General features: G+C 38.0%; 2 protein-coding genes across 4 annotated transcripts; one reads left to right on the forward strand and one right to left on the reverse strand.

Annotated features, from left to right (window-relative positions):
- Window positions 1–7,425: 7,425 nt before the first annotated feature.
- SULA (NAD(P)-binding Rossmann-fold superfamily protein) lies at window positions 7,426–24,355 on the forward strand. 3 transcript variants are annotated; one of them, XM_086607880.1, is made up of 17 exons: window positions 7,426–9,934; window positions 11,720–11,851; window positions 12,001–12,253; window positions 12,713–12,830; window positions 13,421–13,573; window positions 13,649–13,714; window positions 13,911–13,986; window positions 14,453–14,512; window positions 14,938–15,056; window positions 15,312–15,356; window positions 15,457–15,535; window positions 16,413–16,474; window positions 17,759–17,861; window positions 20,639–20,699; window positions 20,921–20,991; window positions 23,249–23,388; window positions 24,023–24,355. In XM_086607880.1, the coding sequence occupies exons 4-17, from the start codon at window positions 12,819–12,821 to the stop codon at window positions 24,140–24,142; spliced, it is 1,167 nt and encodes a 388-aa protein (XP_086464006.1). In that variant the 5' UTR covers window positions 7,426–9,934; window positions 11,720–11,851; window positions 12,001–12,253; window positions 12,713–12,818; the 3' UTR covers window positions 24,143–24,355. The 3 variants fall into 3 exon arrangements, with proteins under 3 accessions (XP_086464006.1, XP_086464007.1, XP_086464005.1); XM_086607881.1 differs by lacking the exon at window positions 7,426–9,934 and adding an exon at window positions 9,997–10,283; XM_086607879.1 differs by lacking the exon at window positions 7,426–9,934 and adding an exon at window positions 11,112–11,613.
- Window positions 24,356–40,122: 15,767 nt separating this feature from the next.
- On the reverse strand, window positions 40,123–42,394 carry LOC147503056 (uncharacterized). The gene is made up of 8 exons (XM_086604698.1): window positions 42,261–42,394; window positions 41,771–41,810; window positions 41,425–41,694; window positions 41,225–41,347; window positions 40,878–41,096; window positions 40,568–40,791; window positions 40,316–40,477; window positions 40,123–40,210 (listed from the first exon to the last, which is right to left on the reverse strand). Exons 1-8 carry the CDS (start codon window positions 42,392–42,394, stop codon window positions 40,123–40,125), a joined length of 1,260 nt encoding a protein of 419 aa, XP_086460824.1.
- Window positions 42,395–65,978: the final 23,584 nt, after the last annotated feature.

Raw genomic sequence — 65,978 nt, forward strand, 5'->3', positions numbered from 1 at the left:
GGCGCTCTCGGGAGCTTACGGGCTCAGCGCCTCTCCAAGTCTCGCTAAGTTGGGGGCATACACTTTTCGATTCAACTAAGCGAGAGCGGCTCGGGGCGTAACGCCGGGGGCTAAACACGCCTCTCATCTGAGCAAAGGCGCTCTCGAGGAGCTTCACGGGGCTCAGCGCCTTCCAAGTCTCGCTAAGTTGGGGGCATACACTTTTCGAATCAACTAAGCGCGAACGGCACCGGGGAGCATTACGTCCTCGGAGACTAAAACAAACTCTCATCCGGCGGGGCGTCTAGAGAGCTTACGGGCTCATAGCCGCTTTCATCCTCACTAGGCGAGGACCGATTTTCCTAGGGTTCACCAGCGAAGAACGCTCCCGGTGAGCACCATAACCCCACGAAGTCCGCGGGGGCCGCGGACCCCTTTTCGCCCTAAAAGATTAAACACTTACATATCGTGTTCCCATGCACTATCATAGCGGCTTAACATGTAGCGAGAATACATTTGAAGCAAAATCCATAAAACGGGATCAAAGCCATGAACAAATCGGACCAAAACATATCAAAGATTAATCAAGGTCTCACCAAAAGGAGCACACATTTCGGATCGGGAAGATCGGCTCTAGATCACCCGACTTTGGGTCTACCCGGAAAATCCGTGTCGGCTACGGATTACAAAAACAAAGTTAACGAACCGCCACCCCGTGGAAGCCCGGTTCTCAAATTCAAAAAGCGAATTAACGCCGGGCAAACCCGAAAATGCGACTCTAGTGTTTAACCTCGTAGGGGCAAAAAAACACAAGTTAATATCAAACCAAAAGAAGAACATACTTTCACCGGCCAGACAAACTCACCATCCGCGGGCAAATGACCACATGTTTATCACCGGGAGCGGTCTTTGGTTGGGGGAACAGCCTCGCGACTCGCCGGAAGCAACACGCATACCGACCTCTCGAGCCCGTCGCCTTAACTTTAGGCGGCGGTATTTCGTCCGGCTTGGCGTACTACTGGTGGTGGTATCGGCGTCCCGAGCCTTACGGGCAACCCTACGGCATTGCTCGCGTTACTTCGGTGACTTCAGCGATCTCCACTTGCGGATCCGCCATAGGCGACAAGTTTCGCATTTTCATCGGAATAAAGACGACATTTAGCCGACATAGTCTCCGGCCTTTTCTTTCGACCCACCGGCGGCTCGCGGACATCCGGCTTCGACTTCGGGCATCGATATCGGTATCGAGGCGTTGCCTGACCCTCTTGACTTATCATAACCAGCAAGAAACTACAAGTAGGGAAGCACAATGAAAATCAATCAAAGCGGATGACTCAAAAATTAACAAACAACGTACTCACCAAACAGCTCGCCATGTCCATGGTCCCCAGGAGCGTATCCATGTCTTCGTCCTCGACCTCAGCTTTGTCCCCGTCCAGCACAATACCCCTCAGAAGACTAGTCGCTATAGGTGCGGAGTGGAAGCTGCAGTCGGAGCGCTTTACAAAGACCGCGCCTCTTCCCGACATCGGCGTGAAGAACTTCGCTCCCCGTCCAGTAGCGGGCGCGAACTCCCACTAGCGACGTGGCCCCCCTGCTCCAGGTCGTCTATCCGTTCGGGCGACGAGGGGACACCGTCCTCCGGTGGAGGCGACGATCCACAACACCTCGGTGGAAGCCACGACCTCCGGGGCCGTTTAGCTTTTTTGGACCTCGACGCTACCGCCTTCCTCTTGCCACGGGCATCGTGCACATGCGGATGAAACTCCATTTCCTCCATCAGGAGAGGAGAGCTCTCTCGTAGACTGCCTTCTCCCACACCAAAAGCGTAACAACGAGCCATAAAGAAAAAATCTAAACCACAAGGAACAAAACAAAGCCAATAAGCAAGAGGCAACATCCAACATAACGATCACAAGAATGAAAGAACAAAGCGTGCACGAGAAGGCGACCAGCGAACTAACGCTTAAAGGTCGGAAAGGCGAAAGCAGCGATAACAAGAAGTCAAATGCCGTTGCTCTCCCGAGCGGTTTCTATTTATGCAAAGGAAACATATCTTCGAGGCAACTCATTAAGGCATCGAGGCGTAAACGCCCGATCAATGGCAACCATCATTTCATATTCCACAGACCCTTCATCTCCGCACACGTGCCCAGCACGCACTTTAATGGAAGTGACCAGCGATCCGCGGGGCGCTCGGCCGTACCCATACTGACTAACTAGAGGACGCTAACACCGGCTACACGCAAAACAGTTCAAGGGTGACACAGGTCTACCAACCTAAAGGCATACAAATCAAAGCGGACATCTGATGCGCGAGGAAAAAAAACACGGAATAACAATATAGCCTTAATATAAAAGCGGTTAGCAAACCGGCGACCACGATCCGACTTTCAGTCGCCCGAATAAAGCCGAAGGCTGGGTCTACCTGTGAAATCAGCCCAACTAAACGCCGATTATCATCTGAATGCGGACAAAGGAAAGGACGAAGCGCCCGGGTAACCCCGGAAAACAGCTCTATTGTTTTAGGCGGAGGCCGCCACAAGCACGCAAAAACAAAACGGACATTGACCTCTCAAATCACATCATCAAAGCCTTCCCACAAGAGGGCGTCCAACAGCAGGAACATTTCGGATCACCGGGGGCGCCACCACTCCTTCGATTAACGTCCCCACCCGCACCGCCCGGCGGCGGAGAGGCTGATCCCCAACCACCTCACCGGCCAGTAAGAACGCGACCGCGGGACCGGACTACCGACTCGAAAGTGAAACTGCCGGCCTATTATCGGTCCATCTTGGCTGGCACCTCGGCGGTCGCCGTATCTCGCCTCGGTTCTTCTATTTCAAAGACGGATAGCAAGATAGGCCCGCCTCCATCGCAGTAGCTTTACAACGCGTGCGGCGGCGTATTAGCGGCGGCCTTTTTCTTCGGATCGTCGACCTCATTACCTGCACCCGGCCGCTTTCGTTCACGGCCGGCGTCCTATCCAGAGAGACAACAGTAACCGGTTATTGCCTTGAGTATCGGCTCCACCTTCTCCGATTGAGCTATCGCTCGGAGATCGGAGACTTTTCGAGCCTCAAGGACTCAACCTCCGACTTCTCCATCTCGGCAAACAAAGGCGGTGTCTTCAATTTACGGTACCCGGCAATCAGGTACAGCGGCTTCGCACATAGTACCACAAACAAAGCGATGAGCAGCGATTAATACAATAAGTAATAGTAAAACGGTAACAAACACGACCACTTACCGGACAAATCGCCTTATCCACCCTATCACCATCAAAGCGTCATCCCTCCGGCAAACAAGCGGCTATGGGTGCGGACTTGTAGGCTGCGATCCGACCTCTTCACATAGCGCTTCTTCGGTTTTGTCTCGTCAATGTACATCGGAGTTGCGCTCAAATTTCGTCCTTTCGATCTTGGGCGGCCCCTTACCGGCGTCTCTTGAGCCAACCTTCCCGCTTCATCTTGCCCGAGGCATCTCCAACAACACGGGTCGAGCGACCTCGGGACAACTCCGGGCCGTCCTCAACCGAACGGCTGAAGTCGGGCATCGGCCGACCGACCTCGGGTTCGCGAGCTGCCCTCCCACCCATTCGCACCTCGCCCACCCAGCGGTCCGGGCCACCCTCGCGATCTTAGCGGTCGGTACTCGGAACGTCCGGAGGGCGTCCTCCACGTCGAGCGGAGCATCCTCCCGACCCATCCCGACCCGGACCGGAGGCCCCGGCACCCAGAGGGTCGCTTCACCCTGATCGGCCCCCGGTTTCTATCCTCTCGGTCACGAGATCACTCCCACGCTTCTCCATAACACGCATTACTTTGGGCGGCTCCCTTACCACGAGCCCTACTTTTACGAAGCTTCCCTTCTCTTCCAACGGCAGGCCCTCCACGCTCCTTAAAGAATTGGCGACCCTCGGCAACCGCAATTTTTCGTCCAGAGTCAACCTAGCGAAGCTCTCGACACGCTTTCGGTTCGTCTCTCGTGCGGGGCGGTTATCCGTATGAAAAAGACAACATAACAAATATTAGATCAATACGGGATCAATCGTTATCGGCATAAAACCTAAGAAAACGTCTTGGTACCCACCGGTGAAATCCTGCGTTTTCTTGTCAACACCGAACCAGCTCGCCGCGGTAGTTACCCACTAACAGAACGGTCTTTTATCCCAAGACTTCGTTACTCACTCCATCGAGCGGGTGTGAGTAGCTTCGGGTTTGCAAGCTAAAGTTATATGCCCTAGATCGCTTCAAGGTGAAGTGCTCAATAATATCGGCGACCGATCCGATTATTCACGGGGCGTTCAACAGTCGAACACCTTCAACATAACCGCCGCGTGTTACCAACGAATCGCATGAACGCGCTTTGCCCGCGATGGTTCAAAATTGACAAACCAACTTCGAAAATGGTATCGTCATATCGCCCTCGGTGCCCCTCATGACGATCACCCCGTGGTGGCGGTGGGGCATTTTTATCGCTAAAACTAAAACGATGCCTTTCGATCGGGCTCGTGGATCTCCGGCACCGTCTACGGTTATACCATATCTTTTCCTCGGATATGGAAACGCCCTCAAAGCGTGTTTATCCACGGCCCTAGTTGGCGGCTTCATTTCGAAGGCGACCTCTCACCGCGTCACGAAGTGCCAGCGTCGGCAACCACGAAGCGGTCGAGCATCGCCTTCCTCACTCACGCCCTCATCCCCATCACCTTCACCCCGCGATACCAACCCGATTCATCCGTCTCCTCCTCATCCTCCCAACCAAGGGAAACTTCACGGATCTCGTTGAGCGAGTGTCATCGAATCCGACATCTTTCTCCTCTAAACTTATCAAATCTAGCTACTAGTATCTAGCAAGTACCCTAACAATTCTAGACGGTTTAGCACCAAACAAAGGGAAGCGAGGGTTCAAAATGGCAGAGCACTAACCGAAGATTGATCGCTTAATGAAGTTCTCTCTACCAAACGGCGACAAAATGAAGTCTCGGTCACGCAAGTAGGATTTTTGAACAACCGCCCTCCGGTTTCAAGGCATTATGATTACACCCTAGCCCTAGCCATCCACGACTTCCAAGTAAGCGTCTTGTCTTTTTCGATCCAAAAAAAGCGCGCGCCACGTTTTTCTTCTCGAATCGCTTTCGGATCCTCGCGTCGCACGCGGCGTCCGCGATCATACTAACTAAGCGACGCGGTTAACACGGTTGTTCTACAGCGATGCGTGGGCGCTTCCCAAATATCACATAATGCAGCGTGCCATCGTTCTCTCGGCCAGGTCGTTACCACAACCCCATCGAGAGGGGCCGTGGTAGGGGAGTGATATTCTCTATCCAAAGACGCGCTTAGCATGGTGGAACTAATGCACCGACCTATGATATCGTCGCATCCACGAGCCAACATCGGCGCCACAAGGCGGATCGCAACATCACGCGAACTACACCGGCGGTGACACGGACTCCTATCCATAAGCAATCATGATGAAGGAGTACTTGCACTACTAATCCGGCCGATCCACCGATCCGCCGCCAAGCTACTTGCTCGGTGTCCTCCTCATCATCACAGCGGACCTATGTAGATATTTCTCCGCGTGCTCCCATGATCCACACCCCACGTTGGTGACATCCTTTACACGTGGAGGGTGAGGATACACTCCGAATCTCTATAAATACCACTCCTATGAACTACGCCAGACCTGATTCTACTCTGAGCCCAGTCCCCAGAGAAAGATACGTAGGTAGTTCGCTCCAAAAGCCGAACTCGGTCTCACCCATCCATCCATATCAGTCCCCCAGAGACTGTTTGTAAGGGAGTATCACATCACACCTTTACAATAGTGATTGGGGGAAGCGTGATAGATAGAAGGCCTAAACGGACAACCGAACAGAACATTTCATCTTGGTTTTTGTTCAAGTTCGGTTTGGTTTTGGTTTAGAATTTTAGAAAACTGAATATATCGGTTCGGTCTACGGTTTCTATAGTAACGGATAAAAATCGGACCGAGAACAGCCCTAAGTCCATAACTCGATGTCTCGATCTGAGTTTAACCCGCAAGCTTAACAGGTCGCAGGTCGGGTTACCCGTTAATTTGGCGGGTTGGACAATCAAATCTTACTGTGACCCCGCGGCCCGAGTCCCCGACTATCGTGTGGTGGGGTCCCATTTGCTTCCGAAATTCCAAATATCTCGATATTGTCCGATATATTTATGGGATTTGGCATTTGGCAATGATATTTTTTTTGTTCCAATATTCCGAAAATCAGCACACATTTTAGCTCAAGTGAGTGAAATGGCGATGTGGAGAGGAGCAGTTAGATTGTTGGGTCGGCAACATAATAAGCCGGTAACAATTCTTCATTCACATTTTCATTCCAAGAACACTAGTTCTACAAATCTGCCTCTATTTTTCATTAAGTATTTTGTTTAATAGTTTAATTCAGATAATACCCTCGCCTTCCATTTTACCCTTTTAACCAATTACTAGGAGCACTTGTCACTTTTCTGTCGCTTTTTCTATCTCCAAAAGGATTCAACCTCATATTGTTACACTTTCTACACTAGTCAGTCGTTACTCCAATATGGGTCGGGTTGATTTCGGTTTTGCTATTCTCCCCAGTATTCTGAAACACGGATTTGAACCTAATGCTGTTACTCAAAGGCCTCTGTAAAGGTGGTAAAGCAGCCTACGCTATGGATCTTTTTACCCGAATACTGGAAAATGGATATCCATGCAATCAAGTCAGTTATCGACACCCTTTTTAAGTAGAATTTGGTGAACGGTTTCAGGAAATGACCTCCAGAAACCTTACACCTACTGTATTCACCTACAACTCTTTGATTCGCGGGCTATGCGTATCTGGTCGATGGATAGAATCCATGCATTTATTTGACAAAATGTTGGCACCTAATGTCATAACTTTTAACATTTTGGTGGATGCTCTTTGTAAAGAAAGCAGGACAAACAAAGCTTTTGATTTGTTACAATTGATGTCTCAAAGAGGGATAATTCCTGATGTTGTCACATACAATGCTTTAATTGATGGTTTATGCAGTTCAGGGAAAGGGAAAGACACAATAAGATTGTTTAATGAAATGACAGGTAGGGGAATCTTACCTAATGGACACACATATGGTATAATAATAGTCGCTCTTTGCAAAGACGGGATGGTCGATGAAGCATTTGAACTATTCCAGACAATGATTGAAATAGGTGACAAGGCTGACACAGTCAAATACAATAGTTTGATGGATGGATACTGTTTGCAAGGGCGGATAAAGGAGGCAAAAAATGTTTTCGATTTGATGGTCGCTAGAGTTCATGGTCCTAACGTAGTCAGCTATAACATTGTGATCAATGGCTATTGCAAGGCTAAGAGGATGGACAAGGCAGTTCAAGTTTTCAACGACATGCAGCTTAAGGGAATCAATCCCAACACTATTACCTACTAGTTGATGCCCATGCCAGACGGCACTCATGACACACTGAACCACCACCAGTAATGGCAAATACAATCTAATTTTACCACCAAGAGATCCAACCACAATTGAACCACCACCAATAATGGAAAAACACTGAAAGTTCGTCCCTCTAGAAAACTGATGTCCGACGGATGTACTCTCACTTGCGAGATTCTAAATCATATCTTTTCGATCACGCTTATCCCACCTACAAATCTTACTATCATCCAAACCCAAGAATATCGATGCCAAAGGGTCCAACTGAGACCCCTTACTATTGTTAGTTATATCACTCATTGTCCAACTGAGGGCAAAAAAGGAGTGCCCAAAAAAAATGAAATTGATGATGGGCTCTAACTCGAGCCCGTGACTTGGTGTGAGAAACGCTCGTAAAAACGAAGTGGGATTCGTTCCCGTTAATGTCATATTCCAACAATTAAATTCGAACCCTTATCTTGAGGATTCACAAAAATTTGGAAACACGCAAAGTTAGAGAATCAAAACGGAGCTCTAATCAAAGAGCACGGCGAAGACTCAAAGTAGTAAATAGTAGAACACCTAATTGAAAAACACTGAAATACATTGACTTTCATATATATTTAGGAATTAACATATAAAATTCTAATTTAATTAAGTCTATTATTCAGCTTTAGTATACATTGACTTTGTGTTACAGTGTAACTGTAATCTCGCCACAGTTACAGGAGTTTAAACATTGGAAAAAAAGAGAGAATAAATATTAAAAATATGCATTTTAATCACTGAAGAATATTGTAAAAGGGTCGATTGAATGTAGAAAATATACTAACATGTTTCTTAAACACACTGGCTCGTCGAATGAAGGAGGTGATTAGGGTTAGTATGAAAGTAATGGGAAACGCTCCCACCAAAATCAACTAACAAATAAGATTCCATTCTATGTTTTTATCTGTATTTGAATAATTCCCAATTTCCCACATTCAAATGGCTTACATAGGCATGAACTGAGTTAATAAGTCATATGAGTTATTTAAATGTGGCTCAAACCAGACTTGAACTTGCCAACAGGATTTGTGGTGCTGAGCCCCTATAGGCATATAGCTAAGAAAAGCTTTGATTATCGAGATGGTGTGATCAACAATCCTGAGTTTAGCGGAAAAAAAATGATCAACAATCCTGTAGCTGACCTGCAGTACACATACCACTGCTGGTCTTCATCAACTCTTCAATAGCTTGCCTCTTCATCAACCCTTCAATAGCTTGCTTGACATCGAAAATCCTTAAGTAATAAACAATTGTAAAAACTGAGATAGCAAACTCACATTGATATTTGAGACATTTTAATAACATTGTTTTAAATTGCTGAAGTGAAAATTTATAGAAAGTGATGTCTTTGGAGTGAAAGAAATTCGTGCGGGTCTGCAAACTCTTAACTAATGTTGACTAAAACTTTTGTGAGCTGTTGAGCTAAACTTTATTTAATTAAGTATATAAAACTGATACCGGCCTGCATGCTGCATGATACTCACTTTTGGAGTGGAGGTTTTTTTTTTTTTTTTGATGGTGACGGAGTGGAGGGTAAGTAGTGGAGTTGACTGTGTGTTTTAAGAAGATTTGAATAAAAAAAAAACCGAAACTCGTTAGTGTTCTCTGGGTTCGAACCCGCGACTTGTGTGCGAAAAGCCCATAAAAACCAAATGGGATCCGTCCCGGCAGTTTCCTGTTTCAAAATTCTAATTAGAACTCGTATCTCGAGATTAATCACTACTCAGTAGCCGTGGAATGGTGATAGAAATGATCCCGACCGTCCTTTATTATAGTTTTGTCCTGTAGCGAAAAAAAACACCCTATCTTATTAGATAGATAATACCCTGATAGCTGGATTTTGCAAGAGTGGAGAAGTTTCGGTTGCAAAAGAGCTTCTGAAAGAGATGATAGCTTGTGGGGAACAACCTGACCAGTTCACATATAGTTCATTAATGCATGGCCTCTTTAGAAATGGTTGTTCTGCTGAAACAATGGAACTGTTCCGTGTGATGGAAAATAATGGAATGAAAGCTGATCTTATGATTTACAACATCATCATTGATAGCATGTGCAAAAATGGTAAAATAAAGTGAGGCCAAGGAAATCTTTCGTACCCTCTCAGCCAGGGATTTGCAGCTTATTAACACTAGGACATTTAACATAATGATTAGTGGATGTTTTAGAGAAGGGAATTTGAAAGAAGCTCAAGATTTGTTTTATGAGATGCAAGAGAAGGGTTTTGCTGCAAATGATTTCACGTTCAATATCATGGTCCAAGGATGCCTAGACCAAAAAATTGATACCCACAAGGCAATGCAACTTCTCAATATCATGCTTGACAAGGGTTTCTCACCTAACGCAAAAACTAGTTCTCTTCTAGTGGACTTGTATGTGGAAGGTGGACCAAATTGTAAAGAAATGGAGATGCTTCTCAAGCGCCTGCCAAAAGGCTGTGCTAAAGGTGATGTGCTCAGTTTTGACTTTATGGTTAACTAGTAAGTCCTTCATATACTGTCATTACCTTGACTAGTATTATCTGCTCTTTACTGTCAGTTTTCATCATATCATCATATAATTTATTCTATTCTTGTTGCGAGTGAACTAGTTTATCAGTCTAAACAGTATTTTACTTCTAATTTGCTATCTTTTTTAAGTTCTTCTCTTCATCTGAATCCACAATGATTATTGTTATTTTAATTTTTCTAATTGATTAATTTGTTGTTTATATATGTATTTGCATTTTTCCTATGTTAAAGTATTTACTTATATAAATCGAATACCCGTATTCACCTTAAATAAAGGTACTTGAAGTTATCGGTTACTCCGAACTCCTTGTCAATCATGGTAATTGCTAACCTCTATTGGTGTCTCCAAAGAATAAAATCAAAACCAATATGACTAGTGAATATTGGCATGTATAATTTATTTTTTGAACGTGCAACATGGATTTATGAGACTGTTTAAATGTATATGTTCAGATGTTTGGAAGTCTCACATAGGATGATTATTAGTTATAACATATCTGCTTATTCCCTATTCGACTATCATTTTAAAAGGTGGACGTGCCTCTCGGATCTTGTGGTGTGATTTGTTGGACTTTTGGAAACTTTTATATAGCTTACGTACTTTATCCTGTGCTTTGGTTTGGAACCTATGTAACACGGACGTACTTATAAACAGGTAGTGTCCGCATCGGAGGCGGGTCAAGACACAGGACGCGGATATTTTACTCAAAATGGAAAAAATAAAACAAAATAATGTTAGAAAACTCAGTTTTTTTTTCAATTCTTGTTTTGTTAAGACTCATGACACGGTTTTAAAGTTTGATTGAGAAATATGTATCTTAATCTTGTGGTTGTTTATCTTAAATAGTTTTGAATTTATAAATTATGGTACATTTAAATTAGTTTATAATGTTTAATTTATATAAATTAAGGGGGGCGGTATTGACACCCCATGAAATGGGACTAGCACCCCTTTTGGATGATATATGACATATATCATCCCAAATAATAGATGATATATGTCATATATCATCCAAAAGGGGTGCTAGTCCCATTTCCTGGGGTGTCAATACCGCGGCCCTAAATTAAAATTAAAATTATTAATTAATTTCCGCGTTCTTTGCCGCGTCTGCGTTCTATATTTTTGAGATATAACCGAGTCGTTGCGTCTGTGTCCGCGTCGTATAACATAGTTTGGAACAAGTTGTTTGCGATGTTTTGTTGCTTTGTAATACTAGCTACTCTTGTTTATGGTATTATACTAAAAACTTTAGTTAAAGTACCATTTGGTTACTAATATGTTTTTGAAAGTTCATTTGGTCGAGCACATCATACGAAACAATATCTTTTTTCTTTTTTTATCGGTAAAATGGATGTTTTTTATTAATATATATAGGGAGTTCATGATGAGATCTCCTATTACAAGGCAAGAAAAAGAAAGAGTAAAAAAGAAACAAGGAAAGAAAAAACCAACAACAAAGAGAATACAAGAAACCTGAACTAATTACAACATGTGAGGCAAAGCCTCCCAACGGAACACAAACTTCCCAAAAGGAGTATTCCTCTACTTCTCCCAAACTTTTGACCTGAGAAATATTAAGCCTTTTATTTAGATGTTCCTTTTTGCTATTGCAGTTCTTCTTTAGACAGGGAGGTGTCATTATGTCTAAGTAATTTGTTCAGTGCGAAATCACACAAGTTCTCATTTCAATTGTTCTTCCATATATGACTCTGTGAGCTTACATACTTATACCAGACGTCTATGTCCAATTTCAGGTTCACAAGAGGAAGTTGTTGAATCTTGTGACGTTTAGTGCAGCTAAGTTTCATGATCAAAAGTCTTCAACAAAACATAAGAGGATATGATAGGCAACTTTTTTTGGATCAGTTTTTCTAACTCCTGATCAGGTGAGTTCCTTAAACAGAGCAGATATTGCATTCAGCATTGTTGACAATCATTGGCATGCAGTTTGGAATATCAGGAACTGATATCCAATGAAACTTTGTTTGTTGTTAGATCTTAACATCGGTATTATCTTACTCCTCTGTACCCACAGGTTACCAAACGATCGACTGTTTCCCTCGGTAGTGGTTGATAGTGGAGACAATTGGAGTGTGGGGCAGAGACAACTTCTTTGTTTAGGCATAGTGATGCTAAAGCGCAGCCGTATTATGTTCATGGATGAAGCAACAACTTCAGTTGATTCTCAGACCGATGACATAATTCAGGGAATCATCCAGTAGGAATTTACTGACTCTACAGTCATAAGCATAGCACACAGAATACCAACAGTCATTGATTGTGATAGAGTAAGTTGTAGATTCAGGTGTTTATTTTTCTAAATTTTGTTTTTACAGTAAAGTATAAAAAATATAGTTGGATCTCTTTGCTTTAATGAAGCTCCATTGCAGTTGAACTGTTTATAGAATATTTAGTATAGCATAGGAAGCACTTAATTTCAAGATTTAACAACCTGAGCATTTGTTGGATTATAGGCCTGACACCTTTTTTTCGTAAGTTGATTCTTTTGAATAGGATTTTCAGACATAAAAAGAGAAACTTCTTCTATTGCTGATTAAGAAAATAACAGAAGAAAGGAAAATGTAGATGATTAAGAGTATGGTAGATATCGTTATTTAAGAAATGGAGCTAACTAGTAACTACTACTTGTATACGCAACCAGTCATAGGTCTCTGGTGTTGTGTATTTCCGATAATATGTTGTACTTGTGTAACTGTAAAATTCTAATAAGATTTTTGTTTGAGCAGGAAGAGCTATCGAATTTGATAAACCATCAAGCTTGCTTGCACAGCACTCGCCATTTGCAGCATTAGGCCAGGAGTATGCAAACAGCTCTTTAGGTTTATAGACGATATGAATCTCCTGGTTAGTGCTTTTGCAGCTCTTCAACTAATATCGGCAGAAATATGGAAATCCAGCCGTTTGACAAGAGTTTTTGATGGAGTTTCATTTATTGAAGATTGGAATCGTATGGACGACCGGAGTACATTATACAATAACCGTATAAGTGGTCTTGCAAGCTTATTAACATTTTCCCCTATTTACTTAGATTTAGTAGGAGAGTTTGGTTGTTACAAGATTGATACTTGTAAAAATCGGCTGGGACAGTGAAAATGACAACTTTGAGCAACGTTATTGTTGCTTATATATGCACATCTTTGATGGAATCGTAATTCGATGGAACATACTGTTTCAACAGGTAGAATTTGACAATGATATTTGTTTCCAGAATTTTCCCTAATATAATACCGGGTCGGAACCTGTTCTGACTGTTTACAAAACTAGGTGGACTTATAAGTTGCAACCTTCAATTTCACATGCTAACACTAACAATCATAAGCACAAATATTTTAACCGAAAATCTAATAGATAGATGTACCACGTGGCTCGACTCCAGTGTGGGTTGAAGGGATAATAGTTGGTTGTGCTGACGTGGCTTCCAATCAATCACGCAGATGTTAAAAGTGTGTAACACCACAACATCTCTCTTATTATTTCCGGAAAAAATGGAGCTTCTCAAAGCAGCAACTGCATACACTAGTAGTACACTCTCTTGGACCAATTCCTCCTCCTTGGCCTCATCTCTTCACATCTTCCGCTCCCAACATGTTAGTTTCAAGTTTGAACTGTTTTCGAATATTATTAGTGGTGCCACTTATAACACAGTGTCGTATGTTTTGTAGGTGGTCGTGAACAAGAAGAGTTTTGTTAGAGTGTTATGTATCAACAACAGTACTACGACTAATAAGGTGTGACCTTCTGTTTTTATTCCTCATATGTAGGCAAATGGGATAGCTTATTAGCTTGTTGTGAGGAGAAATGTTGAAACAATTGTGTTATGTCTCACTCTTTTAGAGCAGACACATTGCCCGAGATTATGTGGTTTGGCTCAACCCTTGTAGGACAAACAAGCTTTGTACATTATTCTTATACTGAATGTTCCAGGAAAATCAGATGACTGTCTCAATAACTGGAGCTACAGGTTTTATTGGTCAGAGATTGGTTCAAAGGTTGCATTCAGGTTATGATTGCTTTACCTAATCACTATGTTTTAAAAATTGAGAATGCTGTCAGAAAATTAGAGAATGTTATATTTGTTTGTTCAGAAGAATTGCATGGGTTATCTATTATTCACTATGATCAATTATATATTTAAGAGTTTCCCTTTCCATCTTGCATCTCATGTATGCAAGTGAAGTACTGAGCTGAATTTCTTGATTGCAAAAACAATGGATGGACTTTATTGTAATTTTATACTGTAGCTGAAATGCTGAATACAATCAATTTCCTTAAATTCCAGGTTTTATATGTAGTTTTACATCCTTATGGCATCTTCTCTTCTTGCTTATGTTCATTTTATGTTCACCAGCAATAATCAGACACTGTATTTTTCTTGCTATATGTTACTTTTGCTTTAACTCTGTTGTGTCTATGTGGTTCGTACAATTGTTAGTCTATACAGCCTTACACTTTACTTTGGAATGCAGATAACCATCAAATTCGAGTACTGACACGGTCTAGGTCGAAAGCACAGTTAGTTTTTCCCGGTAAGAAGGTAATGCTGCTTTAGTGCTCTTTAACTTTGAAACTTAATCATCAAATAAATATCTGAATCTCTTTCTGAAATTACGCATAGCACTGCAATGAATGAGAAAAAGTTACTATCTCAGAAATTTAACTAACCTTTATATGTAAAAGTACATACACAGACCGTTTTTTTCAACTAAAAAGATACTTCGAACCTTTCATTGCAATGGTTAAGGCTATACTTTGACCTCATTTGAGATTTCCCGGGCTTGATAGACGACCATTAGCTGTTAATCTGTTATTAATTATTAAGAAAATTAATTGAAAATTTCTTCTAAAAACTCTGTTTTCCTATCTGAAATGAATAATAGCTGTGCTTTTGTTGTTCCTCTAGCAAGCACGGAAGTATATATAGTTTCGTAAAATTTTCCTTGCGTATATGCAGTCAAGGATTTTCCTGACATTGTAATTGCGGAGGAGTCAGAGTGGAAAAATTGCATTGAAGGTTCGAATGCTGTTGTGAATTTAGCTGGACTGCCTATAAGTACAAGATGGTCTTCTGAGGTTTGCATTAAGAACTTGTTTCCTTCTTCATCCATTCCCTTTATCCTTCTTCATACATGAATTCTCCATGATTAGTGTTTAGGATTTTATGTCTTCTGTTTACTGGTGGATCCTCATCCTATGTTGGAATTTTGTGTACTTCTTAGATAAGCTGTTATCTGTCAGCAAAAGCAAAAGCAATAAATTGGCATCTTTGGTACCTTTTTGCCACCAACAATCACTTCATGTAACTTGTAATATGTTATTTCTTTGCAGATCAAGAAAGAGATCAAGGAAAGCCGGATTAATGTCACCTCAAAGGTCACTTACCTATTATGTTATAGTAGGACTGCAAATAACAGCATGACTATATGTTCTTCTTTCTTGCTCTTACGTTTAATTTTGCAATTGATGTGTGAAGGTAGTGAATTTGATAAACAACTCAAGCAATGATCTTCGACCAACAGTTTTGGTCAGCGCAACAGCTGTTGGTTATTATGGTATGCATACACTATCTGTTGCCTGTTTTATCTGTGAACCAGTGATATTTTTCCAAGTTGTATCTTTAACTTGTAATCCAATTGATGTTTCAATCATATTCTATGTTCATGAGGTAGTCTTAGGTACTTAACAGTTAATCCTGCTTGCTCTCTAAGAGACTAGCAGACCACAACAGCTTTAGTCCATTGAATTTGGTTTCATGGGGATGTCTTACATATGCTAACTAACACAAAGCCTTGATGACGTTGGATTGTACATGTCCAAACTTGCAACTAACTATCTATGTAGATTAGGGGAAGGATGGGCCCTACTGCCCTTTCTTGTAAAATCGATTGAGTAATTTGGTTATTAATTATTTTGTTGCATCCATACAGTTGACCATTTGTTAATAAGTTTAGGGAGGGAGCCTGTATTAACGTGCCGGAACCATATAAGTATTTGATAAAGCTACCGAGAACTTACATGGCTTTAGTTACATTTTGTTTCGGTGCAAAAAAGTGCAATAATAGAATCCAAATGTATACTGTACATTGTGTTTAAGGAGAGCCAGAATTTGTAATTTACTTCTGATTTTAACTAATGTTGAAAGTTCACTTAACAATTTATAAGTATAAATAAGCGAAAAAAAGAAAAGGAATTCCATGCTTCTTGATCCCCATCCATCTTCAATCTTCATTATCAAATCATATTTATGAATGCATAAAATTTTTCTAGAACTATGAAACTTGGTCAATCTTCTAACCCTCTAGTTGGAAATTGGAGGTGGCAATCATTCGTTATTTTATCATTAATACAATCTCCTTCAGGTTTTTCCTTGTTAGATATTATCTTTTCTTTGTAGTTTCATTCAATCCTGTCATTCTTTTTTTCCTCAAGGAACCAGTGAAACTCAAGTGTTTGATGAGCAAAGTCCTTCAGGAAATGACTACTTGGCTGAGGTAAAAGATCTTGTTATGCTTCCTTTGTTTTGGCTCAATGAGTCAGAACATCTTTCCACTGATTTCTAATAAGTTTCTGTCCCTTCTAATTTTATTGTTGAGAATTATAAGCCAATCCAACGAAGAATAATTGATAAACCTATTTATACAAAAAATTTAAAATAACAAAAAGATTTCATGCGAGATACATCATGTCGTTGCTTCGAGATGGACGTCCCAAATCTTGGGACTTGGTCTCTTTTAGTAATATTTAATTTAATTTTGTTGTTTCTAATTTTTAAGTTCCCCATTGAAAGTTTGTTTCCTATCTGGGATTGGTTTTTAGCAAGTAAAACAATGTATGATATAAGGCTTATGTCAGTAGGGTCTCGGGCGGCTTAACTCGTTGCCAATTGGTTTTGAGATGGATGCTCCAAACTGTCTTAGTGGCCTAGAGGTGGCTTAGTGGTCAGTGTATTGCATTCTTCAGTATAAACAGGGTGTGAATATCTCTACATGTGTGTGGTTTACTTGATGTTTGCATTCTTAAGTATAAATAGTGTGTGAATCTCTCTACATGTTTGTGGTTTACTTGATGATGGTTTTATGGATAAAGAAAAAGATGTATGCTCCAAAAGATTAAGATGGTATTAGAGCAGACAATTTCAGTAAGTTTCCTAAAGTGCCCATCTGTGAACCGCATCACCAGCCAAAGTTGAATCCCACATGTTAGCCACAGTAAAGGGGCGTTGAGATTACTAGTCCCACACTAAGAGCTTATAGCTTTGCTGATTAATATTATAAGTTCCTGGGTTGTTTTACTCATTGAGTCATTGCCAATTGGTTTTGAGTTGGATCCTCTAAAGTTTAAGATGCATCAAATCATACTACTTCGGTTCTAGGATGCTCCAAAGTTTAATATGGCATCAGAGCAGACTATTTAAGTTGTTGGACGCCCATGTGTGCTCCACTACAATCAAAGTGCATGTGTGGCTCAAGTCACTCTGCACATGAGGGGACGTTTGGAGATTATTAGTCCCACTTCGGGAGTTCGAAACCTAGACAATCAATATATAAGTTCATGAGACCACTGCACCCATCGCCAATTTGTTTTGAACCCATCGCCAATTAGTAATGTGTTGGATGATCGAAAGTTTAAGATTATGTAGGGTATTGCTCATTGCTTCAGCTCATAGTCTAAAATATCTCTTATTTTTGCAGTTTTTCCTTGTTTTGTAAAAATTTCACAATGTATCTGCATATATGGTTAAGTTCTATGATATGTATTAATACAACATTTATCAGGTTTGTAGAGAGTGGGAAGGCAGTGCACTCAAGGTAAATAAAGATGTCAGGCTTGCGCTTATCCGCATTGGCGTTGTTCTCGGAAAAGATGGCGGCGCATTAGGTATTTTTTGTTTAAATTTTGTGTTTGTATTATATTGCGTTGATTGTGTTCTATTTTATTTAATTTTATTGTCTATTTATTGGTACTTTTTGGTCCTCCTAGTAAGCATCTTTTGGCTGTACTTCTAAGTTGGGGACATAATCTAGCTCATGAATCACTTAATTTAAGTACTTGGAAGCTTGCAAATTACACCGTGCATTGGTCCACAACCTTCTCGTCAAAAAGTGCGAGCATTACCACTGAAGCTGTTGCCCCATTTAGCTAATGATCTGCCTCATCAGTTGGCGTTGTGGATGACATTCATTCAGTCCCATTGTGTTTATTAGCTCCTAACTGGAAATTGCACACAAATCCAAGTTGGTGGGATTGACACTTATATGCCTTGCCAAAGAGGTGAACAATTCATGCTTTTGTTCCCCTACATCTAGGCTCATAAGTTGTATACTGATCTAAATGATGAATTTTGGGCTAGAGCATGGCAAGACTTTGGAGTAACCTTGGAGACTCATGGATAGGTTCCAAAGGTGATAGAGAATGTATTTTGCCTGGTTGAGAACCTTTGGCTTGTTTTAACCTGTTCACTTATTTATGATATTTTTTCCCCACTATAAAAAGAAGTATTAAATTTGCCTCCAACTCTTGAAATTGAATAAAAACCCAATGCAAACGACTGACAATCCTCTAATAGCTGCATTTGCTAGCCATTTCAGTGATGTGACTTGAGGTCTGGTACAATGTAGTGGTAGCAAGTAGGGAGAGCTTTTTCTGTAATGGTGGCTGACGAAGGGAGTTTGATGCCCTCTGATCGATATAGACGTGAGGTAGATGGTATTCAGTATTGTTGAATTGGAGACAGTACATGAAAGAAAACTAGGAAAAAGGGGTGCGACGGATATACATTCCCGTGAAAAAAGTTTGTCTGTTTTTGGGGAGCAATGATTTTGTTTGCTGGGAGAAGCTCAAGGAAAGTTTTCGTACCTAAGTAAAATATTAAAACACATGACAAACATCCTTGTTGGACCCAAATCCACACCCTTTAACCTCCTATGTAGGAGGCCGTAAGAATGAGAGGTAAATCCCACACCTCCTCACGCAACTGAACAGTAACTGGTCGTTGTTGATTTATCGATGGCGGCGCCGCAGTCAACCTATGCTGAAGACCTAGTGTTCTCTCTTCCAACCTAGGTTTTTTCTCTCCTTTGTTGACTGTGTCTCTCCTTGGTCACCTTCTGCCTTTTATACCGCAGCCTCCCCCTTCATTTTCTGCCGTTGATTAGTTTCTTCATCCAACGGTCTTCCCTCTTGCATTATGGACGTTTGGCTACCGAGTATTTGACTGCTCCGCGGTGTTGATATGCTGCTCTGTCTCTCTCTAGTATCCTGATTCGAGACCTCACGACATGCCCCCTCATTGGTCATACTTATGGCTACTACAACCCTTTCCTCAGAAATTCCCTCAGGAAAGGGTTGTTATCAAATACTCTTATTAGACGAACACGATTTGCTTAGCCAAATCCTGACATTTCCAATCAGGCTTCACTATTTGTCTATAAGAAGCTTCAACAATTTGAAATTTCCATTCAGATTTTTTTTAAGGAATTTTAATCCATTGAATTGAATCAGTAAGTATCCCACATATCCTAGGTTGGGATCCTCATTCAGTAAATTATATAGGAGAAACATAGATATAGTGCTTGTGAAGGAGAACCATATCGAAGGGGAAAACAATAATGAAGAAAGGAACTCTATTCCATCTAGAGTGGTGTTCTTTTGTTGGCTTGCCTTCTTGGAAAGAATTAAAACTATTGACATCTTTAATAGAAGAGGTATGGATCTTCAAAATATTTGCTCACTATGTAAAGTGAGTTAGAGAGAGGAGAGTGTGGATCACCTTCTTCTCACATGTACTTTCTCCAAACTTATCTGGGAGGTATTCTTTTCCTCATTCCATAAACCTTGGAGGACGCTTATTGACTTAAAAAGAAGCACTCACTAGTAAGTTAATACTAGTGAAAGCAAGGCGCGGTTGATGGCGGAGCTTCTTCCATGAGCGATTGCATGGAATATATGGAAGGAGATGAATACAAGAGTGTTTGAGCAAGTAGAGAAGGATATTCTAAAGGTGGTGGAGGGGATAAAAAAGGAGCTTTATGATTGGGCATGTGCTATTCCTTGCTTCAAGGGGTCCAGATCACCTTCTAGACCTTGTGTAATTGGGATATGCTTGTGTCATATAGTGGGTTGTCATAGGGAATTGGGTTACCTCTAGTAAGTCAAGCAGCTCCTTGCTACGAGATCGACTTCTTGTAGTTCTGTTACTTTGAGATATGAATGGATTGACTTTTACCTATATAAAAAAAAGACGGTATAAAAAAGCAAAGGTGTTTTCATGACATCCTCTAACAGACTATAGTCGTTATTGGACTTGTAGAGGTGTAGACCTCCTAACAGGTACTGTAGAGGTTTGTTGGTATGGGATGCTTTAATCTCATGAATTGGGCTATATGTTACCGTGCTTCGTTTTTATTTATTTATTTATTCATGAATGGATTTTTTTTTTTGTTTGGAAATACAGGAATTGTGACTTACTTGTTTGCTGTTTTATCTGAATTAATCTCCAAGTCTGCAACCTTCACAATCAGTAACTTGCAGTTAAATCATATATACTCAATTTAATTCTGCCTTCAAAATATTCCAAGTGAACTTTTCTCTAGGAATTACTCAAATATAGTTCTTGATTTCCTTTCATATCAAAACACCTCTCTTTGACAATGCAGCTAAAATGATCCCTCTTTTCACGATGTTCGCTGGTGGACCCTTGGGCACAGGCAAGCAATGGTAATTTTTCTGATGCTATGGAAAACCACTTGTCTTGGTGCTTCTAAATTTTTGGAAAAGATCGTTAGGGTGATGATAATATTTTTATTAGCTCGAGACTACTGTCATCTTTTTAAGAAAGGATGGGTGATATTATATTAGTATGGCTATGAGAAGTTTAAATGCTAAACTCACTTATTATCTGGGATCTCCAAGAATTGATTGATTTTATGCGTTTGTAGGTTTTCCTGGATTCATTTGGATGACATAGTGAATCTCATTTGTGAAGCTTTGTCAGACCCATCTTATAAAGGCAAGCACTACCTTATTTCCTATGTAACATCGACACTCCATATTTAAAAATAAAAAATTAGAAGAATATCCATGTCGGATACGTCAGACAGACATTTGAAGGTCACACACCTTAATATTTGGTATTTCACAATGTCACTTAGTTTATTACATTAGACAATGTCACAACGTCACTTAGTTTATTACATTTCACAATGTTTTTCCCATAAGCATATTTTAGCAGCTGTTTGATTGACATTGTATTTGTCATGTCTGTTAGAGTTCTAAGGGACTTTTTCTAAGGGCGTTGAAAGGGTGTGCCTGGATGGCCCCATTGGGTGTTTTGGGGCAGCCCTGATCCAAATTTTTGAGGAAATTTCTATTAAGTAAATCCTAGTTTATTATATATAGTTGTGTGAGAGAAGGCCGAAACTAATTAAGGTTGTATAGTCTTTTCTCTCTTCTTCTCTATACTTTCCTCTTCATCTCTTATTCAATAGTTTAAAACATAATTTTACTCCATCTACCAATTGTGATGTTCGTCTTTTACTTTTATTACTGGCTGGTAGTATTTATAATATCACATCTCATACGCTTCCGATACATGATATATTGAAGCAAACACAGGATAAATTGATGCATGGGCATGGAATTAATAGTATTTGGTTTAGTTAGTTTCTATTTTTATTTTTTATGTTAGTAGTAGTTTCCTATTAGGACTCTAAATAGAATTAGGAACAAGGTTTATTATATAAAGGCATCTAGGCCTTCATTGTTAGTAGGGCAGGGAATCGGGTCGGGTTTGACCCGAATCCGATCCGAACCCGAATAGTTAGGGTTCGGGTTGATTTTTATATCCGTTTATTTATTCGGGTCGGGTTCGGGTCTATCGGATTCGGGTTCGGATATATTTTTTGGGTTTTTTTTTTTTAATTTTTAGTGTTATCCGATCGGGTTAGTCGGGTTCGGGTTGGGTTCGGATATTATGAAACTATTCGGATTCGGATATAGCCATAGCTGACCCGAACCCGACCTGATCCCTGCCCTAATTGTTAGGTGGGTTGTTTTTGGATTGTTTAATTAAGAGATTGAATTAAGGAAATTCGTTTTCCCTTTGAAACCCTAGTTTTTGGGTGTTTCTCAATTTTATTCATTAGTGTTATTGATTCGAAGTTGCTTCCGCCTTCGTATACATCATAAACCTACTTCGTTTTTATGATTTCAGCAAAGAGATTCAATATTTAGGTGTAGGCCAAATGTTGCCACATATTATAGGGTGAAACCCCCCCCTAGATCGGAAATTAGGGTCTCCCCCCAGTTACACATAACAAAGTTAACAATCAACTCAAGTTGACTTATTTGGTTGTTTTTGCTAAACATTTTGCTCAAAAATTTGCTCCCCCCCGGCACTAGATGAGCCAATTAGATCGGAAATTAGGGTCCCTTCCCCCCAATTACACTACACATGACAACTTTTTGTGTGTACTTATAGTGTAAAATACTACAACTAAATGCTTGTACTTTTACATGGCTTTACATAGTGTTCAATGACCACTGTACAGGGAAGTCCTCTTTTTTGTTTTGATTATACCTATTTATTTTACTTGTGTATGCTAATTTTTACGTTCACTAGCAATAAATGGTATAAAAAATAGCGTCCTGGATCAAAATTTCTCCAATAGATTAGCAGAAAAAACCAATCTTATTCACTGTATTCTTGCTCTCTACTCCAAGGAAAACATCGAGGTTAGGATTAGCAAGAATACAGTGAATAAGATTGGTACTGACCTTGATGTTTTCCTTGGAGTAGAGAGCAAGAATACAGTGAATAAGATTGGTTTTTTCTGCTAATTTATTTCAAATCAGTTCATGAATCATAATTTTGTGGTTCTTGCAAATTTGATACTTTGTAGCTCATACCAGTATGGTATGGAGACAAATCAGTGTCCATGAAGCAAAGGTTGGTGTTGATTCTATAACTGGGGAGTAGAAAACACTACCTCAGTCAATTGGTCAATGGACAGCAGTGAGCTCCATTTAGTCGGATATCTATAAACTTTCTTTCTTCTCAATTTTTTCCTCTGTTACAGTTAAATTGATTCTATTTCTCTAATAAAATTATATGATTTCATTGTGTATCCACATAGAATTATCTTAATGAATTGGACTGCTCTTGGCGTGGTGGAGCCTGTTTTTTTTCTTCAGCTTGGGACATTTGTTTATAATGATTGATTCGGTAATAAGGTTTCTTCCATTGAACTCAATATTCTACATTTCAGGTGTTATAAATGGAACTGCTCCAAACCCAGTTCGGTTGGCACAAATGTGTGAACATTTAGGGAATGCTATGGGTCGGCCCTCTTGGTTGCCTGTACCTGATTTTGCACTCAAAGCTGTCCTGGGGGAAGGTGCTTGTGTTGTAAGTACTGTACATCCTTTGAGCATTTGTATGTTGGAAATAGTTATCCTGAAGGTTTCTGAACATACATAACAAAAAAGAAAATCTAAAATTCCTGGAACTTTGGTTAGTTACGAATTGGTACTCGTACTCCTAATTTTGTTAATTTGCATTTTATGGAGGAAAGTACTACATCACCCAAGGAAGTTAAGTTGTGCCTTAAGTATCCAGTCTCCAAATTGTCCCACTTGAACTGTGTTATATTAAATTTTTTAATATAACCCTATAGGTACGAGCATTCCCTCACATGAACACACGAATAAAATCTCAGGGTAACCCATTATGTATAGCCATTTGGTCAGATACCTAAATTGTTGTTATCACGTTTCCAAACTGTTAGATTGTTTCAATTCTGAGCGGCACGATCAATGGCTTGAATTACTATAGCTGAGTCCATTTTGTATGCCCCCTTACATCTATACGTTTCAAGTATTTGACAAGTTTTTATTTTTGTGCATCATTTGAGGCGGTTGAGGGTTTCTCAACCCAGGGGGTGAGGGAAATCAGGCCGTCTTTTGAATTACTATAGCTGAGAAATAGTAATCTAATTTTTGTTTCGCTAATCCATAGTAGTCTAAATTTATTATTTGTGCAGGTTTTAGAAGGACAGAGAGTTGTTCCTGCGAGAGCCACAGAATTGGGTTTTCAATTCAAATACCCCTATGTGAATGATGCACTCAAAGCCATCATTGGAGAACAGAAACTGAGAGTTTGACAGAGCTTCGAGCACATGTATTAATTTGTTTCTGTAAAGTGACCCATCTCACTCAAACTTGAAAGGCCATTACAGTTTGTATGACTGGTGTGCCATTTTTGATGTAATCTATTTATTGTGTGCACTCAGATGCATTTTCTGATTAACATTGTTACTTAAAGAGATTCATTTGTAAAAATATTTTGAAAGCGAATGCTATCGTTCAGATTGTCATTCATTTTTTTCATTCTTAGAAGCAGCTCTTCTCTGTTTACTGAAAACTCGTGGACCCAACATTAGAAATTGCAACAAGTGAATATTCAGCACCAGAATATATAATATATCACGGTATCACCTATGAGACTCGCTCCAGCTAGGAGATCAATCTGAAGCGGGGAGACGTATTTGATTTGCGTACTGCTTGCTGACTGACTCAACAAAGAAGTATCCAAGTTGGGAGGTGACTCCCAAACAATTTAAACCTTACGGCAAGATGGCATGATTCCAAAATTTTAGTTTATGCTTCATGGCTTTGCCATGGATGGTGTCTAATAGCTACAGGACCTAGTGTTGACTGCTGAGGTATTGCTACATACATTGGGTTCGTATTACCTGTGGGAAATCCAACTTCTACGTTCCCTCTCTTTTTTCTCTTAGTAATATTGACAAATGTTCAGGCTAACAATGGTAGAAAATTCAAGCATGCTTAATAGTATAGTTAATTTAAGTGAACAAGAACAATATCTATCAGACATCCTAAACTTGGATAGTTGGATAGACTACCAGGTGCACTGTGCAGAGCTATCATGGCCATAACTGGAGTACTGGACAGTGAACAAGTCGTTTTTTTAATTTGTTAAATATGCGTTGATGCACTGACTTCATGATCACTCATTCACTCTATAGATTTATTGACTACGATCCCTCTGCTTGTAGTGTCTACTGTCTAGTAGTTTGGCTATGTTTTTAGTTTTTGAACACTTAGCACTCCCCTAGAGTCCTAGACTCCACTGTCTAGTCCCCCCATCCTTTTTTATCTATAAAATTAATACGGCCGACTTAGCAAGAAAATAAAAGCACTAGCTTCATGATGGACCATCTCAATGTTATCGATTTATTTTTAAATTGGTCAGCAATTTGCTCTTATCATTTGCTTTCTTCCCTACTATTTTTGTGGGGCTCTATGTCACTCCAAACCTTTCCAAAGACTGAATCACATGCATAGATAATTTGGATAATGCAAGTGAATTGGTTAAATTATAGATTGGTCCCTCCTGAGCTAAACAAGGCTTTGTAAGTTAAAGGAAAGATGTGGTCCTCGTATCCTAGTCCTCGTATCCTAGTTTCCTGGAAGGGATTGAGTGGCTTGCCCTACTGGACCAATTATGAATGACAGAAATGGTTATGAAAAGCTAAAGGTCCCTTCTTCGCTGCCCATTTAACTATATTATGGGCCTGTACATTTAGCTTAATAAAGACTAGAAATGGTGCACAACTGCACACATAAGTTAAATAACAAGCATACGTACTCAGTTAACGTGGTTATACAAAATTTTGAGTTAAAAAGAAAGTTTATAAAACACCAAACTTCATGAGCCGATGACAGATTCATGGAATCATGGGATATGTTTTATTTGCCAATTACTTGGATACGAGATGCAGGCAGGACCAAGGCCCAAAATATCGATATCGATCAATATATCGGTGTACCCCAAAACCGATATATATCGGATATATCGGATATTTCGGATATATCCATTTTTTAGTAACCAGTTCAAACTATTTAAAATATGAGGATATATCGGAAATATAATATCGGAAATATCGGATATATATCGGAAATATATTGGAAATATCGGATTTATATTTTAAAATGGTCAAAAAGTCAACCGATATATATCGATTATATCGAAATATGCGATATAAAGTTTCATATCGAAATTCGATATATATCGGAAAAAAAGAGTTCTATATTCGGTGGATATATGTCGGAAATATCGATGTCGGTGTACCAAAATACCGATATATATCGGCGATATATCGGATATATCTGCGATATTTTGGTCCATGGGCAGGACTAGGGTAGTCAAGGTACAAAAGCTGGAGGCGACTTTTTTTGAGGATAAGGCATGTGTTTTTGTTATCATTTGTAATTTTTCTTGTTTTTTGTATACTTTTGGCTATATGTGACATATCCACACTCAATCCAATAGTTGTATAATACAAGAAATTATATAATTTTTATAAGTTTTATATTAGGGTATACTCTAAATTTGTATTTTTTTAAGTTTTTGTTAAGATGAATAGATTGAAAAAAAGACACAAAAATGAATTAAATGAAGTTTTATAGTTTCCAAAATTTGAATCAATTGTTCTATTTTGTAAAGTCCCTTTGGCTCATATCAATTTGTTTGCTTCTTTAGTTTATTAAAGTTGAGCTAGATTGTTTTGAGAGATACAATTTTCATTTTGTTATTTAATTGTTGCTTACGTGTTTTTCTTTTAAGTGATCGATTATTACCTAAACGATTCGTGATTTTTACGGGTGTTGCTCAATAGTTGACAAATTTACAATCCAATAGAATTGATTTTATTGTTTAGCTATGCAAATCAATGATGTTTAGCTATGCAAATCAATGATAATTCATGTTATATTTTATTTATTTATTTTTTCATTTATTATTATGATTTTTTTAAAATTATTGTGCCTTATTTCAATAAGGCACGCCGCACATAAGACACAAAGAGAGTGATGCGACTTAGGTGCACATTAATGCCTTGACTACACTGGGCAGGATTCAAGGGCGTTTGAGTTACACCCATAGTTCGGAATTTTGGAATTCTTGGAATTCCGATAAATCTAAAATCTAAAATTCATTAAATTTCGACCTCTATCACATTCGGAATTTCAGATAATTTCAAAATTTCAGATATTTCGACTCTATATTCGGAATTCCATTTTTTAAAAAAACTGAAATTTCAGACGGAATTCCGAAGTTTCCTTCGGAATCACTAACTATGGTTACACCCAAAGTCCAAACTATACATGAAAACCACACCGTGATGTAGATGTTAATGAATAATTAACATGTAAATTAATTCTCTCCTTGGGATTTAGGAGCACATACACCTGCGCAATGCACAAGGAATACTCTTTGCAAGTCCTTGGGATTCTCGAGCTTTCGCTAATTTTTGCCATGTATACTGGCTGTGCGCTGCAACGAGTGTTATCTTCACAGGCGCTTTTAGCATAAGATAATAGTGAGATTTGTTCATCTATCATGGTGAGATTTTGTTAAACAGTTTATATAAACATCGTTTACTGTTGTAAAAGGCTGGTCGATCATTGCCTTTTGAGATCATCTTCATGTGAAATTGTGAAGAGTGAATCACCATGCATGAGGGTGTCTTGAATCATTTTGATATCAGTCAAAACCCAATACAGATCAGTGACTAAAATAATTAGTGGAATTTTATATACACAATCAAACAAAAGATAGAGCTAAATTAAGCAATATAAGAGCACCATGTATAAAAACTAAAAAAGTTGCAAATTGGAAGAACATGGAAAGATTACATGCTAGGGACGATATCCAGAGTTCAAGACTTTACAGATAAAATACTCAAGTAGGCCTAAGAAAAGATCTAAAAGATTGTAACAGACTAACAGAAATCAAGCAGCTGGCCCCGAAATGAAGGTGGTGTGGTGTCCATCATCAACCCCCACCATTTCAAATAAGAAAATGTTTAAAAGAAGACAAGCAAGTCATGCATTAAACATTAAAGTAACGTGATACTTTTCCTTTGCTTCAAGATTGCATTTATGACTACATTCTTCAATCTTAAGGTAGACTTCTTGTCTTCATCTTTGAACTCTAAAAGTCGAAAGTTGTATAGCGACTATTGTCCCCCTTAATTGTTGGAATTCGACGAATTGAGTTTGCAGTCCAAAAGTGTGTGTCCAGCTATCCGAAAACAGGTACAACTGTTGATGTTGTGATTATACACTCACCCACCGACGTGTATATCAATGCAAATCGACCCCTTACAAAGTTACAAAATTTCTAGATAGCTTGACACAATTTTGGGACAGCAAAACGGGACTCGGTAACTGAATTTTGCCACAAAATGTTACTAATTTGTAGAATGGTGCCATGGTGGTTGCAAAGGTTTTTTTTTGTGATCCTTACAAATTAATGTAAGCTTATCAAGGGATTGAGATGATTGGATTGAGTTGACCGAGTTCGTATGGACGATCTGCCTACGTATCGAGTTCTTTCTCGGGGAGAACTTGAATCAGGTCAGACGTAGTTTCTCTTCTTCTTTATATAGGCATAGATACCGCACTTCCTCCTCTCTTGCGTCAGGTCAAGTTTTGGACTTGATGATATTTAATGAGCCATGAAGGCGTCATGCAGTGGAGTAATGGTGTGCGCATCTGAAGCTCCGGTCTTTAAGGTGACAACCATGTCATACGTTACTAGCCATTGTGGTGCTGGCTGCATTTTGGACGCTTGTCGTTCTGGATGCAGACGTTTTGAGGGGGTAGCGTCCTGGGTGCTGATGAGGTCGCATGACCTGCACGAACTAATCTTGAGCGACCTGGATGCATAGATGAGTGTTACCATCCTGGTGTGCTGGACACGTGCTTAATATTACTGGAAGTGTATATTACTCCCTCACACAGCCCCCTCTTAGCAGGTCGTTTGTTATTGTGTAGCGATCTAGTGAGAGATTTAAGTTGACACGTGGATGACACATGGGACGTTTGATTTGAAAAGTTACAATTGAAATGCCTCGTAATGTGGAGAGACATGGCACGTTATGGTTAAATAAAATGATTGCGCTGCTTTGGAAAACGAACCGGTGGCTTGTGATATACGCCTGGAGAACTGAAGCGTTTGTCATTTGCATCCTTGAGTTCGGAAGGCACAAGTTAGTTTCTTCCATTTTTGCTTTGTGCTTCCTTTTCTTTCTTTTTTTTTTTCTTTTGTTGGGTTCGCTAGGCTTTAGAGTAATATATTTGTTGTTGGTGAGTTGTACAAGAAGAGGAAGTATGTCTGATTCGATGATACTTGATCTGAGGAGATTCGAGATGTTTCATTGAGTAAGGAGATTAGTTTTGAATATGTGGTCGCGGTGGCAAGCAGTTCTGGTGCATCATCCTCTAGTGGGTTGTCGGCCTCCTAGGATAGTAGACAAGTGAGCTCTGAAAGCTTTGGTGATTGGAGGCGTGCGTATGATATTTGTTTAAGCGATCTGGAGATTCACGAATTGGGTGAGGATGCTGACATTTTTAGTAACGCGTTCGTCCCCCGTGACTATGGTGTGGTTATCTGTGAGGGGCAACTGAGAGCGGGGTTGAGGTTACCGTTGTCTAGGCTGACATGTAAGTTTTTAAATTTTTGTGAAAAAACGCCCTATCAGTTCATTGGGAACACATGGCGTTTGCTTAGGGTATTCAATCTTTTGAATGAGTGGAGAATACAACATTGGTGTTTCGGATATTGATGAGCATTTTGTTGTGAAACGGTCTAGAGCTAACAACTTTAGCTTACAGACTTTGACTGGAAAGTCTAGCGTTCTGGATGGGGTTAGTAACGAACCCTGGGAGAAGAGGCCGTTTTTTATAGTTGGGAATTATTGCACCTCTGGGTTTAGTGTGGAGACTAGGGTGTGTAATTTTACTGGTACGTACTAGGTTGTTTGGTTGAACCATGCCTCTGTTTTGTATGTTGATATGTATGTGCTATAACGAACTGACCTTTGACTTTTTTTATGTTACAAAGGTCGATATTGCCAAAAGGAAATGACGTAGTGTGATTAGAGGAATTTGCTCATCTGACTCGTGCTGAGAAGCGGGAGAAGTTGCCTGAAGTGGCCAGCTACTTTGTTGAAAGAGGAGGACGTGGGATCAGGGCAAAGAGGAAACAGTAGAAGAAGAGGCCCAAAGGTCAGAACGTGATTACTTCATCAAGTGGTTCAAGCATGGAGCGTGAAGATAGTGGTATTATCAGACGAGAGAAATAATTTGACATGTGTCCAAGTAGAACAGTGAGCATGTTGGAGCTCGTGTGAGCGTATGTCTAGGACCCTTAGTGCTTAAGTAAGTGTTATGCTCGAGTGAGCGTAGGTCCAGGGACCATTTAGCGCTTATGTAAGTGTTCTGCTCCAGTAGGTCAAGGGACCTTTTAGCACTTACGGAAGCGTTCTGATCGAGTGAGCATAGGTCAAGGGACCATTTAGCGCTTATGTAAGCGTTCTGCTCCAGTAGGTCAAGGGACCTTTTAGCGCTTATGGAAGCAATCTGCTCCAGTGAGTATAGGTCAAGGGACCTTTTAGCGCTTATGGAAGCGTTCTGCTCGAGTGAGCGTAAGTCAAGGGACCTTTTAGCGCTTATGTAAGCGTTCTGCTCCAGTAGCATTTAAGCTCGAGTGAGCATTTTGCTCAAGTGAATGATGTGGCCCATGGGAGCCTGGTGCTCTTAGAGAGCATTCTGCACTAAGTCGGTCCTAGAAGTATAGGTCCCCAACTAGTGAGAAGTGGTGGTGCTATGTAGCGTTTGAGCTCAATGGAGCTTATGATTTAGAGATCATAGTTGATAGCTAGCCTTGAATTGGAGTGACTATAGTTGAACCAAACTTGATCCTTAGCAGGGCATCAAGTTGATTGGTTGATAGCTAGCCTTTTAGGGGACGTTACTATGGTTGACAGTTGGCTTTGAATTGGCGTGTCTGTAGCTAGCCCAAGTTTTGGAGCTTGATTGACCTGTAAAAAATGCGAGCTAGCACCAAAGAGTTAGTACGAACTATGAACTAACAATACGTAATAATTATGGAGATGCATAATAACATAATTGAACATGTTTAGGTGGCAATAATAAGCACTAGTCCAGAGATAGTTGTGGCTAGCCCCCACTTTGGAGTTTTATTGACCTGCACTAGATTGAACTAATATCTAAAAGGAATTAGAACAAAATAAATGATAGTTTGGAGATAAATTGAGCGTCGAGCTCAAGTCGTAGCCGGATTGTATTGAGCATATGGCTATTGCGAGCTCCTGGTTTGTAATTTGAGTAACCTGTATGCAAACTTGATGGAAATAATTTTCGATGAATCAAGTTTGACTTTAATAAATTACGTCGGAGGTCAATCACTCGCGATTGTGTAAGCGACATGCACTTAATGGGTAGAGAAGTGAATGACCTCTTAATTCGGCAGTTCGCAATTTCTAGTACAGGCGACTTTCCCAAGGAGACTCTTTTTAGAACGCTGTCTTTTTTATTGTTGTGAACTGACCACTTGTTATTTCCGACTTCAGTGGTATATTATCATTCCCAAAAACTCTTCTAATGCCCTTCAGTGACGTGCTTTTCAACCAAGCTTCATGGGCTTAGATTATGTCATTCTGTTTAGATTGCCTTAACCAAAAAGGTTATTAGCATCCCTGAAAGTAGTTAACATATCCTGAAAGTAGTACACATATATGAGGAAGAAGATTCCTAGCCTTATGCGGCAATCCTCTATAAACTAAAAGTTTCTTGGCAAAAGAGAATTAAATGTACATATATAGCAAGCAAATAAGTGTAGTAACCGCACAATTTCTTGTCAGGTCTCGGAGAACGTAGTTCGTTGTTTGGATTCGTTCTTGGTAAGATTAGGTCGTTGTCTGATAGTAAAAGTATGTGTGTGCCACATGCTCATCTATGACCAATTAAAGAGTTATGGTCAAATCGAGTAATCACCGCTTCAAAGTTTTAAGTGTTTCTGTAAACACATATAAGAAGCTAAGCCCACAACGAGATCCTTCTGGAAATCTGAAAATTCAAAAACTTGTTTGTAGCAGATACACCAGCTCTTATTTTATGAATGATGAACATAATTGCCATGTTGCTGCTATATTCTAGAGTCATAGCATAGAAGTCACAAACAAGGTAATAATGAAAATGCGGTAAAGAACTGAGATAGGAAATCAATTTGTTTATCTGTTCTAGCAAGCAGTAGTTGTAGTTATTCTCTTTGAGTAACCGATCTACAACTTTTCTCCAATGCTTCGTGGGCTTGGAAATAAAAGTTTGAGTAGAGAATTAAGTTAACAGTAGACTTGAATTTCCAAGAAATTCGATTCACAGACGGCGCCAATGTAAATGTTCTTTTTCGTGATCCTTACAAATGTAGGCTTGATCAAGGGATTGGGATGATTGGATTGAGTTGACCGAGTTCGTATGGACGAACTGCCTACGTATCAAGTTCGTCCATACGTAGGCAGTTACCCGAGTTGATCGAGTTCCTTCTCTTCTTTATATAGGCACAAATACCCGCGCTTCCTCCTCTCCTGCGTTAGGTCAAATTCTGGACTTGATGACATTTAATGAGCCATGAAGGCGTCCTGCGGTGGAGTAATGGTGTGCGCATCTGAAGCTCCGGTCTTTAAGGTGACAGCCATGCCATACGTTACTAGCCGTTGTGGTGCTGGCTGATGTGAGCGTTCTGGACGCTTGCCGTTCTGGATGCGGACGTTCTGAGGGGGTAGCGTTCTGGGTGCTGATGAGGTCGCATGACCTACACGAACTGATCTTGAGCGACCTGGACGCATAGATGAGTACGTGTTACCGTCCTGGTGTGCTGGACACGTGCTTAATATTACTGGAAGTATATATTACTCCCTCATGGTGGTCACGAAAATGATGCATCTCTATGTGGGTAACAAGATTGGTAGTAAATAGGGACCACCAATTGACAAACCTAGCAAAATCTAATAAAAGTTTTTAGAAAATTGTTAAAATGTGTCCTATATTATAAATTTAATATATATTCTCAAAATTATTCTCCTAAACACTGACAATAGAATGTTTTGTGGTTTTGGTTATAAAAGCCCATGTGACACTCCTTCATTCTGACGTGCGTCACTTCCTCGATCGCTCTTATCCATGCCACACTCTCTCCGATGTGCCACATCCACAAACCTTATTAGCATATTTGTGAGTTGTGACCAAGCCAGCTACGAAGTAGTGGATGTGACCAGTTTGTTAGCCACCTAGAGATTTCTTTTTGGATTTTTTGTGGTTTTTTTAGTGGATGTCTTTTATATATATATATATATATTAGTTCTACCTTCTTCAATTGAGGAAGCGTTTCTAGAGTGTCCACGTGTCATGGCTAATTAAGAAAAAGTATGAGATAAAATAGAAAACAAATATTTATCTTTATCTTTAGATATATATTATAGCTATACCCTCATAGAGACTCAAGTTTTTCCTAAACTCTATTACTAAATATAAAAAAAGTAGGATATAAATAAGAAAACAATCCCATCTAGAGTTTCAAAAACTCCAACTTTTTCTAAACACTATAGCTAATTATGAAAAAACAATCTCATCTAGAGTTTCACAGAATCTTCAATTTTTCCTAAACAATATAGGTAATTACGAAAAAAAAATAGGAGACAAAAAACTAAATTACTAAAAACAATAATTTCCACCGAAAATGATTTTCCTAAAACTTTTTTGATTTGATTGTGCCATCTACTGTGTGATTTAGACATTTATTCAGTTAAGGATTCAAAAAATCACAATTATGGCCACAATAATTACGACATATTCCAATTCCTTAGATATATATTATAGTTATACCCTCACCAATCTATTTTTTTGGAACACTCACAGGGACTCCAATTTTTTCTAAACTCTATTACTACTTATAAAAATATATGATATAAATAAGAAAATAATCCCATCTAAAGTTTTAGAGAGTCTCTAACTTTTCCTAAACACTATAACTAATTACGAAAAAATAATCACATCTAGAGTTTCACAGAGTCTCCAACTTTTCCTAAACAATATAGCTAATTACGAAAAAAAAATATGAAACAAAAAACTAAATTACTAAAAACAATAGTTTCCACCAAAAATGATTTTTCTAAAACCGTTTCGATTTGATGCGCCATCCACAATGGGATTTAAATATTTATTCATAGTTAAGGATTTTCAAAATCACAATTATGGCCACAATAATTACGACATATTCCAATTAAATTTATGAATTTATAAATTTTCAACACTATATATATATAGGGTAGGTTATGTTTACAACACTTTTTATACAATACCCCCTATCGGACTCTTCAAGATGTTTTAAGGGCTAATTTTTTGTAGATAAGATGTTCTTACCATGGATATAATCTCCACAAAAATTAAGAACTTTGAACATTTCTAAGTTTGCCAAAAAAAAGTTACAAAATTGATATTTTTGGACCGTTGATAAAAATTCGTGGGTTGAGAGCAATTTTTCTCATGGTTAGGAGCTTTCAAATGAGCTGAATTTTTATGGAGATGATCTCCATGGTGTGGAGATCATATCTACAAGAAATCAAGGCTTAATTCATATTTTTCAAGGGGTATTGTATAAAACATTGTATAAAAAGTGTTGTAAACGGAACCTAGCCTTTTCTGGACCGTTGATAAAAATTCATAGGTTGAGAGCAATTTTTCTCATTGTTAGGAGTTTTCAAATGAGCTGAATTTTTGTGGAGATGATCTCCATGGTGTGGAGATCATATCTACAAGGAATCAAGGCTTAATTCATATTTTTCAAGGGGTATTGTATAAAACGTTGTATAAAAAGTGTTGTAAACGGAACCATATATATATCGTCGGAATGAGATTCAGTTAAAGTGGACACTGGGCTTAAATAAATTATATACCAAAACAAAACAAATTACATGTGGAAAATTAAATTATACAAAAAATAAATAATAGAAAATGAAAAAAGAAATTACGGCAAAGTAATAATGACAAATATTTTAAAATATATATAATATTGAATGAAACTAACGTCAAAGAACAATTAATGGGGAACCGAAAACTGGATGCAAATGTATCGAACTAACCTCAAATAATATTTAACGGGAAATCGGAAACTAGATGCAAATGCAAGCATTAAACTAATCTTAAAAGTAATTAATAGAAAATCGGAATATAGATACAACTGCATTAAACTAACCTCAAAGAATAATTAACGGGAAATCAAAACTTAGATGCAAATATATCAAACTAATATAAAAAAGTAATTGTCGGGAAATCGGAAACTGGATGCAAATGCATTGAACTAACACTCAAATATTAAATTAACGAAAAATCGAAAATTGGATGCAACTGCATTGAACTAACCTAAAAAAATAAATAACGGGAATCGGAAATTGGATGCAACTGCATTCAACTAACCTCAAAATATAAATAACGAAAAATCAGAAACTGGATGTAGATGTATTGAACTAATCTCAAAGAATAATTAACGGGAGATTGGAACCTGGATGCAAATACATTGAACTAATCTCAAAGACTAATTAACGAAACATCGAAAACTGGATGAAACTGTATTGAATTAACCTTAATGAATAACTAACGGAAAATTATAAAATGGATGCAATTGCACTGAACTAACCTTAAATAATAATTAATGGGAAATCGGAAAGTTGATGCAACTGCATTGAACTAATCTCAAAGAATAATTAATGGAAAATCAGAAACTTGATGCAAATGCATTGAATTAATAACCCTAAAACATGTTTGCATTATATGTAGGAGGAATAAATGCCTCAACAAATATAGTTTTGCATTTTAAGTAGTGTTTATCATAATTTTTTTATTATGATTAAGAATGTCATGCTATTCAAGTAGCTTCAATATTATCTTCGTCACATTGGGCATTCTCACAAAACTTCAATCAAACTTCTATTATTAAACCTAACAACAAAAAGAAGTCGATGGGTTTTATTAAGGTTTGATGCTTCCTTTTTATAGAGAGTGGTGCAAGAAATTTGAATGATTGATTAATATAATTTTCATATCTTATAGCTATGCATAGTTGCTAATATTTTTTACAATAATTTAATATAACAGCACCCGTTCGTAGGACGGGTTCGAAAGCTAGTTAACAATTTGATGCCCTCCTAAAGATGCTCTTAGTAGGACTTAAAGCACATCTCCAACTTAGGTTCATTCTGTAATTATGTGTGGCAAAAAAGCAATAGGGTGCAACTTGCAAAGTTGCAAACCCAAAAAATATGTTACGAAATAATTTCTGATATCTTCGAAAAATTTAAGGTGCAATATATCACCTCTCTCTATATTAAAGTAAAGTACAAGTGAGGTGGACAGTCCCTTTCCTAGGTGGCGCATTCTTGATAGAGAGTTCTGTCACGTGGACACTTACTTAAAAATAAATAGAGATTTCCACGTTAAACACTTTCCTAATTCAATTGGAACACTCATAGAGAGTTATAGATTTCTAACTCAAGTTAGAAATTAAAAAGTTTCCTATAATCAGGGAGAGTGTTTCCTATAAACTTTGTTTCTCTTAATAACAAGAAATAATCTCTACAAAGATCTACGGCTTAATTCTGAAATTAAAAAGTTTCCTATAATTAGGGAGAGTGTTTCCTATAAACTCTATTTATCTTAATAACAATTAATTACAAGAAACAATCTCTACAAATATCTATGGCTTAATTCTACATCACAAGGAAAGCCCATATGACCAACTCTTATTGAGAAATCTTTATATAGTAGTTCATGTAATTAATCGCGCCTATTGATATCCACACTTTGCAGTATAAAGATTTGGTTTATCTACTCCATTCGTTGTAGACTCAAGTCCTTACTCACGTGTCTTCGTGCGTTTAACTCGAGTAGGGATTCGAACCAACCTAAAGTCTAGGACAACTTACAACTTTCATATGTTCTTTAGGAAACTAGTGAGTAAGTTATTATTTTATGATTAGTTATACTAAAATTACTTAACTATTTTTTTTAGATTCTTAAAGTTACGAAAACATGCACACTAAAACAAAGTAAAAATTGATATATAGAAAGGTGTGGAAAGTTAATTCTCCTCATGTGAAGACACACCTCTATTGTTTGACTCTAGTTTATTGTCTCTTAATCTTCCTAGAATTCATAGACAAATCCTAATAAAGATTATATTTTTGATCCCTAACAATATAATTCATCTCTGATATCATATTGTTAGCATAAGGAATAAAAACAATGACTTATCTTTAAGTCATTACCTTAATTCCTAACTAAACTCTACACCAACTACCATTTTGGGGTAGGATATAAAGTCTAGTTTATTTTCTTAAACAACTTAATTAGAAAAGTCAATTAACAAGGTGGTTCCTCACATGAGCATCCTTAACCCCCCACAAAGGAAGGATCATGGGCTATGTATTATACTATTATGAAGGAGCAAGAAGAAGAATGAGAGAAAAACTAACTTGCCTTAAGGAATTGAGATTTTATTTAGAAAAACAAGAGTTTGCTACCATTAACAATATTACAAGCTTTTACATCCAACAAAAAACTAAAAAAAAACAAGACAAGGAATGAAAAAGTAAAGCCAAAAGAGAAGTAAATGCTCTCAAAACAGCCCCCCCTAATATATAAGAGAGCTTTTTCTCCTCCCCCACGGTGAAACACAAAAGTACATTTATTTCCATCTTATCCACAAAACCAAAGCAAAGTGACATCGTGCTTGGTTTACACTATTAGCACCTAATCTTATCTAACTTCATTAATTACATGCAAGGTGTCCACTTTGCTCCAATTATTTGCTCCTTCTGTCTTGTCTTGCATGATGACTCATCAAATCTTGTGGGCCCGCATAGTGGGTCCAAGTGATGTGTCTAGTGGCGCCCAGTCTTTTGGAATTTTTAGTACTTCCCGCTTATGTGTAAAGTTCGTCGCACTGATCGTTTGAATAGCTCACTTGTCGCATTCGGAGTCCTGGTTCAAAAGATATGAGCTTCGGAAGTTTGATGCTTCTGTGCACGTAATCCCGTTTCTGTTTTGATTCTATACTTTTTGAGTCTTTGAGCTTTAGTCCGGATTTGTTGGGCTTCACATGGGCTTAATTGGTAAGCTTATATATACTCCCTATTCCGTGCTTAAATGCTGCCTTTATCATCATTTTTTTACGTTGGTTGCACCAACCTGCAAAAGCACGATAATACAATTATTTCATGATTATTAAGCACAAAATTAACCGAAATGTTACGTCTCTACGGGGTTTTATAATACAGTTTTGGGTACTTATCACCTATACTCTATCTTCTTCTTACTAAAAAAGTATCTAGTGATGGATCACCTTATGTGAAGTATAGAACTATCGATATTTCTCTCATCTCAAAGTGTACTAGCCTTGATTGATCACACTACCATGCTCATATCATATTCTTTCCATTGGCACCAACATATTTAACAAATCTCGCTGCATATCATATAAGGCGGAAGATATTTTCTACTTAAACTTGATCCAATATGTTGTTAACAACATAAAATGCTTATAGATTATGACGGTTTGGAAAAGATAAGGAAACCAATAAAATTGAGGCGTTGTTGGCCAACAAATTTGCTTATGCGCATGCTTAATCTTGCTACTCAGACTTAGTGGAACGTTTTGTTTGATCCTGTTACTACGTACATTAATCCCACAGTGTCCCTTTCCATGGTGTGTGATCTCCAACTTTTTGTTTTTTTTCTTTTTACACAATTGTTACAATACCATTATTACTTTTTTTTTTTCATGTAATTGTCATGGTAGGCGTTTTGTACATCACACTTTTTTTTTTGTCAAGTATTTTGTACATGACACATACACAAGTACATCCTTGAACATGTTATTAGGATACATAGGGCTTAGTGAAGCTATTTTAATTTATAACCAGCTTGGTTGAAGTGGGAAGTTTACACACTTAACTGAACCGTTGGAATTAATCATCAAGACAAACACTACTACAGAATAACACTTATACCACTGTTTTTAAGTGTGGTATAAATATATTTACCACTGTTATACAACCGTGACAATAGGTGGTGTGGTATATAATAATAGCAAAACTGTGGTATATATATTTAACGGATACCACGGTTTTTCAAATAACCGTGGTTTGTATGCCCATTATATACCACAGTTGTCAACTGAACCGTGGCATATAAGTTATTGAAACCGTGGTTTATATTAGTGTATGTATTATAACACCGTGGTATATAGTTATACTATATATATATATATATATATATATATATATATTTTTTTTTTATAATAATAATACTAATAACAATCAAAAACTGAACCTGCATAACAAAATTTACATACCGGCCTACATTCAACATTTCCATCTTCCCAACAAATTCCAAAATATACAATAAACTATCAAACATTGCAAAAAAAAGATAATAATAAAAAAACTTCCATTAATTTTTTTCCATCTTCCCAACAAATTCCAAAATGTACAATAAACTATCAAACATAAAATTAAAAGGTAAGACTCATAAATTAAACTGAAGGGTCCGAACATAGCTAAAACTCATCCTCATTCGCTTCCGACTGAAACACCCCATTTTCCTGGATGAACTGAATAATATCAAGCCGAACACCGTCAAGTTCATCTTGCGTGTATGTCTCCTTCAGTTCTAAATTTGTTATCTGGATGAGTCAAAGCACAACATGTAGAGTTACTATATAAGAATAAGGCAAAGTCGTTGAATTGAGCCAAATAAAGTGTTTGTCAAAACTTTCGAATACCTTATTTTCAAATGATCCAGTTGAACAAGCTTCTACTATTTCCCTCATAAACTTCATTGTATAATACCCACACTCTGTGCCACCTGGTTGATATGGGCCCTAACATATAGACTCACAACATATGTAAACATATACTTTTCAAAGAAAAAGACAATAATGTGTAGGATTTGTTTACCTTGATCTTGTCCCACTTCAAATTGAACTCGTTTCCCATCAACCCTTTGCAATGTGAGGACTGTGACTTCACAAAGATAAATGCAAAACATTTAATTCACAATCGCTAGTGGGAAGTCTAATTGGAGACGTTTTTTTAGTACTTCATTTTATTCAATCCTTTATGTACTTTCACTATGGTAGTACCTCAAAATGTTAAGATATGTCAAAAATATAGCTATGCTCACCTCCTAAAATATATTGCTATATCGAGCTTGGTTCACCATGCATCGAATCCAACCAAATGAAAGACATACGTGATAGATCAATGACAATTAAAACCCAATGGCCGCTATGAGAAAGAAAGGAAAAAAAAAAAATGGAAAACAATCGGAACAATTGATAGTTTTATCAATTTAAACAATACAATTTGTGATAGGATCGTTTATGTCCTTACCCTGGATTGTAAGGAATGAGAACAATTTTCTTTCCACTTGCATTCCGCAATGTTTCTACAATGATTTCAGTTTTAGCAGTTCCATCTGCTCTTGTAAAAGATAAAGGATTAACAAATCCAACGATGTCACGGCAGCAGCTCACAAATTCACTGTAAAGGATTCTAAAAGGAAAAAATCACTGTCATAAATAAATTTAAATAACTAATATTTGATTAAAATCACCAATAATAAAACCTTCAAGATATGCTTACCTCATGTATGCAATTAAACAAACAACTTCTAAGCTATCCATATTACACACATCCAACAAATCACATTTCTCGATAACAAATTTTTCTGTATCTTCTCCAAACAACTCTTTTCCAACTGGAAAAAATACCACACCATGGGTTCCGGGAAGCATGATATTGAGCAGTCCCTTGAAAGAATCAATTGGACCTTGATGACGACTAGCACTACTTTTACTTGTCTCTTCCTAAATTATTGAAAATTCAAACCAACCAGGCGTTAAAATCATAGCTAATTGGAAATTAAAAAATTGCATATAAAAGGCTCTTTTACCTCAATGTCGTCCTTAAAAAGAACAAGGTCTTTTGGCCATGGAACTTGTGTGCCAACTGCATCTTCCACATGCACGAACTCGTAATTCACTTGTATAGGAAGATAGTAACGACCAGCATCCTTAGAAACAAGTGACTTAACCGCCACACGAAAATTCCCAGATCCCAAAAGATGACCGTGAACTTTATCGTTTGGTCCACACTCCTCGTGAGACCAATCCTTTAGCAACAATATTTGTTCTAGAATTCACAGCTAAACTACACTCTTGCTCCCGTGAACCGCCAAGCAAATCATATTGGAACCAAAGAAAATTATTTCTATATTGCAAAAAGTTAATTAAAATTTACCTTCCCTAGACCAGATTTGGGACCCAAAGAAGGTGATTGACCTGTTCCTTTCTTATTTACTCTCTTTACATGATCAGATTTCAGCTTTGATGATGGTTGTGTTGTTTTGGCCTTGCCTTTGGACTACATGTAAAAAAAAAAAAAAATTTATTATGCATGGAAAAATGAATAATTGCATATAAAAGGCTCTCTTAATTTACCTCAATGTCGTCCTTAAGCAGAACAAAGTCTTTTGGCCACGGAACTTGTGTGCCAACTGCATCTTCCACATACATGATCTCATCATTCACTTGTATAGGAAGATGGTAACGACCAGCATCCTTATAAACAAGTGACTTAACCGCCACACGAAAATTCCCAGATCCCAAAAGATGACCGTGAATTTTATCGTTTGGTCCACACTCCTCATAGACCAATCCTTTAGCAACAATATTTGTTCTAGAATTCACAGCTAAACTACACTCTTGCTCCTGTAACCAGCCAAGCAAATCATATTGGAACCAAAGCAAATTATTTCTATATTGCAAAAAGTTAATTAAAATTTACCTTCCCTAAACCAGATTTGGGACCCAAAGAAGGTGATTGACTGTTCCTTTCTTATCTACTCTCTTTACATGACTAGGTTTCAACTTTGATGACGGTTGGGTTGTTTTGGCCTTGTCTTTGGACTACATGTCAAAAAACAAATTATTACGCATGGAACAAAAAGAAAGTTGTGGATCATGATAAACAAAAAATACTTACTTGCTGAAATTTTCTCACTACTTTATGCCCTTGATGTTCAAGTAGAAGAGCGCACCATATGATCTCTATCGACACTAGTAATTTGTTTGAAGAGATCTTTTCGAGCCTCCATTCTCCAACCTTTGGACTCTTTTTCTAACACCATCCTTAATTCTTTTGAAGTCCCGAGTTACGGTTTTGTTCGAACAAATTTTGGGTCTGTAATTCTTGTATTCTTTCTTGGTCCTCTTGAATTGTTGACTCAAGGTTAGCGATGTGTTTCCATGAGCCACGTTTCATGAGGCTGAAGTACGTGGTGGGTATAACCCCCTTCCCTGCAGATCTCACACGACCAGAATGTTCGGGTGTGCCTAATGCTAAAGTTAAGACGTCTTTGCTTCCTTGAGTAGATACCTTCCCCTCTGCAACTTGCTTTTTCAAAGACATCCTTAATATATATATTTTTTCAAATAAAAAAGGAATTGGAATATATTAGAACATAAGCATTGATAAGGACCATAAAAAGTATTGACAAAAAGTTGATCTTACGATTTTTTCATCTACTTCTTTAGCAGCATCGTCTTTGTATGTTCCTTTTTTCGTTTGGTGCGATCTTTTCCATATTATAGTCCTATCGATGGATCAAAAGCTGGTCCCAACTCTTTTTTTTCTATGGTTAAACAATAATCATGAAAACAACTTAGTCAGAACATATTTGCATGGTGTATACGTGTCTGTGGAATCTAGACAAATGTTAACAATGCACGTACTAAATTTTCACCAAGATTAGCCAAACTCATCTTTCCCGTCTGGTGGTTATATTTTTTTGCTGCCCGCCGCTGTGAATTGAGCTTGCTAATTTCCTGCAAAACAATTCTACACTTATCATCTCATTTGGGTGAAGACAGAAGCCTGCTAAAACTGACAATACAATCCCCACACGCAACTAGACTCAAATCATCTATCAGCAGTATCATCTAGATGGAAAAAATAAAACAGTAGAATAAGAGTGCTGAAATTATGCTACTCTAATGTGCTGAAAAACAAGCTATTCTTAGCACTCTTATGCTACTCTAATGTGCTGAAAAACAAGTTGCTCTTATGCTACTCTTAGCACTCTTATGCTACTCTAATGTGCTAACCGCACTAAAATTATGCTAACTCTAATGTCCTGAAGTTCTTTTAATTCTTTCATTATAAAAAGAAAAACATCAATCAGTTAGAGGCTTAGAGCTATTGATTTCATAGTATTCAGCAGGGTTATATGATGAGAATGATAACAAAATTTCATTCTAAGCTACTTGGATGTTAGTTTTATGGACTGGTAATAGTCTAGCCAAACCCACCTTATCCTGTGTGCCTACTCTGTGTTTCTTTAGAAAGGCCCTCAAGAAAGAGAGCAGCGCAACATCCTATTGTCCAAGTGAATCAGTGATGTATTTAGAAAGGAAAAGGGACACATATAGCTGCACAGTATACCTATTTCTATGGTTATACCTATTTCTATGTAATATACCTATTTCTCATCTATCAGCCACTAGAATTAGAGTGAAATGAAAATCAGAAGACAGATTACAATAAAACAGTTCATAAGTCGTAGTATGTACATCTTGGGGAGACAAAATTTCATGTTGGGCAGGTGATATTGATCAGCCAATGAATTCAATTTCGTATAACTATAAACCATACCTAAAGGTTAAACTCCATTATGTTAGCTAGCATTCTAGCAAGTTGTTGAATGGAAATAATTGTGACAGACTAGTAAGTTTGAAAATCTATTCTAAATTTCCTAATATAGAAATCTATAGTTTTAGTGATGCCATTTGGGTTACCACACATTCCAATTAACAATTAAAACACTCAAGCAACACTTTAGAGTTGCACCGAAGCTACCCCAACATAAATCACAACAGGACATCCCTAGATGGACCTTCAAAAACAAAGGTTCAAAGTTGTTCTTACTCGAGAAATCAAGTTGTGAACAGAAAAGGGAATATAGTAAATCCTTACCCATGGCGTGTGTGTCTATCAAAGATGGTTCAAATTACCTTTATCTACTACCAGCACCAATTGGGTACACCGCCTAGTTAAAGGTAATCCTAAAGGGCTCGGTTTGAACAAGAATATAGACTAAGAAACCCACTGGAGCAATTATGAGCTCCCGGCTGTCGGCTTAGTCATTCAGTTATACAACCCGTAGCCTTATATAGCCCATGAGTACACGATGTTAATCTCGATATTTCACTAAGCACGCATGTGACCTATCACCAACCATACACATAATCCTTGGAGCCTATTGTCAACCATATCTAACACAACTTCTATGTTTTTAATGAACTATGTACATTAGATAAATACTATTAGATAAATTTTTTCTATATAAGGACATATAATGCGTTTATCTAAGATGCATGCTCATCAGGCTCTAAAAAAAATACACTTCCTCATAAGAAGTTTCCTGATGGACAGGAACTTGTTCTGTTTCATGAGACTGTAGAATTGTACTCTGTGTTAGATAAATAGATAACACAATGCACCTAAGATACGAACTCCTCGACTCTCCTACACTTGTAAGATACGAACTCCTCGACTCTCCTACACTTGTACTTATGAGATATTGGCACGTATCCTTGATCAATAAGAAGTTCCTGATGGACAGGAACTTTTTCTGTTTCATGAGACTGTAGAATTGTACTCTGTGTTAGATAAATAGATAACACAATGCACCTAAGATATGAACTCCTCGACTCTCCTACACTTGCACTTATGAGATATTGGCACGTATCCTTGATCAATAAGAAGTTCCTGATGGGCCGGGAACTTGTTCGCTTTTCATGAGATCTGTAGAATTGTACTGTGGCGCATAGATTATTTATTTGATTGGTGGCGCAGAGAATTCATTTGTTCTTCACTTGTTGTTTTCGTTGTTTAGATGTAAAGAGTCATCCTATTTCAATCAGAGTGTGAGTTAGAATACTTGTTAGCCACCTTTTTTTTCATTCGATGAGATTGTTGTAACTGACATTTGGATGGTTGGGGTCAGGGATTGTACCTGAGATAGCCACACAAAACTCAAACTTGTCAACATAACAGGAGGCATGTTTAAGTTGGATGATGAGCCACTTCATGCTAAATCTGAAACACAGCAGAAGTGGACTGGCTACTCTTAACCATTTCATCAGTCCTCAAAAATAAAATGAAAAGAACATTGTTGAATACAATGAGGTATTGAGCCAACTATGAAAACCGAGAAAACAAATTACAGACCTATTCTAGATGCTCTATCCATCAAGATTAGTCATGAGCACTAAATAAATCGACAACGAGTGATTCATTATCATCCTTTCTACTAATTTTACGGTATTGTTAACAACCTTCTCTTCAAATTTGAATATATTTCCGCCATAATCTGCTAAAAAGATCATCCCTTAACTGTCTTCTAGAATCGAATTCGGACTCCTCCCCTTAATAGCAACAACAGAGATTTAGCTAAACCTTTAGCCCTCCATGTCCCATTAACGATAGTGAAGCAATCCCGGTATTGCTCCCTCCCCTTAATATCAATTCGGTACTTTTCTCTACAACTATTACACATAGAAAAAAGCACTCCCCGGGATTCTTTTAATTTGGTAAACCTACTAGAAAAGTAAAATCTCAGTTTGAAACCCCAATACTTCAGCAGAGGCATCTTCGGCTTAGAAAAGATCCGCTAGAGATTCCTCTCAGTCCCTAGTCGAGATCTTCTCTTTCTCCAATCCCGGTAGACGGGCGAAAGCATCTCCTAACCTTAAGAAGTGAGTTTTCAAGAGAAGGAGTACTGCTCTTCAACTCCGGCCTCGTTCGTTGATTTTTAGTCGCGATAGATACGTGAGCTCGGGGCCTTCTTTGCAGGTCTTATCGCACCACTTGCTCTCAATCTCGAATGCCCTTGTTATAGAAGCCCGGCACATTTCAAGTGCGACCTAGCCAGCTTTCAAGCCTTTTATTTTAGTACCCTAACGATAAGCTAAGACCAAACTAAACCGATGTGACCCCACGCCGCCTTCTCGCCTTTCATTAGAAAGAAAGCCTCAGAAGGTAAAGGTCATTTGAACGAAGCGACTAATTAAGGAATAAGAGCTGGGGAAGAGCAGGAGAGCAAGACCCTCTGACACAACTACAGCTGTCAGGGAACATTGTAGATCTTCTATGGGAATGCCGACTACAGAAACTAAAAGACTACGACTACAAGCCAGCCAGAAGCGAGTCGCTTCTATTCTCGTTGGGGTTGATCCTGCCCCAGTTAGACTTCCTAAGTAATACGTTCTAAAGCACTTGGCATTCCTTCCAGTTCAAAAGCCGACACCCCGCCTAGATCAAAAGCAAATAAGCCCATCATTTCTCTTCTATGACTTAAATGAAACAACTCATCCTAGCTTGAAGCAGAGCATCATGTATTATTATGTAGTGACTCCAATTTCCACACTCATATACAACCAAATGGTATTCATGCAAGTAGAGAAAGAAAGAAAAAAAAAAAAAAAAAAAAAAAAACTATAAGCAGAAATTCAGTTGTTAAAATAGTATACTTGAAATTCATCAGTCAATCTCGATTTAACAAACTTGTCCCAATCTTCTTGGCTGATATATTTTTCGTATATTCGGGAGGTTTTCTAAGCAATTCGAGTTGGTCTTTAAATGGTGTGATGTAGAACCTGGTCAGCCTGCTCTTGAATTCTCTCCATTTCTCACCGATATCTTGCAAAGTACCTTTCATTTCGTGGTCTTCCAAGTTGAATTTCCCCTAAAACACATACAAGAGATTTTGAAACTAGCAAAGAATTAAGACTATCTAATTAAGTAATTTTATTTTCGAACTTTTTACCTTTATAAATTTCCATAATCTGTCTCTCGCTTCTCCTTTGACATCATGCCAATTGCCATAAGTAGCAATGGAAACTCGAGAAGCAGCCAAAGAAACCCGAAAGTAGCTAGCCAAATCTTTCCCACCTTCACCAATACGTTGACCATTTTGATTGAATACAACATCCACACGTTCATTCTCTTTCATCTTTGTAAGACGTGAGCATACAACTGCTCCTCTACCTTTCCTTTTCTCTCCAGTACGTTGTGTCACATTTTCTTCCATGTTTGAGTCGGGAGTCTCGTCAACTTCCATGTTAGAATTGAAGTTTTCTTTTCCGGATCCATGTCCGAGTCAAGAGTCTGGGTCAACTTCCGTGTTAGGATTGAAGTTTTCTTCTCGGATCCATGTTAAATTCTGTAGAGTGTAGACATGAATAAAAGCACATGAAGCCAAATAAGATAACAACTATAACTTCTAAAATGATTACATAATTTTACTTAAGCAGAAGATAACAAATCAAAATAAACCCAAATAAATTTTATTGAGGAAAAAAATTAACGAAACAAACTTTTCTTAGTGATAAACTAAAATGATAAAATATCTGGTACAAGATAAACCAACTCCTTTGGAAGGAAAGAAAATATGTTTTAGGTCGAATCGACCCATATCCCCTCACAATTTGCACGAGCATAAGAACCCAAAGAGTCAACTTCTAGCAAACTTTTATTGTTTGTATGGTCAATAGAGCAACCAACGTTGATCTCATCCTCATTCTCCTCTTCATGGTAGTCTCTTTCAGAGCCCTCAATGTTATTGACCATCTTGGGTCGAAATGGTCGGGTACATAAAATACTTGCTTGGCTTGGGAGGCCATAACAAAAAGAGTCCGATTTATGGCCTATTCTACCAAGATCAACAGATGTGAAACCCAATTCATCCACTTTGACGCCATTTCTGCTCTCAACCCAATCACACTTGAATATTGGGACTTTAAGCGCCATATAGTCAAGCAACCATATTTCTTGAATAACACCGTAATAACACATCTCAAAATGACTGGGTTTTTATCCTTGGTACTAGCAATTTGTAATCGTTGAAGCCACTAAGCTTACACCACTATTCCGGGTTTACTAGTGATGCTTCATGAGCCTTTGTATGAAAGCTTAAACCCGCCAATAACATAGCCAGAGCATTTTATAACGTCTCGACGAGGTCCTTGAGCTACAACTTTCAAGATGTCCGAGATCGTTCCCTGAATCATTTCCTCTTCCTCAACCCGCTTTTGCAGGTTTTGGGAACTTGTTAGTCACATTTATAATATGGTATTAAATGTGATGCAAGTTCAATTAGTATACCGCTTTCTGGGCCAAGAAATAAAGGTGCGGTGGTGCTCATCTTGTAGCCATTTCACTGACCTAAGGGGATTACTACGCCTTAGGTGCTCCATATGCTTCCTACAAAGACATAATTAGGAAAATACAAGAACCATCAAACTGTCCAAATTAAGCAAGAAACTTTCATAGTTTCTTGTAGGCTACATTGTTAGGTATAATTAATGCCGACTTACTCAATATAAAGTTGTACATCATCGTTTGTTTTGCAAAACACATCAATATAAAGTTGTACATCATTGTTTTCCCAAAAGTATTGTTCCACTCCAACAACCTTTGTACCACCAAGAGGCTTCCCGTTGGATATTGTATCTTTTTTTTTCTTTGTTGTTGGTATCCATGTTTCTTCCTAAAGGAACTCCCACGGTTTGCAGACCTGATAAGTACTCAGTAAGAAACTCTACAGCTTCCTCAACAAGATAATTTTCTGCAATGCATCCTTCTGGACGATTTCGATTTCGAACGTATCCCTTCAATATCTTCATGAATCTAAAATTTAATACATATAAGAGTTAGAGAAAAAGGGGAAGCTTCGTTGAATTATTGAAAAATATAAGAAATTAGCTTGTACTTGCCTCTCAAATGGATACATCCACCGGAAGAATACTGGACCACAAAGCTCGACCTCATGTACAAGATGAATTGTGAGATGCACCATAATGTCAAAAAATGATGGTGGAAAGTACATTTCCAGCAAACACAATGTAACCGCCAAATTGTCTTGGATTTCCTGCAACTTAGACACATCCACCACTTTGGCACAAAGAGAACTGAAGAAGAAACACAGCCTAATGATGGCATATCTCACATGTTTTGGCAACACCGATCGATAGCCACCGGAAGAAGTTGTTGCATCAATATATGACAGTCATGAGACTTGAGACCGTACAATTTCAAATCTTAGACCGACACGCCGATCTTTGGAAATTCGAACAATATCCATCCGGCACTTTCAGCTCAAGCAAAGTATTGCGGACTTTTGCTTTCTCCTCTCTAGTTAATGTATGACATCTTTGGTGGAAGGTAAGTTCGATTTCCTCTTTTTTCGGTGCCGGTTCCTTCCTAATATTCATCTCAACAAGGTCAAGACGACTTTTAAGGTCATCCTTCGCTTTATATTTCATGTTGAGGAGTGTGCCAATAATACTATCACAAACATTCTTCTCAATATGCATAACATCCAAATTGTACCGCATAAGCAGAAATTCCCAATATTCGAGCTCAAAAATATGGACTTCTTCTTCCAACAAGTTCTACTTTCGCTTTCATTAGTCGAGGCAAGCAAGCTTCCTCTTTCGTCGTATCCGACTTTTCATTGGATGCCTTTGACTTCCTTTTTGATGCTTTTGGCCGGAATCACAAAAAAATTTTTTTCCCCATTTGACTCGGATCCCCTTGACCTTTCCCAAAATCTTCTTCCCGGTTAATCACTCTAGACTTGATCGACATTCTTGCTGCCCATTAAACCCTTTCTTTTGCTTCCTAAACCGATGGTTTTGGAAGCCACTTTCGATGCTTGATATATGTTTTTATTCAATGTTTCAATCTAATGGAATCTGTTTCTTCATCGCAAACCGGACAAGCAAAATACCCTTGACGCTACAACCAGCTAAATTTCCTAACGCGGGAAAATCATTAATTGTCCACATTAGTACAGCCCTCAATGTAAAAGATTGCTGCTTGTAGGCATCAAAAACCTCAACACTAGGACCCCACAAAGTCTGTAAATCTTCAATCAAAGGTCCGAGGTAAATGTCAATATCATTACCCGGGCTGTCGTGGACTTGATATCAACATTGTCAACATCAAAAATTTTCTCTTCATACACAACCATGGAGGAAGATTGTAAGTGACCAACATAACGGGCCAACAACTATGCCTACTGCTAAGGTTACTATGTGGATTGATTCCATCTGTCGAAAGAGCTAATCGTAGATTCCTTGGTTCTGAAGCAAAAGTTGGCCACAACTTATCGATCTCTTTCCACGCTAGAGAATCGCCAGGATGACACATTTGACCATCAATTACTTCTCTCTCATTTGCATGCCATACCAAATCTTTTGCTGTCCGAGCCGATTGAAACATCTTTACAAATCTTGGGATAGGTGAAAAGTACCACAATACTTTTGCAGGCGCTTTACCCTTGTTTTCTTGGTATCTTGACGCTCCACAAGTCGGACAAGTAGTTCTAGACTTGTACTCCTTACCTCTATAAAGTATACAATCATTGGGACATGCATGTATTTTCTCAGATCGCATTCCAAACGTAGACAAAATATCTCTAGCGTTGGACATGGATTTTGGCAACTCATTAATTTCCGGAAGGGCTTTTCCGACAACTTCAATAAAAGGCTAAAACTCTTGTCCGACCACCCGCTTCTTGCTTTCAAATTGAACATTTCGACAAGGAATGACAACTTTGTAAATGTTTTGCAACCTTTGTACAGAGGCTTCTCCGCATCTTCAAGCAACTTACAAAGTTTTTCAGGATCCCCAGTGAAATGCTCATATGCATCCTCAACCATTCTAGTTGTGTCTGCAAAATCATCAGGGATCTCAAAATCTTGAGAAAGAGGTTGACATGTACTACCACTTCGCGGCTGATCACTAGGAGAATCTTCCCCATGCAATATCCATGTTGTATAGGTTTCTTCAAAACCGTTTTCATATAGATGATTTTTTATCTCCACCAAAGTTTGGTGTTGATTATTCCCACAAACAGAGCATGGGCATCTTATCCAATGAAGCATCTTCGGGCCTACACTCTTTTCAGCACATTTAAGAAAGTACAAGACCCCTACTTCGAATTCGTTCGTTACTTTATCCATAGTCATCTAGGACCTATCCATTCTTATTCCTATTGCAAGTAAACAAAAACTTAAAACCCCATAAAGATAAGTCATTTTAAACACCGTAACCACAAAATAAAAACAAGTATGTAGCATACTACATGGAGCTACAGAAAAGTACAAAGAAAAGTTCAGAGAACTGAATGCAGAAAAACAATACCTAGCAAGAATACCGGTTTCCACTCAAGTCCTTACACGCATTTACTATTCTCAAGAACTCCAAGAGCTTTCCCAAGAATCTGCAAGACAAAGGAAGAATGTTTACAATAACTCTCAAGTTACTTACTGCAATTACTACTTTGGCAATCTCAAATCAAGCTTATGACTTAAAGTGGTCTAACAAGAGTTCACTGCTTATAAGGTTCTCAAACGCCAAACCTGTATCCATGCCTTTCAACCTCTTTGTGATGACCGATCTATTTTCTTAATTTTCTACTTGTTTGAAGTCCACATTTTCTTGATCATTTTAAGTCCTGTTGGAAGTAGTAGGCAATGGATATCCATGGTGACTTCACATACAAATTAACACGCACTATATCTATCCAGTGCATCACTCTAGACCATTCAGTTTTAGGTAGCATCTAGCTTATAGCTAAAATCCAAACGTCATATATCAAGTAGTGTTCTTGATCAAGCAACAGCGAGTGCAATACATTTCAGTTGTATTATTAACTTTTAAAACAGTTTTAAAGAAGGGATCATTGCATAGAGGTTCTAGAATATATTCTCTTGAATTACCCACAACAAACCAACAAGACAACTCAAGTCTCCTCGGCCAAGCCTTACCACCCAATTGCCGAGAGAACTAATTTAGGAGAAATAAAATATATATATATATATATATATATATATATATATATATATATATATATATATATAATAGTATATTTTATAATAATGGTATTTATAAATGACTACTATTCTCAATACCCTATACAATATGCACCACTTTAGATAAAAAGAGAGTTATAACTAATGGTATTTATGACTATTCTATAAATGACTACTATTATATAATCATGGTATTTATAACTTCAAACATACTATTCTATAGTTATAAACAACTCTAACTGATGACTATTCCATAAATAGAATTCAAATATCAACTCAAAATCCCCTATAGAAGTATTCCATAAATAGCTTAGGTTCTCCAAGTTGCCTCCCACAGCTTATTAAGTCTGCCTTCTCGAAACCTAGGAATTCTTAAACCTGGCTTTAACCCGACAGGGAAGTAGCAAGAAAGAGCAACTGCAACCGATAGCATCACCGTGACTATCCCTCGCAGCTTATCCTCTTAGCATCGAGGGACGACAAAAAAAAAGAAAAAGGAGTGATTCCTTTTGGATTCCCTCACTCATCTAGTGAGGACTGTAAGAGGGATACTTGGGCAAAAGAAAGAGCTTTCAAATGCTTCTTGATCAACCAACTCTCAAAACAAGAAGGAGCAGTTCGGTCTTACGCTCGCTTAACTCTGTCAGGGGCACTCACTAACCTAAAACACTTAAGCAAAGCAGCCGTTGACTTCTAGCAAGGAAGCCTTTCACTCACAAAGGAGCTACTTGCCTTTTCGGAAGGAGATATCGGAAGGCAAGCCTCATCCGAGCTAATGTCGCTTAAGTTCGCCATTCCTTCCGGGCCGGCTCTTTTGGAAAACAAATAGACCTCTATCACTGTGGGAGGCAACTTGGAGAACCTAAGCTAGCAAACGGTTGGACAACTAGCAGCTTTTTCTCAAACGCGAGTTCAAACTCTAAGAACCACTTACTTTTAGGAAATTGGAGGCATGAATACATCAGCTAGTCGCGGCAGGCTTCACTTTCCAAACAACTCAATAAGTGGGAGAACTGTGGCAAAGCTTAAGCCGGGGAGCTATTCGGATCGGGCTTATCAATATAGTTCCAACCTCACTGTGGAGGAAAGTGGGAATCAAAGCATTCCGCTAAAAGAGTAGATGCTACTAAACGATCAACCTACTAGCAAAAGACCGAAAGCCGGTGGGACTTAACTCACGGGTTTTGAGGGCTGTTGGATAGATAAAGCGAGGAGCTATAAGGACTATGCTTACTTAGCAAACCAGGTAAGAAGATAAGAGAAGAGAAAGCCAAGAAAAAACACTTGATAGCTCGCCTCCCGCCTTAGTGGAAGCAAGGAATAGAAATACCTAAGAGTGATATTCAGACCGATACTAGCTCCCACCGCCGAGCTACGGTATCAAACAAAAGGTCAATCCTAACATGTAAGCTTCTTTATACCCTATAAAGTATACCACACTTTAGAGTCAAAGAAATATCTAATTGTAGATGAAATACCAATACTAACTATATCATAGTATAGAGAAAAAATAAGCGACTCTCATGTTAACGATCTTCAAACCGCCGAGCTACGGTATCAAACAAAGTAAAATCCTAACATGTAAGCTTTTTATACCTCTACAAGTATGCCACACATTAGAGTAAAACATCCCTCATGGTAACGAATGAAAAGCTCCCACCGTTAACAAACTTCAAACCGCCGCAACCAAAGATCTGTCTTTTGTATTAAGTTTTTCAGTTCTAAAAAGAAGAAAAAGGTAAATCTTTTACCTTTCCTTCATCCCGCGGCCCTATCAAATTAGAACCTATAGCCTGTACTAAACAGCGGCCCGAGGTCTCTTTTCAAGAGATTACTCTACAAAAGGAAGGTCTACACAAAGAAGGATAAGCATTGCAATCCGAACTTAGACTGAGAGTAAATAAAATGGTTCCTCATATTCAAATACTAGATGTTTAGCCTGTCACAACAGGTTGTTGTATAGTTAGGACTACTGAGTCCTAGGGTAAGGCACTGAGAGCGGATACAAGCTTCTCTAAATTATTTCGTATATAAACAAACGCTCGTTTCGGACTATAAGTATTATATTACAAATATAACTCAACCCTTACTGACGAGTTACTTTCTCCTTTAACACAGTTCTTCTGCCAGCACCTCTGATAGTAGCTATTTTTATAGAATCCTGCAACAATGGCAATTTATCTTTAGTAGAAATTCATTTCGTTCAAAAAGAAGCCACACACGAAGTAAAGTACTGCTAAACCTCCGCAACTATTTCTTCTTCAAGTAATCTTAGCTTTCCCGACTTAAAGCGGTTGTCGTTACTAAGCCACCGGATGGTTGACCGGCTTCAATGACATGGGTGAGGATCGTAACCCTCGCGGGAGGCTTAGACCAATTACCCCATTCATAAACCGGAGGGAGGTGACCAATGAACGGAATCTTATCCCGGCAGAGAAGGTGTATATTTCGGATACGGTAGTAGGGCAACATAGCCCCTCCCCGGCTCCCTCCATCCGTAATCAATCAATCGATTTTAAGCTCTGCAAATCCAAAGCTATCCGTTTCAAGCTCTCTTGTGAATGAAAAACGACTTTTAGTCTTCCATAGGTTCGCGAAGTCAATCTTTCAGTGAGGGTACTCAAGCAAAGGGTCACTAACACTACAACTGTGAGCATAGTTTTAATTCATACTCCATCGCTAAAGGTGCCTTTGAGCGTGGCAAAGATCTGTCAACGCACCAGATGGCGTTGCAAAAGTCGTGGCTAAAAGTCGCGTCTCAAATACTCAAATGCAACGCCAAAGGTGGCGTGGCAAATGTTCCTAGTTTGTTGCGGCGCCGAGGGTCTTTGCTAATACACTAATTCGTTGCTACTTCATTTATTAAAATTAAATTAATTGCAAATTTTTTCAAACTATTTGCAGCGCGATGGCCACAAAGAGAGCTTGTAACAACTAGGATGGCGTTGCAAAAGGTCATTAAGATTTGGAAGTTTACGGTTTGCTTTTTGGATGCTTGAATATGTACTTTCGTCCTTTATGTGAGTTGTGTGATGTAAGTGGTTATGTATGTGGGATAGACTTGCAACATATCCCTGGGTGCGACAAACAACTAAATTGGTTTTCTAATGCTCTAAAAGTATAGAAAAAGTATCATCATTATTGTTATTTCTCCTTGATTGTTAAATGCAAGAAAAAGGAATGTTGTCACTTTGCTCACGTGCACAAAATCTAGTATGTCAATGAGAAGAGCATAAAAATGTCTAATATTACATAATCTCTATCATAATCCGTTGATGCTATAAAAGTAGTATATACCCTCGCGATATTCTACATAATTTGTGCGGGCCTTGTTTAAAGAAAAAGCTTCGATTGGTAGTATATGGACTTGGGGAATAACCTGTCTAAGACATATCAATAATTTGTCATTCATCTGTAATTTTACATATTTTGTCTTGGGTTGTGCCAATTATCCTCATAAATTGTGATTGTTTTAAGGTCAAGGCGTAAAATAATAAGGGGCTTCAAAAGTTAGCAAGGCAAATGAAGAGACAAAAATAATTTGGTGTTTTTGTTTAAGATTTGGTTGGTTACTCTTAATTTGATATTGTTGAGGTAGAGACAAAGATATGCAACTAGAAATGACATTTTGAAAGTATGACATTCATTGTGACATATGTAAGTGAGATGTCAATTTTGGAGTTTTACTCTACCAAAGTATGTCACTTAAAATAACATATTGACCAATGGAGTTTTGTAAACCAATATAGAAGGGATTATCAAGAGAAAAAAATTGTTTTTCTTTGTGAGAGAATGAGAAAACTTTTTCTAAATAAAGTTTCTTAGTGATTTCATTTTTTTAGTTGATTTTGTTAAGTGAATCGATTAATATGATGTTTTTTGTTTAAGATTTGGTTGACTAATTTGATATTGTTGAGGCAGAGGCAAATATATGCAACTAGAAATGACATCGTGGAAGCATGCTATTTATTATAACATATGCAGTGAGATGTCAACGATTGAAGTTTTTACCCTGCGAAAGTATGTCACTTAAAGTGACACATCGACCCGTCGATTTTGTAAGAAGTGACATAACATATAAGTGCATTTACAGTTATAGTGTCATATCTACCGCATAAATCTTATATCTGACAATGTATAAGCTGTAAAACGACACTGTATAAGCTGTTCACGACACTATATAACAAAGAAAGTTTATATACGACAATGTATAAGTGTCCAACAAAGAGTATGAACATTTATTGTTCATAGTCAATAAAGAATATGAACATTCATTGTTCATAGTTCAACAAGAGTATGAACATTCACTGTTCATAATTCAATAGTATGAACACTGAATGTTCATAGTCAAACAAAGAGTATGAACATTCATTGTTCATAGTCCAATAGGATTATTGATGTAGAGAAGAACTTATAAGTTGCATATTTTCACTAAAACTGTTGATTTCTTGTGAAATACTGTGAATTAATGGCTTCAAGGTTTGTTGATTCACACACAAGGAATACCAAACAATAGAAACAAGAGAAGTAACTCTTAATATTATTAACTCTAACCAAAACAAAAACCCTAATACGGACTACCCGGCCTTTATATAGGTGAAATACCCTAATTACCACAAAACTTCGAAATTTTCAAAAAATGGAAAGTTTTGGGATAATCCACATATTAAACTACTAATCAAAATAGAACTAACCCAACTAACCAAATCAGCGAACTCTCCTATCGAAAGATATAACAAAAACAAAACTTTCCTAAAGCGGCAAAAGCGTTATTTTAAAGGCCTAAACGATAGATTTAGGGCGAGAGGAAAGTGGTGTGCCGTGGGTTATGCTTATTTTGACGTTTCTTAATCAAATATGGCAGCGTCCATGTCTTTCGACTTTGTTGCCCACTTTTCAGTTCATTATTGATATATGCATTATATGCCAAGTTTATTGACATATCGTTGGCAACTATCTTGCATCAACTATGAACACCGAATATTCATAGTCCATGAAATATGAACATTGGTGTTTCATAGTCCACTGGACTATGAACGAATGTTCATGGGTCCATTTGAGATACCCCATACTCCACTAGGAGTATGAAACTTTAAAGTCCACTATGTAGTATGGAGGACAATAAAGTAGCATTGAAGATAAGATAAGGAATTATAAAATATATTTCGACCGGTTATAAAATTTTGGCAGAGAACAACAAATTCTAAGAACATTCAACAAGCATGAAAAATGTCTTAAATTGTATATTCTAACAACTTAAAGGAAAGAGGAAGCACCAAGACAAAGCTCGAGGTGAAGAGTAGTATGCCTACTAAGTTCAGGGCAAGTGCTACAATTGTGGGAAGAAATTTGGACATAAGGCAAGTGAATGTTGCAAGCCAAAGAAGTACAAGAAGCAAAATACTGAAACAAATGTGACAATGGACACACTTTCGATAATGTTAATGACATGAACCTATCTTACATGGTTTACGAATGTCTCATGATTAGAAATGAAAGGGAATGGTGGGTGGGGATCTTTGGTGCTACTCGCCACATATGCTACAACAAGTCGATGTTCACCACTTATCATGTTGTGGAAAAGGAAGAACAACTCTTTATGGGAAACTCTTCTCGTCCCAATGTTGAAGAAGTAAAAGGAAAGGTGGTGATGAGGTTGACTTGGGAAGAAACTAACTCGAATGAGGTGCTTTATATGTGCTCGACATTCGCAAGTACTTGGTTTCGGTCATTTCTTTGAGCAAGAATGGCTTTAAGTTAGTCTTGGTTTTGATAAATTTGTACTAACTAAGAATGATGTATTCGGTGGAAAGGGCTATCTTTAGGATGGGCTCTTTAGGATGTCTTGTTTTACTATTGCGCCAAAGAGCGCCAATAAAGTTAAATCTTCTGTTGACTTGATTGAGTCTTCACATATATGGCATGGTAGATTAGGACATGTTAATTATGATACTTTGTGTAGATTAATTAATTTGGACTATATACCAAAGATAAAAATAGACCCACACCATAAATGTGAAACTTGTGTATGGGAATCAAGTTGACCAGGATCATCCTTTCATTCCATTGAAAGAAGTCTTGAACCTCTAGACTTAATACACCTGGATATATGTGATCTTAAGTACATGCAAACTAGAGGTGGTAAAAGTATTTCATTACTTTTATTGGCGATAGCACTAGATATAGTTATGTTTACTTGTTGAGAAGTAAAAGATGGGAGGCAATTGAAGTATTCAAATACTATAAAAATGAAGTTGAAAATCAACTAAGCAAAAAGATTAAGGCTATAAGGAGTGATAGAGGAGGTGAATATGAATCACCTTTGGAAGGTTTCTGTTCTGAACATAAAATCATTCATTAAACTACGGCTCCTTATTCACCTCAATCAAATGGTATTGTGGAACACAAAAACCGGACTCTAAAAGAGATGATGAATGATATGTTGTTAAGTTCTAGTTTACCCCAAAATTTGTGGGGGGAATCTTTGCTTTCTGCCAATTACATTCTCAACAAGATTCCTAACAAGAAGACGCTAAAAAACACCATGCAGTTGTGGAAAGGTCATCAGACTTCCTACAAATTCTTAAAAGTGTGGGGGGTGTCTTGCTAAAGTGGAAGTTCCTAAACCTAAGAAGGTGAAGATAGGACCCCAAGACTATTGATTTTGTATTTATTGGATATGCAAACAATAGTAGTGCATATTGTTTTCTCGTTCATAAATCAGAGATTCAAGATATACATGTTAATACGATTATTGAGTCAAGGAATGCTTCATTCTTTGAAAATACGTTTCCGTATAACATGTGTATAGAGCCAAGTTCAACAAAGAGAACTTTAGACGCTACAACTAGTAACCATCCTACACAAAGCAAAATTGAGGAGGAACCTAGACGTAGCAAAAGGTCAAGGACGTCAACATCTTTTGGACCTTATTTTCTAACATACTTGTTGGAAAATAATCCTCAAACATTGAAGGAGGCAATGTCATCTCCAGAAGCTACTTATTGGAAAGAAGCAATAAATAGCGAGATTGAATCCATAATGCAAAATCATACATGGGAATTGGTGGATTTACCTTTGTGTTCCAAGACTTTGGGATATAAGTGGATATTCACAAAGAAATTTAAGACCGATGGATCAATCGACAAGTATAAAGCTAGACTTGTGGTCAAAGGTTTTAGATAAAAAGAAGGATTGGATTATTTTGACATTTACTCTCTATTTACAAGAATAACTTCCATAAGGATGCTAATAGCAATAACATCAATACATGGATTTGAGATACATCAAATGGATATAAAGACGGCATTCTTGAATGGTGAGTTAGATGAAGAAATATACATGGAACAACCTGAAATTATTGCTCCTGGACAAGAAAGGAAAGTTTGCAAGCTTGTTAAATCCTTATATGGATTAAAGCAAGCACCCAAGCAATGGCATGAGAAATTTGACAATGCAATATTGTCAAACGGTTTCAAAATAAACGAGTGTGACAAGTGTGTCTATGTCAAAAGCACTCAAAAGGGATGTGTCATTGTTTGTCTCTATATAGACGATATGCTAATTTTGGGTAGTAATATGGATGTCATAAAATCTACCAAATAAATATTGTCTAGTAAGTTTGACATGAAAGATTTAGGTGTCGCTGATGTTATCCTAGGAATTAAGATCTTAGGACGAAGGATGGACTTGTTCTATCACAATCTCATTACATTGAGACAATTCTTGAAAAGTTCAAGAAATATAACATCATACCAAAAAGGTCACCAATTGACGTAAATCTTCATTTACCCAAAAATACTGGAGATAGCATATCTCAAATAGAATACTCTCGAATACTTGCCAGTTTAATGTATGTCATGAACTAGGGGTAGGCAATAGGTCGGGTCGGGCTAGCCCGGCCCTAAACATTTAAAGCCCTTCAAATATTATGGCCGGGTCAGCCCGGCCCTAAAGTCAGCATAGGGTCGGGTCGGGCCGGGTCACAAGTCTAAACCTCCTTAGCCCCTACCCTAAGCCCTCTTTAAAGGCTTTAGGGGCGGCCTATATATTTTCTTTTTCTTACTACATCAGTTTTAAAACTCATTTATATTACAAAATGTACAATAATCTACAAACTCAAAGTCCAACCAATCTAGTAATAATCTTGTATAAGTCCAAAATTTAAAATGCATATCCATAATCTAATGAACTCAAGTACACGAGAGTTCGAATTTGTTCTTCCTTGTACTCAAACCTCATTAAAATTACATTTTAAATTGAAATACATAGACAAATAATTATATTATCATTTTAAAAGGAAGAAGTAATAGATATAAAGAAGAAACATAATAGTTTTGGTTAAGGGTCATGGAAGTTGTTAAACTATTTGTAATATCATAAATTATTTCTATAATAGATTCAAATAAATATAATATTACCTTTCTTCTAATTTAAAAGTGATTCAAGCTTTGTATATGGAAATGAAAATATTGGCTTTTGAACAAGTGATGGAGAAAGGTTTGAGATTACAAATGTCATTTTTCTGACAAAAGGTTGTTTTTTGGTTTCTATGTTACAAAATGTCGCTCGTATTTTGCTTTAATGGTGTGGATGGAAATCTTTAGTTTTAGACTTGGCTTGGATGTGAATAAAAATATAATTTATAAGAAATAAGTGAGAAAAGAAATTGAGAATAATAAGTTATGGACTTTGACTTGATGATCAAAGGAATAAAGTCTTATTTTTATTAGGCTAGTGCTCATTGTTCTTCATGGTCATTAAGTTGACAAGTTTTTGTTATATAAGACAAGTTATTGGAAGTACCCTTGGGTGTAAGTGATAAATTACAAAGGACAATGTTATTTTAATTGAAAATATTTAACAAAGAGTTGGACAATTATGGTATGTGTATTTATAGTGAAAGTGTGAAACAGGGCGGTTAGGGCTTGGTTTGGTCAGCTAATGAGGGCTGAATTAGTGATTAGGGCCTATGTTTTAGAATCTTAGCCCTAGCCCTGCCCTAGAAGGCATTAGGGTCGGGCGCCCTACCTAAACTAATGAGGAGGGCTTTAGTTGTGAGGGCTTTATAGGGCTTAGGGTCGGGCGGTTCGGGGCCGGGTTGGTCGTTAGGGCCAAATTCCCACCCCTATCATGAACTGCATACAAGGCGACATAGCATACTCTGTAAGCAAGCTAAGTCGATATCTGAGTAATCTGGTAGAGATCATTGGACTGCCATATTGAGAGTTTTGGGATACTTAAAGTATACTTTCGAATTTTGGTGCGCGACTATACAAGATATCCGCCAGTTCCATATGGTATAGCGATGCTAATTAGATATCGACACTAAAGACTCAAAGTCACAAGTGGATATGTCTTTACACTTGGAGGTGCATTTGTTTCTTGGAAATCCTCAAAACAAAGCGTGCATAGCGAGGTCCACTATGGAATCGAGAATTCATTGCATTGATGAGGATCGGGAGAAGAAGCAGTGGCTTCAAAATTTCTTAGAGGATATTCCAAATGGGCTAAACTCGTACATTTTGTGTGTACACACTTTGTGACAGCCTAATCTGCTATTGGTATAATGATAAGAGCCAAAACTGTAGTTTTAACCCCTTAGTCATACTTTTAGACCAATTATGTGAGTAATAAGTAAGAGTTAAAAGACCGACACGTGTTTTTATGTATTTCGGGCTTCAAAGTCAATTATAATGCGGGAATGTGCCACTTTGATGAGATAAAGGAGCAATGGTTGGTTACTAAGGAGTTCGGTGATTAAAGGCCAAGATTCAAGAAGACCAAGCCTTTGTAAAGCCTGGTCAAAAGATGAAAAGTCAAAGTCCACGCAGGCATAAACAGTGCACAAAGTCAACAGAACTTCCGAAGACCATATCTTTAGACTCAGACCTCGGAATTGGGCCTACCTTATGTCAAAACGACCGGCTTGAAAAGAGCTTTCCAATGGTCCAAGCCTTGACCCAATCAGAGGAGCAGAAGTGGACGAAAAGTCTGTTGAAGCAAACTGCAGCTGAAGAGGCCTTTTTGGACCGAAAGAATTGGGTTTTGGGCCTGATTCTCGGCCCAAAACATGGCTCCAAGCCCATGCACGAATTTTTGGATCTGGATGTATAAAAACAAAAGCTTCATTCTTTGTTAATGGTAGCTAGTTAGACCTAAATTAATATATAGAATTCTAGATCTGTTTTAATTAATTAATTAAGTTTTAGTTCCATTACAATTCTTGTTTTAGATTAAATTCTTGAATGATTGTTCTTGATTGATTAGATAAATAAAATAGTTATTATTCAATTTCATTCTTGTCATTTCCATTCTAGATCTAATTTAAATTCTTGTTCTTATTCCATGCCAGTCATTAAATTAGATTCATTATTGTTTAATTAAGTAAATCTCAATTTCTTACATTATGTTTAGTTTAGATTCAATGGAAAATGTTAGTTTGATGACTCAAGGCTAAACCTCCATTAGAGGGGTTGATGAAGCCTTGATGAAAACTTAGTGGTTAGTATAGAATTGGTAGTAGAATCTATTCCACTCTAGAAGGTCGGTTTTAAGCCATGAGAATGGGTGGACGACCTCACATGCTAGTTAGTATCCGGTAGGAATGCCATGAACACTAGGGATTAGACTCGAAATTCTTGCCGTGAAAACGTAAGAATCGAGATACGACAATCTATACTAGGTTATTAAGTTGGATTCGAGGTGGATTTAATTCCCCTCTATTTCTTTATCTAGAGTCAAACAATCGTATTCCCGTAGCTTTCGTAGATTATCTTTAGTTTATATTTTATCTTGTCATTTATTATATCTAGTTATTTAAAATAACGCGTCTTGTTAGCATAACATTTCGTAAAGCTCTCATTGACTTAGGACTGATTTCTTAGACTTAGAAGACAATCCATGCTAGGGAACTAGGAGTGGAACGAACTTCCTACTCCACTTAGTGCAATTCGCATTGAGAGTAGAAGATTTGATAATTGAGACTAGTAAAAGTCCAGTTTTAGTTTACTTACGGATTGAATTCATCGTTCATTTCGTAGGTAGACTATTCATTTTACTTTTATCATATAACACAGAGTAGCATGTATAATAGGAAGTCTCGACACATACGTCGTAGATATAACACCGTTAGACAATTGCTCTCAAATGGAGTTATCTCCATCGACTATGTAAGGTCAAAAGATAACATTTGTGGATCCGCTTACAAAAGGTTTAACAAGAGAGCAAGTGGAAAGGTTATCAAAGGGAATGGGCTTAAAGCCTTTGAGATAATCAACCAAGAGTCCTCATAATGGAAAAACCAACCTAGTTGACTGGAGATCCCAAGATCTAGGTTCAATGGGCCAACTAAATTATGTTTGTGACTCAGTTAGCACTGGAAAGTAATATTATACTCTAACCCATTCCTATATAAGACAGTGCATATCTGCCGCGAGAACCAAGATAAGTCAAGCTTTTAATGATTTACTATATCTTGGAAAGTTATGTTATCCAAGTGGAGTATTGCAGGATACTCTTTATAGAAATCACCTATGTGAGTGTGAAGTGGGGCCGCTTCTATGAGAATTTTAAGGCAAATGTCTCAAAAGCACTCTCTGAAACCAAGAAGCGTTCAAGGCCAAAATGAACACAAACATAAGAACCAACAGTATTCAAGAAGGTACTACGTGAAGATGATTGTCTAGGTATATACAAACAGCTGACAGTTCAAGGACATTAATTGTAGTCTACTAATTGTCCAATTAAATTTGATCGTCTTTCACTAAGGCAGGTTCAAGGCCTCCCATGCTATTTGACCTGATGCGGTGTCTTTTCATTTGTAAAAGAACAGAAATCCAATTTTATGATAGAAGAAGCCAAATTTTCATTCATGTGGGGGATTGTTAGAAAAATGGATTTGCTTTGCACAAATGCATTAAGATATGAATGAGTAATTTGTCTCCCAAGTTACCCCACTTGAGATGAAATGGGTTTCTCTTGAAACAGTACGTAAAGTGAGAAAAACCTTTTCAAAAGGATGCACTAGTTCGAAACAGTGCATTATGCCAAAAAGGTGCAACCTTTCAAAATGTGCACTGGTTTGAAACAGTGCATCATGCCAAAAATGTGTGACCTTTCGAAATAGGCACTGGTTCAAAATAGTGATTTGTGCCAAAATGGTGTGTCTTTCCGAAACATGTGACTTTTCAAAGAGGTGCTTACTTTTTTCCCAAGAGTCACTGTATTGTTTCAAGGAGGCACCACTCACCTATAAATAATGGATGAATTTGGAGAGAAAGGCACACCATATCACACAGAGTTCTGATCTTTCTCTTCTCCCTCTGTTCTTAATCAAATACTATGTTGTGTTCGCTTATTCTATAGAATTGAAGTGCTAGCTTTCTATAGAAGGAAATCAGTTCTATCTTGGGAGACAGTTTCCCATCAACCTTCAAGCACCGTGAGGGGGAAAATCTGTCTTAAGGACATAGTGTATCTATACTAGGCTCGGATTTAATTAAGAAGTACAAGACACTTACAAGACAAAAGGTTTGTATAGTTTGGTAATTGGTAAAGAGTAAGTACAATTAAGTTGTATATTCCTAACAAGAACTAAATGCAATTTATAAGGGACTGAAGGGATGTGTTCTCATGGATATAAAATAAGTATGGTAGCATCGGATTCTCTGAAGGCAGTGTAGATTCTGAACAGGAAAGACAAGCCATCGTGGACGTGTCTCAATATATCGAATGCCATTTTAGATATTGCTGCAACACTCTCGTATGTTAGTTTTAACCATGTCTATAGGAGTGCAATAAAGGCGTGAGACTATGTAGCAAGTCTAGGCAGAGGTCAAGAGTGTTTGTACTATGTACCTCCTCTTGATGAGTATCTCAAGAAAATTGTCGAGAAGGACAAAGTCGGGCAAGGCTTATATCGAGTTTAATATAGGTTGGGGTCTCCTTAACCTTAAGCTTAATTAAAAAAACGGTTTAGGTTGGGTTTTAACCATCCATTACGATTAAAAGTATACTATATTCCAATACCCAATTGAACTCGATTTATTGTTTGTTTCCAAAATCATCAACATTTTTGCGATAGATGCAACATTACCATCGAGTGGAAGTTACTTTCTTGTTATTCTCAATTTTTTGCTATCTTCCCGCCAATGGATCTCTCTAAAACCCGATACTGCTAGGGTTGTATTTCGAATAAAGTGAAGGGCCAGACTCAGAAGTTGGGGGAAAGTGAGGTGTTGAGGGGGTTGATGATGAATAATCAAAGCCTTCCAGATCTCATGATCTTGATTTTTTTCTTGGTCTCGATGCGAAAGTTTCATTGCGTAACTGAGTTCGATCTTTGCGACTTTGGTGTATCTTTGATTGACTAGGTTATAACAATCTTGCCATGTCCATGGTTTCCCAGTGGTTGCCGCATAAGTTGTTGCCGCGTCGTTAAGCTACGTTTATAAATAAATAAATAAAAATAAAAATAAAATCAATATCAATATCAATATCAAATACTCTACATTAAAAACATAAAGAAAATGAAATATAAATTAAACAAGTTTGTCGAATCTTACAATGTCCTTGCGTCCCCACCTACTTAGAAGTTGTTCTTCAAGTTTCTCTTAGTATGGTATGATATTTATGTTCAAGAATGGTAAAAAAATGTGCCCAACGTTGTGAGACTCTCTTTCACTCACGATTTTCGTTAAACTTTGAATTTCACACGTCCTAGTCATAATTCATTCTCAATAAACTTGCCTCGATTGATGGATTTCTCTATTATAGGATCTTCTCAATCTTAACCCACACTGTAGTAAGAGCAATGTTTTATTCATTTGTCCAACTTGGACCCCTACCTTGCTTTTGTGACATTGAGAGTGTAGTTGTGTGTGTTGAGTATGTTTGAATAAAATGTTAGTGTTGAGTGTATGTAAAATGAATAAGGAAATTAGTGTAGATATATGGAGGTAGAATTCTTGCCAATTTTTGCCTCTTTTTTTTTACCGTTAGAGCATGCAACAAAGTGTCACGACTGTTCTGGTCAAAGTCAGAAAAAAAAAATTATTGCATCATTAGAAGTGGCGCATGACAGTGAGAGTGTCGCGTCGCATCCGCAAACAAAA

This window comes from Coptis chinensis, chromosome 4, assembly GCF_015680905.1.
Source record: "Coptis chinensis isolate HL-2020 chromosome 4, ASM1568090v1, whole genome shotgun sequence".
Taxonomy (NCBI): Eukaryota; Viridiplantae; Streptophyta; class Magnoliopsida; order Ranunculales; family Ranunculaceae; genus Coptis; species Coptis chinensis.

Excerpts from the sequence above, each read along its gene's own strand:
- SULA (XM_086607880.1), top strand. Across the intron at positions 20,992-23,248 it reads GTCAGACCCATCTTATAAAG|GTGTTATAAATGGAACTGCT; the intron begins GCAAGCACTACC and ends TCTACATTTCAG. Across the intron at positions 23,389-24,022 it reads TGGGGGAAGGTGCTTGTGTT|GTTTTAGAAGGACAGAGAGT; the intron begins GTAAGTACTGTA and ends TTATTTGTGCAG.
- LOC147503056 (XM_086604698.1), bottom strand. The coding sequence starts at position 42,394 with ATGTCTTTGAAAAAGCAAGTTGCAGAGGGGAAGGTATCTACTCAAGGA. Across the intron at positions 41,695-41,770 it reads CCAAATCTGGTTTAGGGAAG|GAGCAAGAGTGTAGTTTAGC; the intron begins GTAAATTTTAAT and ends GGCTGGTTACAG. Across the intron at positions 41,097-41,224 it reads CCAAATCTGGTCTAGGGAAG|GATTGGTCTCACGAGGAGTG; the intron begins GTAAATTTTAAT and ends TTGTTGCTAAAG.